This window comes from Felis catus, chromosome B1 (genome assembly GCF_018350175.1).
Source record: "Felis catus isolate Fca126 chromosome B1, F.catus_Fca126_mat1.0, whole genome shotgun sequence".
NCBI lineage: Eukaryota > Metazoa > Chordata > Mammalia > Carnivora > Felidae > Felis > Felis catus.
The window spans coordinates 44,563,020-44,632,066 of NC_058371.1; the positions used below are offsets into that span (position 1 = coordinate 44,563,020).

At 45.2% G+C, this 69,047-nt stretch overlaps 2 protein-coding genes across 5 annotated transcripts; both read left to right on the forward strand.

The window, feature by feature from the left end:
* Positions 1–32,560: 32,560 nt before the first annotated feature.
* ADRB3 (adrenoceptor beta 3) lies at positions 32,561–57,142 on the forward strand. Of its 4 annotated transcripts, none has more exons than XM_045055122.1 (3): positions 32,561–34,717; positions 54,219–54,342; positions 57,009–57,142. In XM_045055122.1, exons 1-2 carry the CDS (start codon positions 33,544–33,546, stop codon positions 54,239–54,241), a joined length of 1,197 nt encoding a protein of 398 aa, XP_044911057.1. In that variant the 5' UTR covers positions 32,561–33,543; the 3' UTR covers positions 54,242–54,342; positions 57,009–57,142. The 4 variants fall into 4 exon arrangements, with proteins under 4 accessions (XP_044911057.1, XP_044911056.1, XP_044911055.1 ...); XM_045055121.1 differs by lacking the exon at positions 57,009–57,142 and adding an exon at positions 35,416–35,555 and having other exon boundaries at positions 32,565–34,717; XM_045055120.1 differs by lacking the exons at positions 54,219–54,342; positions 57,009–57,142 and adding exons at positions 35,416–35,555; positions 35,654–36,133 and having other exon boundaries at positions 32,565–34,717.
* GOT1L1 (glutamic-oxaloacetic transaminase 1 like 1) lies at positions 55,995–60,708 on the forward strand. The gene is made up of 9 exons (XM_003984822.5): positions 55,995–56,245; positions 57,009–57,190; positions 57,930–58,041; positions 58,289–58,398; positions 58,604–58,696; positions 58,790–58,940; positions 59,447–59,612; positions 60,115–60,257; positions 60,505–60,708. The coding sequence occupies exons 1-9, from the start codon at positions 56,131–56,133 to the stop codon at positions 60,651–60,653; spliced, it is 1,221 nt and encodes a 406-aa protein (XP_003984871.2). The 5' UTR covers positions 55,995–56,130; the 3' UTR covers positions 60,654–60,708.
* The last annotated feature ends 8,339 nt before the right edge of the window (positions 60,709–69,047 follow it).

Here is a 69,047-nt window from a genome sequence, read left to right on the forward strand (position 1 = left end):
CAAAAAGGTGATTTTTATTAAAGCACAGGGACAGGACCTGTGGGCAGAAAGAGCTGCACTGGGGTTGTGCAGAGTAACTGGTTATATACTGTGGAGCTGGGGGAGGTGAAGACAAATGGAGGCCTCCAGAAGGACTTTGCTATGCCAAAGAGGACTTCTAAAATACCTGAGGCCTTGCTATTATCAAGCTAAGGTTGTTTTCCCTCTAGTAAGGCATTAACATGATGACAGTAGGGGTTTCCTGGAGAGATGTCATACTCTGTATTTGCCTCAAGTATTTGTTAGTGGGCTGCAGGTTATAAGGAAATTTAAGTTCACCTGCCATTTCCTTCTTGTCTTTGTTCCCCACATCATTATGGGGGGGAGGGTAATATTAGGGCTCCAGGAAACTGAGTCCACAGCTTTCTGGAGATTAGGCTGCTGATAAGATTGCCTTTTTCTTGTAATTTACTAAGACATTTGTAAACTGATGGAGACTCATGTCCTGCATAGCTGTGATCTCTATCAGTTAACTACTTGTTTTCTTTCCTTTGTTCTTGGGCGAGCAGGGGTTCCTGAGGAATATCATACATATCCCACCTGGGGAGAGGGGTAAAGCTACCTCCTTTGCCCTCAGCTTACCTTTTGCATCCTCATCATCAGCATTATATCAATTAGGGTCACTCAAAATTGGGTAATTTGGAGAGAATTTGACAAAAGGATGATCTACAAAGGCATGGGCAGGAGGTAGGGAAGCCAGAAGATGCACTGTGGTATCTGGCACTGGAATTGGGCCTGAAGGAGCAAGGGGAAGGTGTGGGGACTGAAATCCAAAAAGAGGGAGAGTGTGTTCTTGTTAGGGAAAGCACACACTCGCTGTGAGAAGGAAAGCTAGTAAAAACAAGAGAAAAGGGGCCAGCCAGATGTCCGAGGCTGGACGCTCCCCTTGCATACTACTTTGGCTTCTGTAATCTTGCTTGCCTCCTGTGCCTACCAACTGCCCAGACAGCACCACTGATAAGTGCCCCCTCCCCCTTTTCTTTTGTCTCTCAACCCCCTACCATGCCAGCCATAAAAGGAAGATGATGCCAGGTTTCCAGGCTCAGCCTTTGGAGGTGACTCTGCTGGGCTGGAACCAGTGTGCAAAAACAATCTTTTCCTGATTCCCCGAGTGCGTGTGGCTTGTCTCTTCCTGGGCGCCGAGTATTTGCAGTAACAACTGTGTGGAGAGGCCACCCTGGAGCTGTGGCCTTCAGTCCTGGCCAAGCATAGGGAGGGAGCTAGGAAACAAACTCTCACCTCTCTGGCCTCCAGCCCTCAACTCGCCTGCCTGACTCCCTGACAGCCCAATCTAGCTGGAAAACAAAGGACAAGCCTGATAGCCCAACCTCCTGGGGCACTGAGCGGGACAGAAGAGAGTGGAGGGAGGTTGGATCTACAGGGACAACAGAGGAGTCCAACACAGTGGAGTAGAGAAAAAATCAGGAGGGGAGTAACTTGTGGAGCAGTCCAGAGAAAATCTTGGTCCTGAGCAAATGTATGTGCTGGAAGCCTGTTGAGCCTCACAAGGCACTCTTCTTGTTTTGAGGTGAGGGCAGGGACCTGTGTGCACAATCCTCTTGTGTACAAGGTGAGAAGTCAAGGTCCTTGGTCCTCAAATGTTCCTCCCTACCCCCGGATATCTTCTCCACTCACAGGTTGATGCTTGAAATTCTTCCATTTTAGCTTTTTCCTTTGAGCTAAAGGTTCTGCTAAATGTAAACTGTCCTTGGCATTCGTGACACCACAAGTAAGGAAAAAAGGAAACGAACACTTCCTGAGTTCCTGCTCTGTGCCTACAGACCCAATGCAAGAGGTTTGGCACTGACAAAATCAATAAATCACACCACAACCTCATAAGGCAAGTATTATCCACGCTGCATATACATGAGGAAAATGAGTCGTGGGAGTGGGGGATTAGCCGGCCTTTGCGCAAAGCCTCATATTTAATTATTTTTATAACCTGCTTAATCCAAAGCCCATGCACTTAACCACCACCGCAGGGATTTCCAAATTTTGGAGTGCATGAGATTAGCTGCAGTGCTTGGGAAGTAGGTGGGATCTTCACCTGAGAGCAAGTTCATTTTTTTTTTTTTTTTTACCTGAGAGAAAGTTCTAATTCGAGGAGAAGAGACAACTATCCCAAAGAAAAGGAAAGGGTACAGCGGAGGCAAGGATGGTGTCTTAGTCTGCTTGGGCTGTTATAGCAAAATGTCATAGGCTGGGCTGCTTAAATGACAGACATTGATTTCTCACAGTTCTGAAGGCTGGGAAGTCCAAGGTCAAGGTGCTGGCAGATTTGGTTCTGGTGAGGGCACTAGTCCTGCCTTTGGGAGGGCCACCTTCTTGCTGTATCCTCAACGCAGCGGAGGGAGAGGGCCCTGGTCTCTCCTCTTTTAAAGGACACCAGCCTCATCAAGGGAGCCCCGCCCTCATAACCTCATCTAAACCTAATTACCTCCCAAAGGTCCCACCTCCAAATGCCATCTCTTTGGGGCTTACTTGTGGATTTGGGGGTCAACACAAACGGTCCTTTAATTTTTTAAAATTTTAATGATTATTTATTTATTTATTTTTGAGAGAGGGACAGAGGGGCAGAGAGAGAGGGAGACAGATTCAGCTCCAGGCTCTGAGCTGTCAGCACAGACCCCAACACCCGACACAGGGCTTAAGCTCACTAACTGTGAGATCATGACCTGAGCCAAAGTTGGACACTTAACTGAACCACCCAGGCACCCCAACACGAAGTCCCTAAACAGAAATCTTGAAGACTTTGGCCTGTGACAGGTCCACCCTGCTCTTCTGGGTGGTAACAGTGCCCTTGCCCAACCCCCCCCCCCTCCCCGAAGGACTCCAATGTAACTGCCTTTTCTTTCCCTTTCCTGACTCCAGTGCAACCCCCAATTTCAGTCTTCTAGCCTCACTGGATCTCCTAGAAAGCCATGCTCTCAGCATTGCCGAATTTGAACTCGAAACCAATGCTACAGAGTTAATTCCAAGGGTTTTGTAGGCAAATCATCCTGGGTTCAAAATCCACTTATAATCTATGTGACCTTTGCCAATCACTCTGAAATTCAATTTTCTCATCTGTAAAATGGAGATAATACTACCTATGGGAATCTTACAGCACAGTGTTTGGGACCATATTGGACTTACATTGAACAGAGTTGTCTAGAAACCCACCTCCTGATTCCCAGGCGTGGGCTGCTCCCTATGACTCTCCATTTCCTTTATTTGAAGCGCAAAATATGACATTTATTAAGCATCCTAGCGTGCTGGGGAGCTTTGCATTGCCCATACATAGATATACATAGATGTGATCCTAACATCTAAGAGGGTTGTCTGGTATACATGAGAAAACATAAAGACAAATAAAAAAGAAAGAAAGACATGGAAGTGTGATAAGAAGGGAGGGGTGGTGGCTGGGATTTACTCTTTTACAGCCACCCTGGAGCGTGGGAAGTGCTAGGGAAAACCTGGGAATTCTCCCAAGGGGGAGAACGATTTACCTGCGGCGGGTCACCAGTTAGCGGCTGGGCTGGAACGCCCTCTAGTGGCCATTCGGCTGAGCCTAGAGGTTTTGCTTTGTAAATTTCTTTTTCTTAAGACGAGTTCCTCTGGCAGTCTGCCTCTCCTTTCATTCACTCAACAAACTTTTACCCAGAATGTTTCTTGCCAGGGGATAGTCTAGGCACTGGGGATATAACGGTGAACAAAACAAGCCAAATCTCCATAATATTCTTTCTCTAACTCGATATAGGCTTAGTAACTTCCAAGTGGATCCCTGAAGCCTATGATATGCTCCTTCCCTTATATTGCCAAAAGTGATCTTTTCCCCCAAAACTAGCATGCATAGAGCTAAAATAAAGTGAAACCAGAGCATCGTGTAATATTGGTGCAAATTTGAGGTGTGAGGTTTTGTCTCAATTTTAAGTGAGTTGCCATCGCATCTTAGTACTTCCCTTATTATAGATTATGCTTCAGGTTTTCATATGCTTTTCAGGTTTGTTCGTGTGTGCATTTACAGGGGCTTCTCTGGTTCTGGGCTGTCCAATACAGTAGCCACTAGTCACATATGACTAGTTAAGTTTAAATTAATTACGATAAAAAATTTAGTATTTTTAGTTGCACTATTCACATTTCCAGTGTTTAATACCCACATAGGACTAGTGGCCATCTCATTGGACACTGCAGATATATAATATTTCTATTGCAGAAGGTTCTACTGGATGACATCCTAAGCAGTGATGGGGATCCAGCTGTGGGAATGTCATGTTATTGCGCAGGTATAATCTATCCACTCCTTTCTTCTGCCTTTTTTTTTTTTTTAAAAATTTAATGTTTATTTAATTTAAGAGAGGGAGCACATGCACAAGCAAGGGAGGGGGAGAGAGGGAGGAAATAGAGAATTCCAAGCATGCTCTGAGCTGTCAGCACAGAGCCCAATGTAGGGCTCCATCCGACAACCGTGAGATCATGACCTGAGCTGAAATCAAGAGTCAGGCACTGAAGTGACTAAGCCACCCAGGCACCCTATCTTCTGCCTTCTTATCTACAGTTTGGAGAGTGGTCTCTGGCTCATACCCTAAGGAAATGAGGGCTAAGAGGGCTCATACCCTCTTTCCTTACCCTAAGGAAAACAGGGCGTGTGATCAGGAAACCCTAACTTTCTACTGTTTGCTGACCCTGTTGGGAGAGGTGCCCATGGTCTCTGTTCCTCTTTGGCTCAGCCTCTCATCCAAGTGTCTATCAGACCAACAGAGGGGGCTGATTCCCAGGCTGATCAGCCCTATAGTTGCTTCTTCCTTGGGGGATTTGTTTGCCAAAGTTTTGCCTCTCTGCCCCGTTGGCTATGGGTTGCCAGCTCTGCTCTTGACTCCTGCCCTTCCTGGTTCTAACTTTGGGGTGGAAGGGGCTTGGGGAATCTTCTTATTGAGGGCTTATACACAGGGAAGCATTTGATCTCCTCCTATGAGACAGTGAGTGGGCAATGAATGGGAGAGTGTTTGAAAATTGAGTCTTCACTCTTGAGCCACTTTCATTTACTTAGCAGCAAAGAAAGCTGGACTGAGTATCCTGAGACACAGGTTCTTCTCATTTCTACTACTAACTAGCTCTGTGACTTTAGGCAAATCACTTTCTTCATATGTGGTGAGGGATGTGGGTGATGATTTCCAGGGTTTTCTGCAATTCGATATCCTAAAACTTGGCCAAAACCTTTGTGACTTCAGTGGACAAAGATGTCATGATCCAGATAAAACAGATTTCCTTCCCAAAGAGAGATCCCCAGGCTCAGATGGTTTCGCTGGAGAATTCTTTCAAACTCCTAAAGAAGAATACATACCAATTTTCCGCAACTTCTTCCAGAAAACAGAGAAGGAGAGAACACTTCTCAATTCATTTTATGAGACCAGACAAAGACAGTACTAAAAAAAAAGAAAACTATAAGCCAGTATCTGTCATGAACTTAGAAAAAAAAGCTATAAACCAATATCTTATGAACTTATACTAATTATCTCCTTCAAAATCCTCAAAAAAATATTAGCAAATTGAATCCATCATTATAAAATAATTATAAATACAAAAACTTGCATACCATGACCAAGTACAATTTATTCCAGATATATAGTCTGATTCAAAATTTAAAAGTCCATCATATCAAGTAATCAATAAAGCTGGATTAACAAAAATGTCTACCATATCAACAGGCTAAAGAAGAGAAATCATATAATCTTATCAATTGGTGCAGGAAAAGCATTTGACAAAATCCAATAATTGTTTATAATAAATATTCTCAACAAGTTAGGAATAAAAGGGAACTACCTCAAGTTGATAAAGAACATCTATAAAAAGCCTACAGCTAACATCATAGTTGATGATGAGTCACTGAATGCCTTTCCCCTAAGACTGAGAACAAGGCAAGGATTTCTATTCTCATCACTTTTATTCAACTTAGTACTGGAATTTCTAGCCACTGTAATAAGGCAAGAAAAAGAATAAAAGTCATACAGAGTGGAAAGGAAGAAACAAAATCGTCCCTATTTGCAAATGACATGATTGTCTATAGAGAATCCTAAAGAATCTACCAAAAAAAAAAAAAAAAAATTCCTCTAACTGCTGTATGAGTTCTGCAAAGTTGCAGGATACAAGATCAACACACAAAAATCAACAAACATGTAGAAACTGTAATTTAAGATGCTATACCATTTATAATTGTTCCAAAGAAAACGAAATACTTAGGTTTAAACTTAACAAAACATGCACAGGATCTGTATGCTGAAAACTACAAAATGCTGATGAAATAAATAAAAGACCTAAATAAATGGAGAGATACACTGTGGTCATAGATTGGAAGGCTTGACATAGTAAAGATGTCAATTCTCTCCAAATTCATCTATAGGTTTAATGTAATTTCTCTCAAAATCCTAGTAAGGAAGTGAAATAGGCCAGTCAGAGAAAGACAAATACCATATGATTTCATTCATATGTGGAATTTAAGATGTAAAACAAAAGATGAAAGAAAAAGAGACAAACAAAATGAAACGAAACAAAACAAAACAACAACAACCCCCCCCACACACCCCCACACAAAATCCCAAACCCAGACTCTTAACTATAGAGAACAAACTGATGGTTATCAGATGGGAGGTGGGTGGGGGGATGGGTGAAATAGGTGAAGGGGATTAAGAATACACTTATCATGATGAGCCATGAGTAATGTATAGAATTGAGTCACCATATTGTTCACCTGAAATTAATATGATATTGTATGTTAATTACGCTGGAATTAAAAAATTCTAACCAAGTATTTTGTAGACATAGATAAGCTTATCCTAACATTTAGACAGTAAAGCACAGACCTGAGAATAACTAAAATAATTTTGGAAACAAAACAAAACAAAAAAGGAAAAAACTAGGAAGAATTTCTCTACCCCAAATAAGATAAAACAGATACGGTAGAAGCTCAGGATGAAAGGAAAGGAGGATCAAAACCTGGCCAGCCCTTCCCTGAAAGAGCAGAGATGGAACCTCCAAGGCTCAGGAATCAGTGATCACAGGGGCCCTAGGAGGCCCCAGGGGACACAGAAAGCCCTATTTCCCAGAGAAAGTACCCTATCCTCTTTGAGCTCTTTCATGAATGGCAGGGACTGGGGGTCTTGAGTGTCTCAGCCCTTTGAGCGTTTGACTTTGGCTCAGGTCCTCATCTCATGGTTGGTGAGTTCAAGCCCCGCATAGGGCTCGCTGCGGTCAGCCCTGAGACGGCTTCGAATTCTCAGTCCCCCTCTCACTCCGCCCCTCCCCCACTTGCTCTCTCTCTTTCTCTCTCAAATATAAACATTAAAAAAAAAAAAAAAAAGAATAGCAGGGACTTAGGTACTCCATAGTGCTTGGGAGGGAGAATGTGCAATGCTGCTGTTTTCTTGAGGGTGTCTCATGGGGGAGTCATATGTTCTACTTCTTTTCCCCAGGGGCCCCCAAAATTTGAAGGCAGACTGGTATCTTCTCATTCCTGGTTAATAGGTTGTGTGCTAGACACGATTCTGAATATATCATTTGCTTTTTGTCTTCTGTGAACTTTCATTTTAACAGGAGAAAAGATGGGCACCTGGGTGGCTCAGTCAGTGGAACCTCTGACTCTTGATTTCATCTCAGGTTATGATCCCAGGGTGGAAGGATTGAGCCCCATGTGGGGCTCTGTGCTCAGCGTGGAGCCTGCTTGAGATTCTCAGTCTCTCTCCCTCTGCCCCTCTCTCCCACTCTCTAAAAAAATTTTTAAAAAATATGTGAAAGGAGAGGTGTAGAGTCTATTTCAAATTTAGGTCAAGAGGCAGGATTGAAATTGGGGCTATCTAGAACAAGTCACACACAAAGGTAAAATCAGGAATTTCAGTGATTGTTAATTTCTAGATATTCTATTTGATTCTTTTCCAAATCTGTCTGTTCTTTCTAAAAATGGTCTATTTTCTTCATTATAGGCTGTATTCTGTTATCTCTTTAGTAACTTTAAACTTGCTTGCTTTGTTGCAGATCATTCTATTATTTCTAGTTCTTGGGACACTGATTCTCTTATTACCTGTATCTATTTAATCTTCTTCAGGTGGTTCACTTCTTGTGGTTTCTAAGTGTTCATTATGTATTCATCTTCAGCCAGGGCTGTTTCAGTAAGAACGTTCTAGAAGTAGAACTGTTTCGTATTTCCCTTTGCTGGGGCCCTGGAGTGAAACAGAGCCTCACTGAACTTTACATTTCTTCCCCTAGAATTCTCATATCATGGGGCAGGTAGTACAAATTTAGATCCACACAACGTAGACTTGGGTTGGTAATTTCTTATACAAGTGTTTTTCTCCCACTCTATCTTGAGCTCTGAGACACAACTATCTTGCTCTCTGCTTCTTTGGACTGGCGGGAAGAATTTTTCAAGTCCCTTTTGGGAAGCTTTAAATATTTTTTTTTTTTACATTTATTTATTTTTGATAGAGAGAGACAGAGCACTATTGGGGGAGGGGCAGAGAGAGAAGGAGACACAGAATCCGAAGCAGGTTCCAGGCTCCGAGCTGTCAGCACAGAGCCCGACGCGGGGATCAGACTCACAAACTGCGAGATCGTGACCTGAGCTGAAGCCGGATGCTTAACTGACTGAGCCACCCAGGTGCCCCCCACCCCCCCACCCCCATTTGGGAAGCTTTATACAGGGTCTCAGTTCCAGCCTGCAGCCACTCCCAGGCCCCACTCCCTCAACTGCTACGTCAGGCTCATGTGACAGTTCTCTCTAGCTGTGAGTTCTGTAACATGGGAATTTCCTTTTTATAAATATATATATATTTGAAGTGGGCTTTGTGCTGACAGCAGAGAGCCTGATTCAGGGCTTGAACCCATGAACTGTGAGATTATGACCTGAGCCAAAATCCAAGTCTTAACCAACTGAGCCACCCAGGCGCCCCCAGCACATTTATATAGTTTATGTATTCGTAGGGTCCATTAACCCAGTTCTACATGTTTTAGGAAACTCCCCTCTTCTGAGAAATTTATTTAACAAAATAATTTCCAGGCTATCCACAATATGTCTTGGTATAAATATAAAATCATCCCAGGATTTTTGTTTTGTTTTGTTTTGTTTTGTTTTGTTTTGTTTTGTTTTGAGAGAGCATACTTGGGGGAGAGAGGCAGAGGGAGAGAGAGAGAATCTTGAGCAGATTCCATGCTCAGAGTGGAGCCTGATGGTGGGGTTCGATTCCATGAACCTGGGATCATGGCCTGAGCCAAAATCAAGAGTCAGATGTTCAACTGATTGAACCACCCAGGCACCCCTCATCCCAGGATTCTTTTTTTTTTATTTTTTCAATGTTTGTTTATTTTTGAGAGAGAGAGAGAGAAAGTGCACAAGTTGGGGAGGGGCAGAGAGAGAGAAAGAGAGGGAGAAACAGAATCCGAAGCAGGCTCCAGGGTCCGAGCAGTCAGCACAGAGCGGGGCTGATGCGGGGCTTGAACCCACGGACTGGGAGATCATGACCTGAACCGAAGTTGGATGCTTAACCAACTGAGCCACCCAGGCGCCCCTCAAGATTTATTTTTAATGTTTATTTATTTTTTGAGAGAGAGAGATACAGAGTGCAAGCTGGGGAGGCTCAGAGAGTGAGAGACACACACACAGACTTTGAGCTGTCAGCACAGAGTCCAACACGAGGCTCCAACCCACGAACCATGAGACCCTGACCTGAGCCGAAGTCGGATGCTGAACTAACTGAGCCACCCAGGAGCCCCAGGATTCTTTTTTTTTTTAATTTTTTAAAAAAGTTTATTCATTTATGTATTTATTTTTAAATTTTCATCCAAGTTAGTTAGCGTATAGTGCAATAATGATTTTAGGAGTAGATTTCAGTGATTCATCCCTTATGTATAACACCTAGTGCTCATCCCAAGTGTCCTCCTTAATGCCCTTAGCCCTTTTAGCCCCTCCCCCTCTCCCTCCCCCCTCCCCCCAGGCTCCCCCTCCCCCCAGCCCCCACCCAACCAGGATTCATAGTAAGCGCCATCTTATACTTACTGGAGTAAGAAGGAATTTTTTTCCAATAAAAATTAGAAGGATTTTTAATTTCCAAGTCTTTTGAGAAAGCAAAATTAATGCAATGTAAATCAGAACATCTAATTAATAAATTTAGCAAGCCAAAGGAATTTTGTTATATAAATTAACCCATTTATCGTAGGCTAGCCATGTTTCAAATGGTGGAGCTTCTACTGGTGTTTCAACTCCTTCAGTCTCCTGATGGCCAACTTTACTGTCACCTTGGAGCGGTGTTGTAGGTCCAGGCACCACCCACGGCGTTTGTCATGCAGGAACCGCAGTGCAGGATCCCCGCAGCTCGTCTTTCATAGTGGTTTGGCCACAGAAGGAGCAAGTGCACTTGGCGTGCTGGCTTATTTCAATCTTCTTCACCATTTTTCCGAGGGAGGCACCATATAACAGGGCCCGTATTTCCCGACAATTCTGACTTCTTGGTGTGTTTAGCCATGTCGACACAAACTAGGTCTGAGCCCACTGGAGTAAGAAAGAATTTTTAAACATGCATTGTTACAAAAAAAGAATTTTGAATCACTAGAACATTCTTTCACACCAACATGCTTATTCCTTATGGTCAGTCTTCCATCACCTCAAACTTGACTTTTTTTTTTTTTTTTTGAGAGAGACAGAGACAGAGAGAGAGAGAGAGAGAGAGAGAGAGAGAGTGGGGGAGGGGCAGACAGAATCTTGAAGCAGGCTCTGGGCTCTGTCAGCACAGAGCCCAATGTGGGGCTCGAACTCACAAGCTGGGAGATCACGACCTGAGCTGAAGTCAGAGCCACCCAGGTGCCTGTAAACCTTGACATTTCTTGCTGCAAAAGGATATCTTTGGTCTTAAGATTTTTCACTTGTGTTCTTCCTTCTCTAGGTAAGATCCTTTCTCTCTGCAGGAATGTAACTTATTACTTCTTTTTTAAAAGAAATTTCTAGTGTTTATTTTTTATTTTGAGAGCGACAGAGGCAGCATGAGTGGGGAGGGGCAGAGAGAGGGAGAGAGAGAGAGAATTTTTAAGCAGGCTCCCCACTGCCAGCACAGAGCCTGACACGGGGCTCCAACTCACAAAACCGCAATATCATGACCTGAGCTAAATGCTTAACTACGTAGGCACCCCAGATGTTTACTTATTTTTAAGAAAGAGAGAGAGCCAGCAGGGGAGGGCCAGAGAGAGAGAGAGAGAGAGAGAGAGAGAGACAGAGAACCCCAAGCAGGCTCTGCACTGTCACTGCAGGGCTTGAACCCACGAACCTGCGAGACCATGGCCCGAGCAGAAATCAAGAGTCACCCTATAAAGGTGCCCCTATTATTTCTCAATCATAAACTTCATCTATATACCCTTGCCCCCTCATCCATCAGGACTTAATTTAAAATTCAAAACTCACCTATGTTCCTAAAATCTTCCTGGATTAGCTCCTATACTTAACTTGCCCCTGTTGTACCCTACTTGAATTGCATCAAATGGTTTTGCCTTTGTTACCATAAGGATTAGTGAGTATTCCCATTTTTCAGTATGTATTCAATAATCTACAATAACATGGGACTTGGTGAGGGCATTGTTGCATCTTCTACTTATTTGCATCTCACCAGGCCCAGGAAGGTGTTCTGTACCCAGTGGGCATTATTTTGCAGACAGAACAGCCTGAGATGAACATTCTCAACCTACTCTTCTCACAGCCTCTTGGTCCCTACCAGGCAGCTTGTCTCCAGAGGGCATCAGCAACCCAAGGCCCCAGCTTGAGACTTCAGAAGCTTCATCTCATCCCTGTGCCAGCTGCTGAGCCCATAACCTAGAGCTGGGCAGGAAGAGCCTCTTGAATAACACTGATATGTTCCTTCCTTCCCCCACCAAGCTCTGCTTTGGGGCCAGTGAGGTGACCAGCCCCCCTGCCCCCATCCTGCTGGAATTTCCTCTTCTGGTACTCATTAAGGGGTGGGGTGGGGGGCTTGAGTGGAAGCCAGGAGAAATGGGAACAGTGGCTGGAATGAAAGGCAGTTGCCAGTGACCCTTGGGTCTCCATGCTGGAGGTGTTTGTGGAGAGGCAGCATTTCATTTTCATATCGGGAAGGTGGAAGAGGTCGTGGCAGGATTGCACCGGAGGGATTTCCTCTCTGCAGCCTACAGAGAGGATCCCAGATACTAGAAGTGTCTAAAAAGACAATTCCCTAGCCCATGGGACCCACTGTGTTTCCCCGGTGATTACAGATGGTGTCTGAGTGCTCTTCCTGCTCCCTGCAAGCCTAAGAACTCCTTATTCCCACCACACTGTCCTGGAATGTCTTTTTCCCTCCCAGGGCTGCTGCCTTTGGTCTCAAAAGGCATCGCAACACTGGGATCATTTTCTAATCTGGGGCAGATGTGAGCTCAGGGATGTGAGTCGAAAGTAAGGTGAACCAAACGAAGCAAAGAAGTAAGAAATGAGCACTAAATGACGCTTAATTGGTCAAGCAAGATCTGAGCAGTCATGGTTGTTGCCATGGCCCAGTGCAACACGGGACTGAGTGTGCCACCTCATCATGTGATTTCCCTTGACCTGTGTTTTTCATGACACCCACTCCCTGTTTCCCCCAGAGAAGGCCCCCCAATGTCCCAAAGAGTAGCTGGCATTGGAAGTTGTGTCCCTCCCCTTTAACCAGCCAGCTTTCTCCCAGCCCTCACAGAAGGCTCCAGAAGAGGCCGGGGCTGGCTTACATCCCAAGTTGCCATTCCCTTTCCACTCTGAGGACTCCTCCTTCACCCTTCAGGGAAGCTGAGGGGACTGAGGAAGGATGGTCCCTGGAGAAGACCTCCCCAGTAGGGCAGAGGTTGGACACAGTTGTCTGCCAGCGTGAAATTTGGAGGGCAGTGGGGACAGGCAGTAGGGCTCTCAGGAGGGAAGTTTCTGGTTCTTGCCTTCTTCTAACTCTCCTTCTCCTCCACCTCCTCCTTCTCCTTCTCCTTCTTTTCCTTCTTCTCCTTCTCTTCCTCCTTCTCCACCCCTTCCCCCTCCACTCCCCCTCCCCCTCGCCCTCCCCCTCCCTCTCCTCCTCCTCCTCCTCCTCCTCTTCTTTCTCCTTCTCCTCCTTCTTTTTAAATGTACTTAGGTCACTGGGGAAAATGTGGGAGGAGGGAGCAGAGAGGAAGGAGGGGGTTTGGAAGGAAGCTGAAAAACAGCAACTATCCATTGACTTGCTGCATTCCTGAGGCTGGACTCATTCTAGTCTACTCCCAGCAGCAAATGACAGATGTGATAGATGTGGAGCATTGCTGGCTGCCTCAAAGATTGCAGATGGACTGTTCAGACCTGGGCCTCCCAGACATCCTGGTTGCAGTGGCCCTAAGGAACTGGGCAAACTTGTCTCATTACACAAGCCCAGAAACTCCTCAAGATGCCCCACTTGACTTAAATTTCCCCCGAGCACTGGTCAACTCTGAACAACTCCTCCACTAGTCTACAATGAGTTTGACTTGTAAACACCAACGTAGCTGTGAAAGGTTTAATATTCTGTAAACAACCCTGAATTAGAAGGTTAGTTTGGTAGATTCAGATCAATCTTGGGAACCTCCCCAAGACTTTCAAGACTGTTGGCAGCAAGCTTTCCCTTGGCCTCCATTGGTGTGGCATGAACCCCACAAGCATGAGTGTGGCTGTATTTCAATCAGACTTTATGTAGGGACACTTAAATTTGGATTTCGTATAATTTTCATGTGTCGTAAAATACACTTCTGACTTTTTTTATTGTGGTAAGAACACTCACCTCAATGTATCCTCTTAACAACTTTTAAGTGCACAGTACATTGTTATTTTTTTTTTAATTTTTTTTTTTTAACGTTTATTTATTTTTGAGACAGAGAGAGACAGAGCATGAACGGGGGAGGGTCAGAGAGAGGGAGACACAGAATCTGAAACAGGCTCCAGGCTCTGAGCTGTCAGCACAGAGCCCGATGCGGGGCTTGAACTCACGGACTGTGAGATCATGACCTGAGCCGAAGTCGGCCGCCCAACCGACTGAGCCACCCAGGCGCCCCCACAGTACATTGTTATTGACTCCAGGTCTTTTGACTGTTTTCAACTCTTAAACAGTTTAACAACTACCTTAGCTCTCAGGTCATACAAAAATGGATAGTGGGCCAGACAGAATTGGCTCATGGGCTGTAGTTTGCCAGCCTCTTGTCTAGAAAATGTGGACAAGAGCAGCCAACTTTGAAGATTCTGTTTCAGCATTAGTTACCAAAAAGCCAGGACAGCAAAATCTATGAACCTGAGGGCCCCTCAAGAAGAATCCCTAATCATTTCTGTTACTTCTCTCGCTATCAGTAAACCTCATTTTTTTTTTTTTTTGGTTTCACATAAAAAGAGTTAATGAGGTTTCACTTTTGTTTGGTATAAGAAAACAGTGTAAGTGTAGCAGCAAAACAACGGACATGGAACCAACAGCCTTGAAGCCGTTCACGGATAAAGTTGGGGTCCTCCTACTTTGCACAATGCGGTGTCTCAGTCTGTCACGGTGCTCACTGAGGCAGGCAGATGGGTCCCCATCCAGAAAGAGAACCTGCATCTTGGTCTACATACCTTTGCCAGAATGGGAGGAATGGTCTTGTATACTCAGTCCCATCACATTTGGCCCACGCAGGCACCGGTGGTTCCCAAAATGGCACCATGAGCCTTGAGCTCCTTTTCGGTACACGCGTTTCCTGATTTCAGCTCCTTGATTCCTTTCTTTTCATTTCACGCAGATCAGTCCATGTGTGGCTATCAGAGCAGATTTGAAATGGAAATCTCCCTACCGTGATCTGATGGCTCCTCATTTCGCACTGGTTTTAGAGGGCCAGAATCCTCAAAACAGACCAGTGCCTTGAGAGGATTTGTGTTCTTGGGTTCAGCTCCACATCAGGGATATTAGTAGAGATCTCCTTAGAAATGGTTGGCTGGTCAGTGGCCACTCAGTTACTTGAATGTCCAGCTTTTCCTTGGACACTGAGAATTATTGATGGACGCATGCAGAGAATCCTAGCAGGTAGTAGAGTGGGATTAAGTCCATAAGTGTCAGGGGCTAAAGCTCCCTGCAACCCTCTCGGATGTTCTTCCATGTTGAGGAGCTGGTGTTCTTATGGGGAAGAACTTCGCATCTCCGTTCAATTTGTTTGTTTCCCTGAGGGTTTTCCAGACAAGCCCAGAACAACTCTAACAGAGCCACCCACACGCCAAACCAAAACCAACCAACCAACCAAAAACAAAACAAAACAAAACAAAACCAAAAAACCACACAACGAAAAACTAAAAAAACCCCAAACTCGTAAGACTATCCGCACCATCTCTAAACTCGGCAACACTGAACAAATAGTTCTCTGAATCCACTGCTCCGTGCCTCGGGATCTCAGCTCATGCTGTTGCAGATTTCTCCCTCTGCCTAGAATGCCCTACTTCTTTTCATCTGGCTAAAAGCATCATTCCACAAAGAAGGCCTCCCCTTACCCCTGCCTCAGAGCTAAATGCCCTCCCTCTCTGTTTCCTCAACATATCTGAATTTGCACGTCTCCAATGCCCTAACACAGCCCTTCATCAGCCACATTACAAGGTTAAAAACCCCACCACAGTCTCACTTGAAGCTGGACAAAAAAAGCAACCATAATTAAGAGGAGCACTTGAAATAGGTTTCACAACCTCTAAACTTCATGATGAACTTCTCCGTAGATGTAGAGCTGAACTTAAAAGAGTAACTACAAATAGTTTGAGGCCACTGTGGTTAGTCTGACATTTGAAACACTCACTTCCAGAACAGTTTAGTTATAACATCTTGTTGGCAGGTACAAAAATAGCTTTTGAATTATTGATAGATAAATAAAATCTTTAATTTTTTTAATGTTTATTTTTGAGAGAGAGAGAAACAGAGTGTGAGTGGGGAGGGGCAGAGAGAGAGAGGGAGACACAGAATCTGAAGCAGGCTCCAGGCTCTGAGCTGTCAGCACAGAGTCCAATGCAGGGGTGGAACTCACGAACTGCAAGATCATGACCTGAGCCCAAGTTGGACGCTCTCCTGACTGAGACACCTAGGCGCCCCTGATAAACACATCTTTAAATATTGTTTATTTTTATTTCATTCTTTTTAAAAAGTTTATTTATTTATTTTGAGAGAGAGATAGAGTGCAAGCTGGGGAGGGGCAGAGAGAGAGCAAGACAGAGAATCCCATGCAGGCTTTGCATGGTCAGTGTAGAGCTTGATGCAGGGCTTGATCCCACAAACTCTTGAGATCATGACCTGCGCTGAAATCAAGAGTCGGACACTTCACAGACTGAGCCACCCAAGTGCCCCTATATTTGTATTATTCTTATAGGATCTCAATTTTTGTGCCTTTCTTATAATGCAGTAATATATGTAGAGCACTTAGAACAGTGCACAGCATATCATAAGCAGTCAATAAATGTTAACTGTCCAAAAAATTAGCTGTCTTAAAAGGTATACACGTGAAATTTATTTATTTTTAATGTTTGTGTGTCTTTGAAAGAGAGAGAGAGAGCACTAGCGGAGGAGGGGCAAAGAGAGAGGGAGACAGAGGATCCAAAGCAATCCAAAGTCATCCAAAGTGATTCAAAGTCATCTAAAGGGAATCTGCGCTGACAGCAGAGAGCCCCATGTGGGGCTCCAACTCACGAGCTGTGAGATCATGACCTGAGCCGGAGTCAGATATTTAACCAACTGAGCCACCCAGGCGCCCCATAAAATTTATTTTTTATGCACACACGCCAATATAGAGGGTCCATATACAATTATTATTTTGTTTGTTTGTTTCCACTGAGGGACAAATGTTTTTGAGGGTGCCTGGCTGGCTCAGTCAGTAGAGCCTGTGACTCTTGATCTCAGGGTTGTGAGTTTGAGTCCCACATCGGGTGTAGAGATCACTTAAAAGTAAAATCTTTTAAAAAAAAAAAAACAACCACGTTTTTGATGTTCCGTACCGTGAGGTCTTGGAGAGGCAGAAAGCACATCTGAACTATCTTTTACTTCTTGAGCATACAGCACATGTCTGCCATGTTGAAAACACACTAAGCTGAAAGTTACCTGAGCTTTCCATGGTGGGTAAGGCGATCTGGAAAGTTTTTATGGAAGAAGAATGTAGGTCACAATAAACAGAGGACAGCTTTAGAAGTGAACAAGAGTCAAAGGGGTCCTTGCCGTGTGGGGAGAGGGAGGGGAGCTAGGTGGGTGTTCAGGAGCCTTGGCATGAAGTTGGCATTTCCATCCGGGCTCAGGGTCCCATTTTTCTGTTTCTCCAGGGATTCTGTTTTCTCTCTGCCCAGCCTGAATGAGCCAGGCTATGCTCCTGCACCACTCACATCTTGATGTTCTTCTATAAAGATTTGGGGGCTGTAAATAAAAATCTTTTCCTTTTAGCTCAGTTGTAACCACAGTATGATCAGGGGGTTTGTTAGCATTTTTTATTGTGGAATATTTTGAATACACGCAAAAGTAGAGAGGCTAGTATTTCCCCTCCCGTATGCACATCACCCAGCTTCCAGAACAGTCAAAACACGGCAAGACTTGTTTCATCTCTATACTGCCTGGATCATTTTGAAGTGAACCCCAGTGATCCTATCACTTCATCTATAATTATACAATCTATTGCTAAAAGAGAAGGGCTTTTTATTAAAGGAACATAACCACAGTAACATCATCACATCTAAAAAAAAATCAACAACTCTTAATACCACCAAATACCCTTTCAGCATTCAAATTTCTTGGAGTCTCATATTTTTATTCAATTTTTCTTATCTTTAAAATTGGGGTAAAGTATATTTAATATAAAATTTTCCATTTTAGGTGCACCTGGAGGGCTCAGTCAGTTGTGTCTGACTTCGGCTCAGGTCATGGTCTCACAGTTCATGGGTTCGAGCCCCGTGTCGGGCTCTGAGCTGACAGCTCAGAGCCTGGAGCCTGCTTCAGATTCTGTGTCTCCCTCTCTCTCTCTGCCCCTCCCCCACTCACGATCTGTCTCTGTCTCTCTCTCTCAAAAACAAATAAACATTAAAAAATTTTGCCATTTTAACCACTTTAGATGTACAACTCAGTGGCATTGATTACAATGTTGTGTGATCGTTACCACTATCTTTAAATGTTTTCATCACCCAAAACAGAAATTCTGTACCCATTACACAGTAACTCTTCCTTCCCTGTCCCCTCAGCCCCTGGTAATTTCTAATCCACTTTCAGACTCTATCCTAGATATTTCACGTAAGTACAACCATAGCATATTTGCCCTTTTGTGTCTGGCTTATTTTGCTTAGCACAATGTTTTCAGGTTTCATCCCTGTTTTAGCATGTGTCAGAACCTTGTCCCTTCTCAAGGCTGAATTATATTCCACTGCATTTTGTTATCCATTCGTCTGTTGATGGACATTTGGGTTGCTTACACCTTTTGGCTATCGTGACTAACGCTGCTATGAACATGGGTCTATGAGTATCTGTTTGAGTCCCTGTTTTCAGTCCTTTTGGGTGCACAGCTAGGAGAAGAATTGCTGTGTCATGTGATAATTCTGTGTTTAACTTTTTGAGGAATGGTGTCACTGGTTTTCACAGTGGCTGCACTATTTTACATTCCCACCAGCAATGCAGAAGGGTTCCAGTTCTTCCACATCCTCGCCAACACTTGTCTTCCATTTTCAAAAATTATAGCCATCTGAGTGAATATGAAGTCGCGTCTCATTATGGTTTTGGTATGCATTTCTGTAATGACTTGTGATGTTAGCATCTTTTCACATGCTTATTGACTGTCGGTCTTCTTTGAAGAAATATCTATTCAAGTCCTTTCCCGTCTTTAAATTGGACTGCTTGCCTTCTTGTTGTTGAGTTGCAGTAGTTCTTTATATATTCTGTATATGAAACCTTTACTAGATATTTACAAATATTTTCTCCTATACTGAAGATTGTCATTTCACTCTCTTGATAGCGTTCTTTGATGCACAAGTTTTTAATTCTAACAAAGTCTAATTTATCTATTTTTCCTTTTTTTTTTTGAGAGAGAAGGTGCAAGTGATTGAGGGATAGAGAGAAGGGGCAGAGAGAGAAAGAGAGAGACAATCCCACAAAAGGCAGAGAGAGAGAGAGAGAGAGAGAGAGAGAGGGAGAGGGAGACAGAGAGTGAAGCGGGGCTCACCCAAAGCAGGGCTCAAGCTCACTCAATGCGGTGCTGGAGCCCATGTGCCGTGAGATCATGACCTGAGCCGACGTCAGATGCTTAACCGACTGAGCCACCCAGGTTCCCCTCTATTTTTCCTTTTGATGCCTGTGTTCTTGGTGTTATATTTAAGAAACTGTTGCCAAATCTAAGGTCATGAAGATTTGCCCCTAAGTGTTCTTGTAAGAGTTTTATAGTTTTGGGGTGCCTGGGTGGCTCAGTTGGTTAAGTGTCCGATTTTGGCTCAGGTCATGATCTCAAGGTTCATGAGTTTGAGTCCCACGTCAGGCTTTGTGTGACATCTCAGAGCCTGGAGCCTGCTTTGGATTCTGTGTCTCCCTCTCTCTCTCTGCCCTTCCCCTGCTAATGCTCTGTCTCTTTCTCTCAGAAATAAATAAACATAAAAAAGTTTTAAATAAAGAGTTTTATAGTTTTACTTCTTAAATTCAGGTCTTTGATCCATTTTTGGTTAATTTTTGTATGTGGTGCGTCAAAAGTCCAGCAACAGCAGAAGTAAAACCAGTGAATCACCAGAGTAGTAATTAGTAGAAGCTTATTGTGCACACACAAAAAGGAGAGTTCATGAACTGGGAATACTCAAACCAAATATGCAGTGAGGCTCAGAGGTATATTGTTATAAAGCAGCTTGTATAGTGAGGAGGCAGTGACTGTTTATTCTTTGCAGTGACTGGTTATAGTGTTAGAAAGTTTTTAAATTAGGGAACAGGTTAGTGGTTCCCTCATATAAACCTTGGGGAAGTGTTGCTTATGATTTTCAGAGGCATAAGCAAGAAATGACCCAGGTCAAGTTAGTCTTACTTGTCTTGAAAAATAAGCTAAAGGAAGGTTTGCTTGTATGATTAAATTGGTTTTGTCTGTTCAGGGAATTTTCAAGTCTGGTCTCTATTTGTGCTTGAGTTTAAAAGTTGTAACATAGGTGGCTCAGTTGGTTTAGCATCTGACTTCAGTTCAGGTCATGATCTCACGGTTCATGGGTTCAAGCCCTGCATCGGGCTCTGTTGCTGACAGCTCAGAGCCTGGAGCCTGCTTTGGATTCTGTGTCTCCCTCTCTTTCTGCCCCTCCCCTGCTTGCTCACTCACTCTCTCAAAAATAAATAAAAACATCAAAAAAAATTTTTTTAAGTTGTAATATAAAAGTCCCACTTCATGCTTTTGTACGTGGATATCTAGTTTTCCCAGCATCATTTATTGATACTGTTCTTTCTTTCTTTCTTTTTTTTTTTTTTTACTTTTAAAAAAATGTTTATTTATTTTTGAGAGAGAGCGAGAGAGAGGGGGATAGAGAGCAAAAGCCGGGGAGGGGAAGAGAGAGGGAGACACAGAATCCAAAACGGGCTCCAGGCTCTGAGCTGTCAGCACAGAGCCCAATGCGGGGCTTGAACTCAAGAACTGTGAGATCATGACCTAAGCCTAAGTAGGACACTTACCTGACTGAGTCACCCAGGTGCCCCCAGCCTGTTCTTTCTTTACTGAATGGTTGGGTCAATCAATGACAATCAATTGACCATTGAATGTTCATTTCTGGGCTCTCAATTCTATTCCATTGGTCTGCATATTTATCCTTATGCCAGTACCACACTGTTTTGATTACTGTTGCTTCATAGTAAGTTTTAAAATCAAGAAGTATGAATCCTCCACTTTACTCTTTTTTTTTTCAACTTTTTTTTGGCTATTGGTGGTTTCTTGAGATTTCATATGAATTTTAAGATGGATTTTTCTATCTCTGAAAAAAAAGCATCATTGGGATTTTTTCCATTGAGATTTTTTTTTATTTTTTTTATTAAAAAAAATTTTTTTTCAACGTTTATTTATTTTTGGGACAGAGAGAGACACAGCATGAATGGGGAACGGGCAGAGAGAGAGGGAGACACAGAATCTGAAACAGGCTCCAGGCTCTGAGCCATCAGCCCAGAGCCCGACGCGGGGCTCGAACTCACGGACCGCGAGATCGTGACCTGGCCGAAGTCGGACGCTTAACCGACTGCGCCACCCAGGCGCCCCTCCATTGAGATTTTTAAAGTTTATTATTTTTTTAGTTTTTTAAGTTTTATTATTTTTTTTTTACACCCAATGTGAGGCTCAAACTCATGACCCTGAGATGAAGAATCACGTGCTCTTCCAACTGAGCCAGCCAGGTGCCCCTCCATTGTTGTTCTGATATGAATTGCATCGAATCCGTAGATGGCTTTGGATAGTATTGCTGTCTTAACGATACTGGGACTTTCAATCCAGGAACTTGGGATCTTTTCCGTTTATGTCAGGTTTTCTTAATTTCTTTCAGCAATGTTTTGTAGTTTTCAGTGTACATGTCTTTTACCTTCTTGATTACATTTATTTCTAAAACTTTAATTTTTTTTGATGCTATTGTAACTGGAATTATTTTCTCAATTTTGGGATTGTTTGGTGGTAGTGTATAGAAATACAACTAATTTTTGGGTGTTGATTTTTGTATTCTACAACTTTGCTGAATTCATTTATTAGATAACACTGACAATTTTTTTTTTTTTGGTGTGGATTCGTTAGTGTTTTCTACATATAGGATCATGCCATTTGTAAAGAGAGATAGTTTACCTTTTCACGTTGGATGCCTTTTATTTCTTATTCTTGCCTACTTGCTCTGGCTAGGGCTTCAAGTAATATACTGAATAGAAATGGGAAAGTGGGCATCCTTATCTTGTTCGTGATCTTAGGAGAAAAGCTTTCAATCTTTTATTATTGTGTGTAATGTTTTTCATATAACAGTTTTATCATGTTGAGGAACATTCCCTTATATTTTTAGTTTATTGTTTTTATTACTAACAGGTGTTGGATTTTGTTAACATCAAACTTTTTCTGCATCAATTGAGAAGACCATGTGTTTTTCTCATTCATTCTATCAATGTCACATATAACATTGATTTCATATGTTACATTTCTGGGACAAATCTTACGTGGTTATGGTATATATTCTTTTTAATATGCTGCTAAATTTGGTTTGCTAGTATTTTGTTGAGGATTTTTCTGTCTATATTCACAAGGGACATAATTCTATAGTTTTCTTTTTTTGTAGAATCTTTGTCTGGCTTTGGTATCAGGGTGATGCTGACCTCATAGGATGAGTTAGGAAGTGTTCTTTTGAAGAGTTTGAGAAGTATTAGGATAAATTCTGCTTTAAATGTTTGGTAGAATTCACTAGTGAAGCCATATGTTTTTGTTTTGTTTTGTTTTGTTTTCTTTGTTGGGGAGTTTTTTTTTCTTTTATTAGGTTTTTATTTAAATTCAAGTTAGTTAAAAAAATTTTTTTAATTTTTATCTTTGAGAGAGAGAGTAACAATGAGTGAGTGACAGGCAGAGAGAGGGTGACACAGAATCTGAAGGCGACTATAGGCTCTGAGCTGTCAGCACAGACCCCGATGTGGGGCTCAAACCCCCAAACTGCAAGACCATGACCTCAGCTGAAGTTGGCGCTTAACCGACTGAACCACCCAGGTGCCCCTATATTCAAGTTAGTTAATATACAGTGTAATATTAGCTTCAGGTGTAGAATTTAGTGATTCATCACTGCCATACAACATTGGTGATCATCATAAGTGCCCTCTCTTTAATCCCCATCACCTTTTTAGCCCATCCCTCCACTCTATTGGGAGGTTTTGATTACTGATTCAATATCCTTGTTATAGATCTACTTAAATTTTCTATTTCTTCTTGAGTCAGTTCTGGTAGAGATTTTTGTTTCTAAGAATTTTCCCATTTCATCTAGATTATTCATTCTGTTGGCATACAGTCGTTCATGTTATTCCTTTATAGCCCTTTTTATTTTTGTAAAGTTGGTAGTAATGTCCTTTCTTTTATTTCTGATTTTAGTAACTTGAGTCTTCTCTTCTTTTTTTCTTAGTCAAGGTGCCATGCACGTTTATTGTGTTATATTCAGAGACACATAAAATCTGACCATCTCTCATTTGGTGATTAAAATTAATTAATTGGGTTTGGGTATTGTGAGACTGGCTCATAATATTTATTTATTTGTTTTTTAAATGTTTATTTATTTTTGAGAGAGACAGGGTGCAAGCAGGGGAGGGGCAGAGAGCAAGGGAGACACAGAATCTGAAGCAGGCTCCAGGCTCTGAACTGTCAGCACATAGTCGAATGTGGGGCTTGAACTTGTGAACTGTGAGATCATGACCTGAGCCAAAGTCACATACTTAACCAACTGAGCCACTCAGGCACCCCCTGATTGGCTCATTATAAAACTCTCCTTCAGCTTTCATCAGATTGTTTTGTCAGCTTTTGACAATAATTGCCTATCCATTATTTCACAAGAGAATGCTGAAATTTTAAAGAGAATACATTTTAATGAACTCAAATATGCCAAGACAGGATAAAAGGTGCATTTTCAATGTCCAGCTTTGCACTTCTGAAGCTGAGTGTGGTGGAAAGGAAACACATCCAAGAGTGAAGAACCTGGGGATCAGCCACATGCTGTAAGATCTTAGATAAGCCATTTGGCCTCTTTAAGCTTCAATCTGCAAAAGTGGGACACTGAACATGATGACCTGTGAAAGCACTTCACAACTTTGACTCTCCAGAAGTCTATTCTTTTTCTTTAACATGTAATGGCAGTTATGACTGATTAGCCTAGCTTTTGGGACACCAAACCCTTAGTTCCTCTCTGTAGCCTTCAGGCCCAATGTGGGGCTTGAACTCACCACCCTAAGAACAAGAATCACAGGCTCTACCAGCTGAGCCAGCCAGGCATCCCTCCAAGAATGTTTCTAGTTTCAAAGATTCACTTAAGATTGTGGTTCAGTCTATTGCACTTCAGTGGTTATGCTTATCACATGAGACATCACTCCAGACAAGCTGCTCAGAGAGACCATCCTTTCCTTTTATCAAAGTGCTCAGCCCCCCAAACTTGGCCCATACTTGGGCTGTGTGGAGAGAAATTTCTCCCAGCCTCCCCAAGAACGTCAAGTGTCTTCACATATTTTATCCCTTGGGCAAACTTGTCAGGAAAGGATCTTACAGGTCAGTCACCCTAAGGTATAACTGACCAAGAGACTTTCCCTTTCAGAGGCCTTTTCATTTTAATAAGAGATACAAACTTCAGTTAAAAAAATATATATATGTATATATATATGCATTTATAATGATGAAATTTTAAGAAGAATTTTTTTTTCCGTGGAAGAAGGCAACTTTCTATCTCCCTGAAATCACATGCTTTATCGTCCTTAAAGCAGCAGGCCTGACAATGGTTCTAACAACATTTCTTTTTTTTTTTTTTAATGAAACAAACAATTTTTAAGTTTATTTATTTAAGTAATCTCTATACCCAGCATGGGGCTTGAACTCATCTAATGCCCATCTAACAACATTTCCTTTTTTCTTTAAAAAATTTTTAATGTTTATTTATTTATTTTGAGAGAGAGAGAGCGAGGGAGAGAGAGAGAGCAAGCAGGCTCTGTGCTGTCAGTGCAGAGCCCAACTCAGGGATCCATGTCACAGATCATGAGATCTTGACCTGAGCTGAAATCAAGAATCAGATGCTTGGGGCGCCTGGGTGGCTCAGTCGGTTGAGCGACAGACTCCAGCTCAGGTCATGATCTCATGGTTCGTGAGTTCGAGCCCCGCGTCGGGCTCTGTACTGACAGCTCGGAGCCTGGAGCCTGCTTCGGATTCTGTGTCTCCCTCTCTTTCTGTCCCTCCCCCGCTCATGCTCTGTCTCAGAAATAAACATTAAAAAAATAATAAAAAAAATTAAAAAAAAAGAATCAGATGCTTAACTGAGCCCCTCAAGTTCCCCAAACAACATTTCTTGATCCATTGTTCTTCCTGGTGTGCTACAACATCTGGAAGCTGTACCCAGGAAAGACCCCCTCCTTGGGAATATCTCCAGTTGGGGTTCCTCACCATCCTCTTAGGCTGGTGAATCAGGCGAGAAGCTACCCTTGGAGGAGGTGATAGTGGGTGAGCGTCCTACGGTCAGGTCAATCAGGGAAAGAGTGTCCTAGGAAAACTGGGGTGGGATATCCAGCCCTGGGAATGAGGAACCTTTTCAGTAGGAAGGCATTACCTGTTGTCAAATTCAAAATCAGAAGGGAGAACCACAATCGAATGAGTATCATGTCTGTAAGTTTGAATGTAACTAGGAATGAATGGATGAAGGTAAGACATCCAGGATTGAGGCTGCGAATGGTGAGTCAATGTCAGTGGGCCCTTTCCCAAGGTGCCTGGAGTATTAACCAAGGCAGGCAAGGCAGCTTAAAGAAGCCACTCCAATCCGGAACCTCCACGCTTTTGCTTATGCCAGCCGTACCATCTGGGCTGCCCATTTTCCTTTTTCTATGCCTTTCTCCATCCTAATTATTTGCTAACTCTCAGCTCCAATTCCAATCTTCGTGAAGTTTTTTCCTGCTCAGAATCTGGCTCTCACTGATTCTCACTGCCCTCCTTCTGCCCTTGTCACGTGGCTGTTATTCTCTAGTTGTGTTGGAAGGGTACTCTCATGTCCGATCCCTCTTGGCATCTCCCACACCTGTCCTGGTGCCCAGCACACGGTTGTGCGCAGTAGTGCTGACTGATCAATGGATCATTGACACAATGGGGTAGGCATTCTTTCTCAGCCATCTTCTTGCAAAAAAAGGACTCTCCTGAGGAAATTCCCTGGGACAAATGACAATGAAACGTGGACAGCTGGCTAGCCAGTGACTTGTTCCCTCTGAGCAAGCAGGGCCGGTGCTGGGTTTAATTTAGGCTGCTCCGCCTTTCATGCTTTAAAAGGACTTTCCCACGACAGACTCGGGACCTGCGGTTCTGTGCCATTAGCACCACCACTGAGAGATGGGTGGTGAGAGACGCAGCCAAGTGTGGCGGCCTCTGACCTGGTTCTGCTTTTGCGCTGGGCTTGGAGCTTTTTGTAGCAATGCGGTTTGCGGTTTCCTTCCCAGCTCAACAGATGGAGCGTGCCCGTGTGGTGTACAAAGTCTGGGCTTCGGGGTAGGGGTGTGGTTTGCATCTACAAGTGGGTGGACTTCGGCTGGTCGCACATGAGTATGCATATGGATGTGATGACTCTCTTTGGGGGACATCTCAGTCTCTCAGTCTCTGTAGGTTGTGTGCACGTACCTCCGAGTGTGTGTGACTCTGAAGATGGGGTGTACTTATCTGCACGTGTGTGCGTTGTGTGCATGTTACACTTGTGTCCATCTGTGCGTGTGCCTATCTGGGAGAGCTCTCCCATTTCAGTTTCTGCCTTTCTGGGTAGGCACATCAGCGTGTCTCAGCTTCCAGGATGTGTGTCCACCCAAAGCTCTCCAACTGGTTTTCAAGAACAATGGCTCCTTTTTGTCCCCGGATCCTAATCATGGCGCCACATGAAATGGATTCCAATTGGCCCATTGGCTCCTCCTTCTCCTTCCTGAGAGGGGAATGAAGGAATGGAGGAGCTCCCCGCCCCGTGCTCCTAACAAGGACTCTTTTCCTTCATAATGTCATTTCTTCTCAGTACTCTGTGGTTCTGATAGGGCCCCGGGACCCACAGAAGCATCATTGGGAATCATTTGGCATCATTCAGAATATTTTAATGGGGTCCAGATGCCACAAAGGGAAGACCTTTTTAGAAATCCAGGGCTGTCTTCCACTGCCCCCACCTCCCAGGAGAGAGCTGACATTCTTAGCACTGTTTACATTCTTTTCCTCCTTGCCTGTCTGTTCCCCACCCCTTCCAGGACCTCCTCACTTGGGGTTCACCGATAAACTGTGCCCCTATAAACAAAGCCCTCCTTCCTGCTCTGGAGGAGCCCAGCTCCACCCTGACTTGCCACAGCTCAGAATCCTGCCTTTCCTTTATCCACTCTCCTTGGCCACCCTCCTTCACCACTGCATTAACCCCTTCGTCTCCTTCAGGGCATCAGGGTGGAATTCAAAATCCAGGAAGCAGAGAAGGTCGATGTTAATGACTTGCTTCCAGTCTCCAGCCCTCCCTGCACCTCCACTCCCCTACCCTACACCCCAAACCCCTTTCCAGCAGAGAAGGCAGGACAAGCTGCCAGCCAAAGCCAGAGGCTGGAGATCCAGGACACCTGGCTTCTCTTCCTGGCCTCACCGTGCCGTTTCCTTTGTGACCCTCAACAATCTCCTTGCTTCATCTGAATAGCACAATTTAGAAAATATACGTGATCATCCCAGCCTCCTCCCGCTGCTAATATCTTGTGGAACATCCACGAAGCAATATTTTCACAGAAGCCCAGGACTGCTGGGGTCAAGCTTAGGCATGTGAGAGGTGTGACCCAGGATTGAAGGCAGAGGATTAAAGTGTAACTACCTTACTAGCAGTGGGAAAATACCTGTCTGCTCATGGGGGGCTGGGTAGAAGGTACAGCGGTCCCTCTTCTAAGATGTCACCTTGATGTCCCCAAGAGATGCCCTCCTTGCTTTCTTTCTTTTCTCTGTCATGGGATAAAGCCACCCTATTCAATGTCTATGCCCAAAGCTGCCTACCACTGGCAGGACGGCTTTGGGGGAACAAAGTGAAACCCAGCTCCCTCTTTGGGGCTGGGAGCTCTCTACCTCGCAGGCAGGGGATGGGTCCTTGTCACCGGTCTATCACTGGGGACTGGCACAAGAGAAAGTGTGCCGAACAGTGACTGAGAGGCTGGAAGACCAGGCTGCCACACCTCCACCACCGAGGTCCTCCTGCAAAGACTCAAGCTGCATGGCAAGCCTGAGAATGTCTCCTCTCCTCCTGTTGCCCATTTATCATGAGAGGGGAAGACAGTCTCCTCCCGACTAGAAACAAAATGTCTTGCCTCCTCTTGGGATTAAAAAAAAAAAAAAGTGCCGTTTTCTCCATCCATGCCTTCTTCAAAAACAAGAAACACTTTCCTTTCTCCCCTGCCACAGCCTCTCCACTGGCATCTGGATCTTGGCTACCCCCAGACTTGATTCTTCCGTGATGGGCTTTTGGCAATCTAAAAGGATTTGTGGGATTTGGCTTCCTTCCTCTTTCCAGACAGGATAACTCCCCGTTCCCGGCTCAGTTGGAGGGGTTGAATCATGTGAGGCATTAGTTTCTTTGTTGAAGGAGAAACTATCCTGCTTGTGTTGCTTCTTTTCCTTCCAGGCACCAGCCACCCTTTCCTCGGCACCTGCTTCCTTGGGGAAAGTGGGGGTCAATGTGAGAGAAGGGTCTAGAGCATGTTCAGCTTGAGAACTAGCCTCTTAAGCCAGACATGCTCCAGCCTTGTTTGAGTTTTCCCTCCCAGGGAGGAGTAAGGAGAGAGACCACAGATCCAAGAAGCATGGCAGATATGACCTCTTCCAAGCTGAGTCCTTCTCCTGATCAGAGAAAGGAAGTGCAAAGAAATCAGGCAAAGCGGTATCCAGGGGTGCCTTGGAAGGCCAGGAGAGAAATGTATCTGTGGGCTGGTGGGCAGCCTCTCCTGCTCTCTCTTTCCCACAATGGATTGATCTCACCCCATCTCCCTGGGTGGTGGTGCCTCACTGATCCTCGAAGAAAGTCTTGTCTGCGCTGCAGGTGGGGTGTGTGACCTTTCCCAGCCCCTGGAGGACAGCTTTACCAAGAGTCAAGGACCTTCATGATTATTTAAAGAGACTAAAACAAATATTTCTTTTTCTACTTCAGGAGGGAAAGAAATATGTCCTGGTCCCTTCTGTTGATGGCCAGGAAGAAAGAGAAAAGGCACTGTTAGAAAACCCTGAATGTCTATCCTTTCTCTTCCTCTATAAGGTCTGTCCCAGGCTAGCGCTTAGGCAGCAGAGGACCTTTTGTTTCCAAAGAATGGAGGCCCCTTCTCTGCCTCCCTTCAAGCTCCTTGCCTTGGTAAACATCAGGGTGTAGAGTTGGCCACGCCATGTTGTAGAACATAAGGAAAGTCTTAGGTTGGGGACTTCTTTTCAGTTCCAGAGGCAGGGCAGTGGTCCGTTCTGGGGCCTGGTGGGAGTGAGGGGAGGTGCTCTGGAAAACGATCCGGCTCCTTGGATGCCTGTGCCTCTGACAGGAATGAACCTTTACTGTATGATCGTGGCCAAGACTCAGTTTCCCCTCTGGGCCTTGGCCTTTTAATTCTGTAAAATGTTGGTGTCAGATTTGACCTTTAAGACCCCTTAGCTCCGATTCTATGTCACCACCATCTTATCCCCCTGGACTAATTGGAGAAGATAGGCAGGGTAACGAGAGGGAAGAAACTTTTGCCTAGTTTGTGGTCCCTTCCAAGAACTTTAAAGCAAGATGGAGAGATTCTAAATCATAGCCTATAACACCTCTAACACATTGGATGAGGTATGAGGCTCTCAGTCACCTAAACTCCCCTAGGCTTCTTTCTTCTCTCTCTCTCTCTCTCTCTCTCTCTCTCTCACACACACACACACACACACACACACACACAGAGTTGTGATGCACATAAGACCGACCACAAGCTACTAAAGCAAGGGAGGGACAGACTCCCTCTCCCACTATTAGAACCTCTACCCACCAGGCAGTCTCTGCCTCTTCCGGTTCTACTGACCGCATATTCTAAATCACAGACCGTCACACAACTGCCCTCTTACACAACAGGATAACTTGCACCCTTGGAGCCCCCAACACATAAACAGCAGCCCGGGGTGGGGGTGGGGCCTGAATTCAGCAGATTAAGAAGCCCACATTCACTGTCTGCTTCCAAGGGCACAGAACAAAGGTCATTTGGGGGCCCAGGGCTCTCCCTGGGCAATGTACGCTTCTGCCCAGAATTGGATGGCCTTTACAGACCAGGCAGCACTAATTCTCCTGGGGCCAGTCATTAGGACGACTTCCCGGAGGAGCAGGTCACTTGCCTCCAACCTCCAGCTGGCTGGCAAAAATGATGGCAAGAAAAAAAAATGATGGCAAGAGTATATACATGGGTACATTGCCTGGGGAGGGTAATTTGGCAGTAAATTCTAAATTGCAAATGTAAATTTATAAATTATGAGACAGGAATTCTATCTGCAGGAATTTATTCTTTTCTTAATTAATTAATTAATTAATTAATTTTTAAGAGAGAGACAGTGCGAGCAGGGGAGGGGCAGAGAGAGAGAGAGAGAGAGAGAGAGAATCCGAAACAGGCTCCAGGCTCTGAGCTGTCAGCACAGAGCCTGTCGCAGGGCTCGAACTCGTGAACCGCGAGATCACGACCTGAGCCAAAGTTGGATGCTTAACCAACTGAGCCACCCAGGCACCCCTGCAGGAATTTATTCTATAAATATACTTACACATATGTGAAATGACATGTTTCAAGTTATTCACTGCACTATCATCTTTCAGTAAAGATTGGAAGTAAATTAGATGTCCATCAGTAGCCAATTGTTTTCATGGATTACGGTATAGCTATATTATGGAATATTAAAAATGGGAAGCTATTATGTATTGGTATGGAAGGATTACAGATATACATTGTTAAGTTAAAATAAGCAAGGTGCAGGGCACCTGGGTGGCTCAGTCGGTTAAGCATCAGACTCATGGTTTCATGGGTTCGAGCCCCACATCGGGCTCTGCGCTGATGGTGCAGAGCCAGTCTGGGATTCTCTCTCTGTCTGCCCCTCCCCTGCTCATGCTGTCTCTGTCTCTCTCTAAATAAATAAATAAAACTTAAAAAAAAAAGCAGGGTGCTGAATAGTGGGGATATTCTACTACCATTCGTGTAGAAAAGAAAGGACAAAAGAACATGTACTTGTATTGATTTATTTACATATAACATATCACTGGATGGATAAAAAGAGACTAATGGTGGGTACTTGTGAGGGTGCTGAAAACCAGGATAAAGGGAACTTTCTATTACATGAATTTTGAATATTTTGATGGTTGAATAAAGTTGAATGCATACCCAGGGCACCTGAGTGGCTCAGTCGGTTAAGCTCTGACCTTGGCTCAGGTCATGAACTCGTGGATCCAGAGTCTGAGCCCCGCGAGGGGCTCTCCTGCTGTCATCGTGGAGCCTGCTTTGGATCCTCTGTCTCCCTCTCTCTCTGTCCCTTGCCCTCCCTCCCTCTCTCTTCTCAAAAATAAATAAACACAAAAAAGATTAAGTTGAAAAGCACAAAAGCAAGAAACACAGAATAATCCCACGGACCAAAGTGGCGAAAGAAGGAGCCCTTCTGGCTGTCGGCCTCTTGGGCAGGGGGAGGCCAGACTAGGAATGAGAGCAGGAAGGGCCAGAGTAGAGGGAAGCATGCCAGGTGCTTCGGCAGTGCCCTGCTTACTCATAAAAGCCTTCACTAACAGGGCCTGGAATCTCTCTGCTCACACTCTCCTTTGGTTATTGCCCTAATCAGTCCCCAAACTCAAGCACACTCATGTGGCTTCGGAAAGCTTGTCTTTTTGGAAAATGTAAACATTATTATGCACTTGTTCGGAATAATGAAGTCACCCCCTAAAGCAATGACAGCCTTTGAAGTTGCTTGACTTCCTAGCCCCCTTCCCCCACCCTGGCCCCCAACTGATGTCCTGGAAAAAAACTGCTGAATGATATGTATTTGTTTTAGAGATTACTCTTTGAGAATCTTATGACACCCCTTTGAGATAACTGGCAACACTCTGGGGTGTTGCAAAACCCAACTGGGAAGTGGACATCCTGATGATCAGCAAGAGGGCACAGCCAAGACTCAAGGCCAAGTGGGGCCTGCCCCACTTGGGCAGGACTGGGGGTGGAGGGCAGAGGATAGGCTTTCCACCTCCACCTAGTGGGCATTTCCTTGGATCCAAAGGTCGGCTTGGGGTACTGCATGGGCGTGGAAGGCATTTGCTTGGGAGCCACTGACAAACCCTGCTTGTGGGTGAGCTGCTGGGTCCCTGGGAGACAAAACTGGTTCTTTCTCCTCAAGGATAATTTTAGGCCCTCACGTCCCCTCCAGTCTTTCTTACTCCCAACCCCGGGCTCAGCCTCCCAGAGGGATTGCTTAGACCATACAGCGTTCTTTTGAAATATAGAGCTGTTCAAAAGAGACATGTGAGGGTATGGCCCCGGAGGCATTTTCCATGATCATTTTTTCCCCTTTTGTCCCGTTGTTACCCCGGGTGGAAGCAAGACATCTCCAGGATCAGGTTGTGATAGGATTTAATAAAGGTGTTATGACGGGGCGCCTGACAGTACAGAGCGGGCTTGGGATTCACTCGCTCTCCCAAAATAAATAAATAAACATAAAAAAATAAAGGTAATTTTTAATTTATTTTTTTAATGTTTATTTTTGAGAGAGAGAGAGAGAGAGAGAGAGAGAGCAGGGGAGGGCCAGAGAGAGAGGGAGACATAGAATCCAAAGCAGGGCTCCAGGCTCTGAGCTGTCTGCACAGAGCCCAAGGCAGGCTCAAACTCACCAACCTTGAGATCGTGACCTGAGCCGAAGTCCCATGCTTACCCGACTGAGCCACCTGGGTGCCCCCAATTTTAAAGAAATTTTGAAAGCAGGGACCCATCTAGAAATTCTCTAGGTGGAAAGGTGTGTGGAAGGGGCAAGGGGCAATGGGGAAGATGGAGAAATGGAAACTTTCAGCATCTTAGGCTATGTGAAGCCTAATCAAAATTCAAATGAGCAGGCAAGTATAAAGACTCCAGGAAAACATCAAATTTCCCTGCTAACTGAAAAGAACAGCAACAAGACAACGGAGAACTGGAGGGGCAGGGCAGGTAAATGAAATAGAAGGGAAAGGGGCCAAGTCTCATTGGCGCGAAGTCTTGGGAAAAGAGAGAAGATACTTTGACTTACAATATTTTAGAGAAGGACCCTCAAGTAGGTGCGGTGCTAGTGGGGATCATTTTGCTGGCCCTGGGAGGGTTCCCTTTTCCTCTGACAAGGTAAGGCGGTGGTGGTGATGTCTTCATGACCTTTCTGCTAGCGTCGCTGCAGGACCTTCCGGGGAAATTGGTGCGGCGTTCCAGGCAATCAGTGCCCACGGAGTGTTGCGCTGAGTGCCTGCGGTGGTCACGGCAGGAGTGGGCACATGGTGGCAGAGAAGTCCGGTGTCGGCACTCCAGATAAGGTTACAGGAAAACTCAGACATCCATCTCATTTCCCTCCCCTCCCTCCAATTCCCTTCCTGGCGCCCAGCATAGAGACTGTTGGCCGCTGCCCCTTTAAGGGCCTCCACTCCTCCCCACCCCAAGCAGTGGCACCGGGGCGGGTAGTGGGGAGGGGGGGGGGGGAGGTTGAGCGTTCTCGCCCCGGTCAACTAGGGAAAATGGCCCAGGCCCGGGAAATCGCTCCCACGCCCCGCTGTCCCCGCCCCCGAGCCGGGTGAGCTGGGAGACCCCTTCTCTCTTTCCCTCCCGCCCCACGCACGCCGCGGGAATGGCTCCGTGGCCTCACGGGAACGGCTCTCTGGCTTCGTGGCCGGATGCCCCCACCCTGACGCCCAATACTGCCAACACGAGTGGGCTGCCGGGGGTGCCGTGGGCGGTGGCATTGGCGGGGGCGCTGTTGGCGCTGGCCGTGCTGGCCACCGTGGGAGGCAACCTGCTGGTCATCGTGGCCATCGCTCGGACGCCGAGACTCCAGACCATGACCAACGTGTTCGTGACCTCGCTGGCCACAGCAGACCTGGTGGTGGGACTCCTGGTAGTGCCGCCGGGGGCCACCCTGGCGCTGACCGGCCACTGGCCCCTGGGCGCCACTGGTTGCGAGCTGTGGACCTCAGTGGACGTGCTGTGTGTGACGGCCAGCATTGAAACCCTGTGCGCCCTGGCCGTGGACCGCTACCTGGCAGTGACGAACCCGCTGCGCTACGGCGCCCTGGTCACCAAACGGCGCGCCCGGGCAGCCGTGGTACTGGTGTGGGTCGTGTCAGCGGCGGTGTCGTTTGCGCCCATCATGAGCAAATGGTGGCGCGTGGGAGCCGACGCCGAGGCGCAGCGCTGCCACTCCAATCCGCACTGCTGCGCCTTCGCCTCCAACATACCCTACGCGCTGCTCTCCTCCTCCGTCTCCTTCTACCTTCCGCTCCTTGTGATGCTCTTCGTCTACGCGCGCGTTTTCGTCGTGGCTACGCGCCAGCTGCGCCTGCTGCGCGGAGAGCTGGGCCGCTTCCCGCCAGGGGAGTCTCCGCCGGCCGCGTCTCGCTCTATGTCCCCCGCCCCGGCGGGGCCGTGCGCTTCTCCCGCAGGGGTGCCCTCCTACGGGCGGCGGCCCGCGCGCCTTCTGCCTCTCCGGGAACACCGGGCCCTGCGCACCTTGGGTCTCATCATGGGGACCTTCTCTCTCTGCTGGTTGCCCTTCTTTGTGGCCAACGTGGTGCGCGCCCTCGGGGGCCCCTCTCTGGTTCCCAGCCCGGCTTTCCTGGCCCTTAACTGGCTAGGCTATGCCAACTCCGCCTTTAACCCGCTCATCTACTGCCGCAGCCCCGACTTTCGCAGCGCCTTTCGCCGCCTGCTGTGCCGCTGTCGGCTGGAGGAGCGCCACGCAGCAGCCTCCGGGGCTGGAGAAACCTCGGATGCCCCTGCGGCGCTGACCAGGCCCGCCGAGTCGGGTAGGTAACCGAAGCGAAGGGGTTGGCGGCTCAGGATCTGGAAGCATTCGGTGTCTCATGTGGTCATTTCTCAGAGTTTGGGGCTCGGGAGAAGGTGGGGTTGGGGAGGTCTCTGCAGCTAAAGAAGGGGGACAAGGAGGACGGAACCAAAAGGGAACCCAGGACACTTTTTTCTCCGGCATCCCACCCACCTGCCCCAGGGTTGAAGCAAAGAAGGGCGGAGGATTGTTCTTCACCCCAGGACCCAGTGCGAGAAGTGTGGCCAGGAAGTGCGGCTTTACCGTGGGCCTGCCTGGTCAGCTCTAGATTTTCTAGCCCAGTTCTTTGGCCTCCCATATTTCTTGCCGCCACTTGGGCTGGCTTTGACTTGCGGAGAAGAATAGAGCCCCCGCCCCCACCCCCGGCCCTTAGTCTCAGCTGTGGTTTCTTTGAAAGGTTTGATAGCTGTGGAGGTGAGACTCTGCTTCGGCTATGAAGGGTAAACAGGAGTAGGGGAACCTGTGAGCCCCAGTTCTTCTCCCTGGCAGGAACAGGGCTGGAGATGGGGGTGGGTATTTTGTGGCTGGGTGGAGCCCGGATGCTTTTGTGTGATTACATACATATTCTTTCCAGGGTCCCTGACTTTCACCCCTGCTCTTTAGGGCTTCTGTTCCCACCCTGTGCCCCTCACCCCAAGATATATTATCTCCATTTTTCAGGGCTTCCTGGGGGAATTTCTTAGGTCCTGAACGACAAGAAACAACTCTGTTCATCCAGAACTTTTGGAAAGCCTCTGGCCTCTGTTTAGAATGAGCCCTGTGGAGTTTCCCAGCTGGAAATCTCTGACCTCCAGAAACTGGTGACTTGGCCTTGGGGTGGGGAGGGGGGCTGACTGGGGAGGGAAAATCTTTAGCAGGTGGGTTTTCACTATCCTCTCTACCTCTCTCTTTCTGAGAGAACTTTTCTAAGCCCTGAGCTTCACCACTACCTCAGCAGCTGAAGTATCCAGCAGCCTGGAGCAGCCGGACTAGCTTTGGTGGGACACCTGTCACCTTGCTCACTTCGGTGCTGTGTGCTTAGGGCAGAGACAGCACTCCTCCTTCCATCCCTCCTGCTGCCTAGACCTGACGGACCACTCAGTGCTCCCCACGCTCGCTGCTTGCTCTGTGGCCTAGGCTGGGAGCAGGAAGCTAGCAAAGGTGCAGCTTTGGGGTTTTGTCCCTGACACATCGCTACGGATCTCTAAGCACCGGCCTCCCCCACTTTGGACACAGGACAGCTCTGATCTACCTCACAGCAGTGCCAGAAAGACTTCTTCAGGGTTTTTTTTTGGAGGGGGGTGGGGGGGTGGCTCCGGGATTCATAGGAGGCCGAACCATTAGAACAGATCCCTTCTTTTCCTTTCAGCATCAAATGAATAAATATTACTGAATGCGATTCCTCCATTGCCTTCTTTTCTCCATCCCGCACCACCCCCATAATCCACTTACGCCCTTCTTAGAGCTGGCTTTTGACAGATGCGGTAAATTAGGACTAGTCCTTGCCCCTTTCTTCCTAATCCTCATGAAACAAAAAATGAGAAGGCTGTTTGGGTAAAGGGGAGTGAGTTTAAGCCTTTGACACTCCTGTTTGTCCACCTTTCCAAAATTCATGGAACCCAGTTGCAAGTGGGTAGCAAAGCCATGCTACCCAAAGACTTGAGTGTAGTGCTCATAGGAGGACAGAGTTTGCTGTGCTCAGGATCAGGGCCTATGGGCATATGTCAGCTGCCATGCTATAAGCCAGCAGTGAATTCCTAAGATCCCATTGCCCCCGGGAACCAGTTTTGTCTGGTGTTGTACGTGTATGTGTGTCTGGAGGCCCAGAGTGTTGTCTGTGTTGGGCAAATGTCTTTGGTTACAAATGTATTCTGATGCTTCCTTTCCATAACCTCTACCTTTCCTGGGCTGCAGAGATCAATGTTATCCTCTTGAAGTAAAACTGGAGTCCCAAGTTTGAGCCAGTTGATAAAGTTGTTTCCTTATTCCAATTCTTATGAACCTTATCAGCAGTTTCCTATGGAAAGGAAATTTCTGTGGCAACCACTGAATCATTTCGCGAGTTCTTACTTAAACTCCGTAAGCAGAGACCATTGCCCGGGCTGAGGTACAGGATGACCAGGAAATCATTAAATATTTAATGTGCTGTGCGACAGCGGTGTGCGGTCCACAAGGTGGGTTTGGGGGCTCCGGAGTTATGAAATTTTGATCTGTCCTGAGGATAAGCCAGTGGATTTCCACATATGGGTGTTCCCTGTGAATTTGACCTGGGCTATGCGGCTCCCTTTCCTCCAGGAGCCCATGTTTTATTTCTCAGGATGTTTGCATACCAAAGATGACTTTCTCCTTTTGAATCCAGAGCAGTGTGAGATCTCTGGGGTCCGAGGTGTGTGGGAGGTTTCTTGGCAAGAACTCAACTTTTGAATGCTTAGTGGAGAAAGAAGTCTTGCTTTGGCCTGGGATAAGTAAGAGGGCCTCCTCTCTCCATCTCTGGATATTTTTGCAACATCACTGAGGAAAGCTGTCCAGTCATTCCTGGGCAGGGAAGAAGGATGATTTTTGGGAGGGGGGCAGAGAGTGGGGCTCTGGCTTGGAGAAATGTCCTTGAACGTTATCCAAGAGCTCATACTGCGTGAGTCTTGCTCGACACACACCCATGTGCCAGCTGTCAGGCTCCTTTAGAGTGTTTAGACTTGCACTGGGCTGTGGACTCCATCTGCAAACTGTCACCAGTGCCTCTGACAGATGGAGAGTCAGCCATTCTGGTCGTCTCTCCGGCAACTTGTGGCCAGGTGTCAGGCTGGGGGAGATTTACATCTTGGATGCTGAGCAGGCTGCTTTTGCTAACGGGGCCTGAGCAAACAACCATCCTCTGAAGCTAGAGAGGTGAAGACTTACAGACCGATGAGACCGAGCGAGCCTGTGGACCCCTGGCCTTCCTAGAACCTGTTAGCAGGAGCTGGGCATGCACAGAGATGACAGCGCGAAGGGGGCGGAACTTGGCAGAGAGCGGATGAGGAGTGACTGGCTAGTCCAGAGGTGCCTTGACCTTCTGCTTCAGGTGGAGCCGTGAAGGAGCAGGCAGAATCAGGGTAAGGAGGAGGCAGAGAGCAGGCTTTCCTGGGACGCTCCCCGTGGTAGATTCTTCCGGGGAACAGTGGTCAGCGCCGGCTGTGGTTGTCACAGGCAGTCACGGGGCCATCAATCCCCACCAGCTCCATTCCTCAAGCTCTTACAAACTGGGAGCAGCCTTGCTCCTTTCATTCTGGGGCATAGGTGAAGGCCATGGAAATCACGCTCCTTTGTGTTTTGATCCTAAAACCCAATCATCTGGGCTCCCTCTCATGCTTCCTGGCTGCGTGCATATATTCGTGTTTGCATGTCTCTCCAGAGGAGCGGGAACCTGCAATGGGGAGCACAGCTAATGCCCTCCCCGACGCTGTGCAAAAAAGCCCTGTCTGTGGTCCACTATGGGACAATGGGTTGAGGCAACTCAGTTAAATTAGCAGGAACTCCAGGAGGCCGTCTAATCTTTCCTAGCTCGTCCTATTATGATACGAAGGAAAAGCAAAACGCTTTCCTCCGTTTCTTCATCTATAAAGTAAATGGAGAAAGGTTTACTTTCTCTCCTCTCTAGGGCTAGCTCTCCTAAAGCTCTGTGCTGGCTGAGGTCGAGCATCGCAGCTTCAGACTTTCCTCCAGCCAAGGCGTAAGGGTGCCGGGCGCCACCTGATGGCGATGGCAGGTCCAACAGGTGTGGACTTCGCAGGGTGGGTCCGTTGGGACTTGCGGCAGGAAGGCAGTGTTCAGAAGGCCACAGACTATCAGGGCTGGAAGAGACCTTGCGAATGATTTAGTCCAATCCTTTGATAAAGCGGGTGAAGAAACTGACTTCTAGAGAGGTGAACTGTGAGTAGCCAAGATCACTTTAGTCAGAGAAAGGCAACACTGGTAGTGTAATGAGCACCACACTTGGAGCTGGAGAAGCAAGAAAGGGAAGAGGAAGGAAATGGTCATTTACTGAGTGAGCATCAGTCAATAAGCCAACGCTGTAAGAGGCGATCTACAAATGGCAGGTGAAGTGATACCAAACAAACAGTAGAGCCTCATAGAAACCAAATATCTTCTTTTCTTCTTCTTCTTCTTCTTCTTCTTCTTCTTCTTCTTCTTTTAAAGTTATTTATTTATTTTGAAGTGTGTGTGTGGAGGGGGTGTGGGGACTGAGAGAGAGGGAGAGAATCCCAAGCAGACTCCGCACTGTCAGCACAGAGCCTGGCATGGGGCTCGAACTCACGGACCATGAGATCATGACCTGCACTGAAATCAAGAGTTGGATGCCTAACCGACTGAGTCACCCAGGCGCCCCGAAATCAGATAGCTTCTAACCCAGCCTATGAGACTCTAAATTTCATTTTCCTCCCCTCCACACACACTGATAATCAGTTATGTGACACCGAGCAGGTTACTTGCATCTCTGACATTTTGTTTGCCTGTGAGTCGAATGGAATTCTATTATTGTTCTACTCAGCCCACACAGACTGGTTTTGAAGACCAACTAAGAGATGACATATAAAGCAGGAAACCGAAGGAAAACCTTTGGAAACCGAAGGACTCCTCCAGTGTAAGCGGAGTCATTGGAGTAGGCAGTGAGGACTAGTCCCAGGCCTCTGGGGTTTTGATTTGCGGATGGTCCTGCCTCCGTAGACAGCTTAGATCTTGGACTTGTCTTTGGCCAGGGTGGGCATGTCCCACCTCATCTTTCTTCTGCAGGTTCATCCGTGCCTCGGATTGATGCCCCTGGTTTCATATCCATGTCACATTCACATCTCCCCCTCTGGCTCCTTTCTCACACTTAGACTCTCATCTGGCCTGTGTCTGATGTTTCGGTCCTAGTTTGGCTCACCCTTCCATTTCCCACACAGCATTTGTAATGAGCTAATGTTTTTTCTTTAATTTTAGAAAGAGAGGAGGGAGGAGAGGGGCAGATGGAGAGAGAGAGAGAGAGAGGGTCTTGAGCAGGCTCACACTCAGCACGGAGCCCAATTAGGGGCTTGATGCCACGACCCTGAGATCATGACCTGAGCCAAAATCAAGGGCTGGATGTTCAACTGATGGAGTCACCCAGGCACCCCAACGATGAGCTAAATTTTAAGGAGGGGCAGAAGTTTAGGACACAGAGCACTTCTGGATGTCAGGGCTTTATGGTACATTATAGCAAAGGTTCATTAGAACAAGGCCACGAGAAACCAGAAAAGGAAACGGTCAATTCGTTTGCTAGGGCTGGCATAACAAATTACTTTCCTCATAGTTCTGGAGGCTAGAAGGAAAAAATCAAGGTATTGGCAGGATCATGCTCTCTCTGAAAGCTCTAGGAGAGGAATCCCTGGCTGCCTTTTACACGTTCTCCTGGTTGCTGGCAATCTTTGGCATCACATGGCTTGTAGCTGTGTGATTACAACTCTGGGGGTGCCTGGGTGGCTCAGTTGGTTAAGCGTCCGACTTCAGCTCAGGTCACAATCTCATGGTTCATGACTTCGAGCTCCATGTCAGGCTCTGCGCTGACAGCTCGGAGCCTGGAGCTTGCTTCCGATTCTGTGTCTCCCTCTCTCTGCCCTTCCCCCGCTCGTGCTCTGTCTCTCTCTCTCTTTCAAAAATAAATATTAAAAAAAACCCCAAAAGCTCTGCTTGTCTTCACATGGCCTCTGCCTGTGTGTCTGTGTCCACATTTATAACAATACCAGTCATTGCATTAGGGCCCAACTTAATTCAGTTTGAGCTCATTTTAACTTGATTACATCTGCAAAGACCCTATTTCTAAATAGGGTCACGCTCACAGGTTCCGGGGGATAGGACTTCAGTGATTCTTTAAGGGGGACACAGTTCAACCCACAACAGAGGGTATGGGAAGGAGGAATACTATACTCCTAGCTTTTTTGTACTCATCTTATTCCTCCTGGCTTTTTTTTTCATTTTTTAAAGTATATTTATTTATTTTTTAGACAGAAAGAACAAACAGGGGAGGGGCAGAGAGAAAAGAAGAGAAAGAATCCCAAGGAGGCTCCACACTGTCAGCACAGAGCCTGATGTGGGACCTTAGCCGAAGTCAGACACTTAACTTACTGAGCCACCCAGGCACCCCATTCTTACTGTTTTTTTAGTTTGTTTGAGAGACAGAGAGAGAAAAAGAGAGAGTGAGGGAGGGGCAGAGAGAGAGAGAGAGAGAAGCCCAAACAGGTTCCACACTGTCAGCACAGATGAGCCCTGAGATCATGACCTGAGCTGAAATCAAGAGTCAGACGCTTAACTGACTGAGCCACCCAGGAGCCCCATTATCCCTGCTGTTTTAAACCCACATTTTCAAGGTTCTTCTTCATCCTGTTATCAGTTTGAAGGGTGGTAGGCGTTTGATCTACTTATGGATTTCCATTCTGGGGACTTTCCTCCCTTCTCCACTGGCCCCAGATTTGGGAGGCCACTGAACAAGTCAGACCTTGTGTTGTCTCCTGTGGACAGAAGTTGCTCTCCCCTCTCCGGTTTCCTTTATTCCTTAGGTTTTAGGAAAAAACTGGAGTCTTAGCTTAAGTGGTAGAACCCTTAGCTGGGCACCGGGTCTTGCTGAAGATACCCTGGAGCTTCGCTTGCAGCTAGTAGCTAGGTCTATGTGACTAAGGTCTAGCCGGTTTAGGTGTGCAGCTTCCAGGTCTGCCATTAAAGGAAAAGGACACATCCTTCACATCCAACTTCTACCTTTTCCACTGGCTGGAATGCAGGTGTGACGGTAGGAACTGAAGCAGCCACCATAGGTCATGAGATGGCAACTATGTGTTGCAAATGGCAGAAGAACGTGGGTGTTCAATAATGTGGAGTCACCATTTCCACCATGGACTGCCTATGTTTAAGACCCTTAAATGAAGGAGAAATAAACTCCGATCTTGTTTAAACCACAGTTATTTTAGCCTCCCCACATTTTTTTAACGTTTATTTTTGAGACAGAGAGAGACAGAGCGTGAACAGGGGAGGGGCAGAGAGAGAGGGAGACACAGAATCTGAAACAGGCTCCAGGCTCTGAGCAGTCAGCACAGAGCCCGACGCGGGGCTCGAACTCATGGACCATGAGATCATGACCTGAGCCGAAGTCGGACGCTTAACCGACCGAGCCACCCAGGCGCCCCTAGCCTCCCCACATTTTAAACAGTAGCTGAATCAACAAATTCATCAATGAAGGGATAACAAAAGAGGGTAGAAATGAATGGGCATCTGCTGACATTCCATGATGAATGTAGCTGGGGTTGTAGAGCTGCCCTGCTTTGCTAACTCTTAGGGCACCTCTGATCTCTGGGAACTGGCATCTCTATCGAGTCTGAGTTCGTGTTGCACCTGAGACCATCAAGTCCATTTTTTGATGTTGATTCGCATGGGGACAATAATCAGTGAGTGTATTCGTTTTCCAAGTCTGCTGCAACAAGTTGACCTTGATGACCTCGATGGCTTAAAACAACAGAAATTTATTCTCTCATAATTCTGGAGGTCAGAAGTCTGAAAGTAAGGTGTCAGTAGGACTGGCTCCTTCTGGTGGTTCTGAGGAGGAATTCATTCCATGCCTCTTTCCCAGCTTCTGGTGGCCCTGGCAATTTTTAGCATTCCTTGGTTTGTAGACAAAAATCACTCCGATCTCTACCTCTGTTCTCACTTTCTCCCTGTGTCTGTAAGGGTCTCTTTTCTGTCTCCTATAGGAACACATGTCATTGGATTTGGAGCCTATCCTAATCCAGGATAATCTCATGTCAAGATCCTTACCTTAATTATATCTGTAAAGACGCTTAATCCAAATAAGGTCATATTCAGAGATTCCAAGTTGACATATATTTGGGGACTACTATTCAGCCCACTACAGTGAGAGACACATAAATCTTTTAACTCAGAGTTCCAGTCTCAAAGATTATAATCCACTCCATTTACCCTTCAGGAAAGGGCTGTTCTCTCCAGAAGCTCTTGGACTCTGGTAGGCAGAATTCTGAGAAACCCCAAGGACCCATGTCCTTGTATAATTCCCTCCCCTTGAATGTGGGTGGGACCTGTAATTTGCTTCTTTTTTTAAAAAAAAATTTAAAAATGTTTATTTCTGAGACAGAGAGAGACAGTATGAGCAGGGAAGGGCAGAGAGAGGGGAAGACACAGAATTGGAAGCAGGTTCCAAGCTCTGAGCTGTCATCACAGAGCCCGACGTGGGGCTCAAACTCACGAACCACAAGATCATGACGTGAGCCGAAGTTGGATGCTTAACCAATGGAGTCACTCAGGCACCCCTGTAATTTGCTTCTAATGAATAGAATATGGCAAAGGTGATGGGATATCACTCCTGTGATTATGTTATATTATGTAGCAGAGGTGAAAGAATTTCAAAGATGAGATTAAGGTCTCTACTCAATTGATTTTTTTTTCAATATATGAAATTTATTGTCAAATTGGTTTCCATACAACACTACTCAATTGATTTAAGTTAATAAAAAGGTAGATTATCCTGGGTGGGCCTGACCTAACCAGGTGAGAGACCTTTAAAAGAAAGTCAGGGGTCAGAGCTGGAAGAAGTCAGAAAGATACTCTTGCTGGCCTCAAGGATGCTAGCCACTATGAGTTCCACAACTGTGAGGAAGTGAAGTGGATCCTGCCAACAATCATGTGAGTTGGAAGAGGACCCTGAACCCCAGATGAGACTGTAGCCCTGGCTGACGTTGTCACTGCAGCCCGGTGAGACCCTGAGCAGAAGACCCGGCTCCCTCATGGCCAGACTCCTGACACATGGAAATTGTGAGTTAATAAATGTGTGTTGTTCTAAGCTGTGATGTTTGTAGTCATTTGCTACACAACAACAGAAAACAAATGTAGATTCACTGCACAATTCTGCCCAAGGCTGCTCTTTTTAACTGTACTTCTCTGGTGGTGGTTTTCTGTTTTTGTTATTTTTGTTTATTTTGTTTTGTTTTTAAGTTTATGTTTCTTTTTTTTTTTTTAATTTTTTTTTTCAACGTTTATTTTATTTTTGGGACAGAGAGAGACAGAGGATGAACGGGGGAGGGGCAGAGAGAGGGAGAGAGAGGGACAGAATCGGAAACAGGCTCCAGGCTCTGAGCCATCAGCCCAGAGCCTGACGCAGGGCTCGAACTCCCGGACTGTGAGATCGTGACCTGGCTGAAGTCGGACGCTTAACCGACTGCGCCACCCAGGCGCCCCATTAAGTTTATGTTTCTTAAGCTGTCTCTACACCCAACATGGGGCTCAAACTCACAGCCCTGAGATCAAGAGTCATATATTCCACTGACTGAGCCACCCAGGTGCCCCTCTCTGGTGGTGTTTTTAAAGGTTTCCCATCAGAAACCAAAGACAATGGACCACGAGCTCAGGAAGATCCCATGATCTGCCATGGTTTACTATTCTTCCAAAGGACCATCGGAGTCTCTTGCTTGGGTGTCCGAGGAATGGGGTCTTTCAGTCTTTGTTTTTCATGAAGACCTGAGAGAATGACCAGTCAGTCTCTGATTCCTTGACCCCCACACACTTTTTAAGAAAATTAGGAGCTAAAGGTCCAAAAGCCATTTAAGTACAGGTTTTATTTCTGAGATGCTAATGAGGAGACCCCTTTCTACCATGAACACACAGCAAACACAGTTCCCAAAATCTCTTTAACAAAACACAAGATGAACTATTGTTGCTTCCGCTGTTAGTATTCCCAGAAGGGACAAGGGATGGGTCACTTCTTCCCAGGGAAGAGAGAAATGGGGACAGGAGAGCTTTGCATCAGCTCAGAGCCACCCACAGTGTCTCTGGTTTCTCTCTAGTCACTGGATCATGTGAGTGAGCCCTTCCTCCCAGGCTTCCCCCTGGGCCCAAGTCTAAGCCTAATTGATGTTGGAACATTCTCCCAGGACCACAGGGAGAGAGACTGGGGAACTAAGGGAAGCATAGGCAGCTGCTGTTCCAATGGAGAAATTCCTACCATTTTTGGGGAAGGAGAAACATATGGGGCTGATGGTGAACTTTACTGCTCCAGCAACCTCAAGTTCCAGAGCCTAGCTGAGTGATGGCTTCCTCCCATTTTCTGAGGGTAGAACTGGTCTTAAGAGCAAACTGTTTTTATCCCTACCCACATCCCCTTGGTCTGGTTGGTAGGTACCTTGGTAGGGTTGCTGGCGAGCTGTGATTGACCTGGGTGGTCTGGTATTGGACTTCTGACTTCACGGAATGAAAAAAAATTTAAACTTTGCCTTTGCTGTCCTTTAACATTTCTTGCAAGTTGTAGTGAAAAATATGTTTCTTTAAAAAACAATAAGGAGGCAGAGGGGTGCCTGGGTGGCTCAGTCGGTTAAGAGTCTGACCTTGACTCAGGTCATGATCTCACCATTCATAAGTTCAAGCCCCATGTAGGGCTCTGAGCTGACAGCTCAGAGCCTGGAGCCTGCATCAGATTCTGTGTCTCCCTTTCTCTCTGCCCCCACCCCACTCATGCTCTGTTTCTGTCTCAAAAATAAATAAACATTAAAAAAAATTAAAAAGCAGTAAGGAGGTAGAGAAGTTGTACCAAGACAAATGGAAATTATTAGTGACACATAAGATATTGTTTATGTTAAGCAAGTATTTTTCAGAACTGCCCCTGCTCACCAACATCTCCCTCTTGCTTGGTTTGGTGCCTGGTATTTTTGTGTAGGACATCTGACAAGTCTACCCATTAGCAAATGCCATAGCTGAGGCCCTCATCACTTCTTAACCAAATTAACTAAAATAGTCTCCACTTGGCCTGCTGAGTTCTGGATACCCTCCAATTCATCCTCCACAAGCCCCCAGAGAGACTTTTATAAAATATAAATCTGACAATGTCATTCCGTTTCTTAAAATCATTCAATGGCTTTTATTTTTTATTTTTTAATATGAAATTTATTGTCAAATTGGTTTCCATACAACACCCAGTGCTCATCCCAATAGGTGCCCTCTTCAATGCCCATCACCCACTTTCTCCTCTCTCCCACCCCCCATCAACCCTCAGTTTATTCTCAGTTTTTAAGAGTCTCTTATGGTTTGCCCCCCTCCCTCTCTAACTTTTTTCCCCTTCCCCTCCCCCATGGTCTTCTGTTAAGTTTCTCAAGATCTACATAAGAGTGAAAACATATAGTATCTGTCTTTCTCTGTATGACTTATTTCTCTTAGCACAACACTCTCCAGTTCCATCCCATTCAATGGCTTTTAAAAAAATATTTCTTTATTTATTTTGAGAGAGAGAGAGCTCACACACGCAAGTGGGAAAGGGGAAGGGAGAGAGGCGGGGAGAGAGAGAATCCCAAGCAGTCTCCACACTGTCGGTGCAGAGCCTGACATGGGGCTCGATCTCAAACTGTGAGATCATGACCTGAGCCCAAATCAAGAGTTGGACGCTCAACTGACTGAGCTACCTGGGTGCCCCCATTCAATGACTTTCTGAAGCATTTGGGGGTAAGTTTCAGAACCCTCAACAGAGAGATGTGGCATTAGATGGATAGTGCCTATCTTCCTAATCTGATTTCCCACCACTCTCCTCCCCCATACACTTTTATTCCAACCACACTTACATTTACTAAAGAACTCATGTTCTTCTTTGTCTTTGTATCTTCACACAGACTGTACACTCTGTCATCCATTTAAACACAGATTGTTCACTGTGTTCATCAACTCGTGCATCTCAGCCGTGAATTTTTATTGAGTGAACAGGCTTTAGGTATGTTACAAAATAAAACTCACACAATTTGCCAAGGGCTTGAATGTAGGCTATAAGAGAAAAAGAGAAGTCAGGGACGAGACCAAGATTTTTGGCTTGACCACCTGGCACAATGACTTGCCACGTACCACAGTGGGGGGCGAGGGAGGTGCGATATGAAGCTATGTGTAAGTTTTTGGACACAGTAAATTTGAAAAGTCTATTAATTATTGGAATATCAATAGGCATTTGGATTTCCAAGTCTGTAGGTTAGGAGAAAAGTAACTAGATATATAAATTTGACAGCTGGGTATTTAAGCTCACAGGAGTGGATAAGCTTACCTGCATGGTGACTGTAGACAGAGAAGAGAAGAATTCAGAGTGCATCAAATCAACACAGGGGACACTTTAAACTTACCTGATGTCATATGTCAGTTACATCTCGGTAAAGCTGGAAAAAAAATAAAAACAACTCCAGGCATTTAAAAAAAAAAAAAAAAGGAACTCAGAGGACCAAGCCCTGGAGCATTCTAACGTATAGAGGTCAGAAATAGAAGGAACCAGGGGTGCCTGTGTGGTTCAGTCGGTTAAGCGGCCAACTTCGGCTCAGGTCATGATCTCTTGGCCCATGAGTTCGAGCCCCGCGTCAGGCTCTGTGCTGACAGCTCAGAATCCTGGAGGCTGTTTCAGATTCTGTGTCTCCCTCTCTCTGACCCTCCCCATTCATGCTCTGTCTCTCTCCGTCTCAAAAATAAACGTTAAAAAAATTAAAAAAAAAAGACACAGACCTAAAAAAAAAAAAGAAATAGAAGGAACCAGCAATGCCAACTAGAAGCTGCAGCAGGAGGGTTAAAGGAGAGGCAAAAGCAAGTGGCATTCTGTTTCCCAGAATTCATATTAGATTCTGGGGGTAGAGTTGTCCAAAGAGGAAAAATTTGCCAAGATATGAGAGGCAGAAGTGAAGTAGTACCCATTAATACCTGAAGGACTTCAGAGTGAGCTGCAGAAAGCAGAGGTGCTGGTGGGTCCTGGTTTGCCTTCAGACTCTCCTCCATGCCATGTCCAGCTCTGCTTCCAGCCTGTTGACTCTGACAACTGTTGGCTGCAGACTCAGAGATGTAGGGAGCTGCACAGAAGCCGTATGTTCCCATAGACCTCTCCACGCATTTTCCCTTCTTAGTCCCAATTCTATAGCTGCAGGTGCCTGGCTTCTGGATTTCCCTCTACACTCTGATTTGCCCACCTGCAGGTGCGTCAGACAGCCTGATTACTGATTTTTCTTTAATTCTCCAACTCCCTTCCATGGCCCTTTCTTTCCCTGGGTCCTCTTCCAATTGCGTGAGCTCTAATTCCTACAATACCCACACCACTCACCATAGTTCTGCTTTAGATGAGCTCTGACACATGGGGTAACAGCTGGAGAAGGAAGGGGAGTTCAGTGGAGTGCTCCTGATTTTTAAGGTGGGAGTTTTGATGCCTGTTTGTATGTTCGAGAGAGTGTTCTAGTGGAGGGGGCTGGTTATAGAGGAGAGGAAGGACAGCTGCCGGACAGTGTAGCCAGGACCTGGGGCACAGAGGCGAAGGGTCGACCAGGATGGGGCACAGAAGAGGTGGGCCCTAGCACTGCACTAAAAGACGGAGCAGGTGGGTACTTACGCAAATAGATTGGCAGCTGTAATGGGAGTATGTGAAACTCTCTTTCCAGAGCTTTTCTGTCTCTGTGAAATAAGTTGAGACTCTGTGAAATAGTTGAGACTACTGGGAGGAAGTGTGGGGTATTGGAGTTGAGAGGGAAAGGGGTGATATAATTGTGAAAATTTGTCGTTTTTTGCTGCCCAGACTGTGTACCTCTTGGCAAACTCTCCATTTTCTAAGTCTCCTAAAGGCAGAACTGGCCTCCCACATTTGAAGCCATAACGACCAGGCTAACTGCTCCACCCCCTTAGCTAGAGGTGGGGGGGGGGGAAGAGGAGGGGGGAGGAGAGGCTGAGAAACACGTGAATGGGGTCAGCCAATCAGGTACGGACTTCCTGGTCCATGGGCCTTCAGGGCCTCCAGGTTAAGAAGGAAGTATGGCAAGGGTCCTGACCCACGCAGAATCTGTGGCAACAAAGTCCCATATCTGGGGCCTGTAGTGGCAGCCAGCCTTCCCGAGGCCAAGCAGAGGACTATGAGGGTGGGGCAAATCACAGCATCATCTGCTGTTCAGCAGTAGAATCCCCCACCTGCTTCCTTTTGTGGTTTGACGGTGGCCATGCTCCTGCTTCCAAATCGCCAACTTCCCTATCAATTCTGTCAGCCGCCGTATGTTTCCAGTAAATCCCTCTGAGACTTAAATCAGCTAGAGTCCATTTCTGTTGCTTGCAACCACAAATCTAAACTGATACAAGAATCAGAGACTTGAGTCATCTAACAAATGTTCTTTCTTCCAACTTCTCTTCACAAGCAGTTGACATCATTTTGGGGGGTTTCCTATATGACAGGGCAGTAGTTTCTGAAAGCTTCAGGATCATTTCCTTATAGCTCTATGACTAGAGAGTAATGAAAATCTCTTCTCTTCCAGCTCCAACAAGACTCCAGCAGAGCAGGCTTGAGCCACATGCCTCTTGTCTGAGCAAGCACTGTGACTCAGGATTCGGGAACCAAAGCTGGGGAGTGGGGTGGGGCCTGCTACCAGAAAGAGCAGGAAAAGGGCTTCTCGGTGGACTCAGCAAAAAATCACCACCTTTTGAAATCACCATCTTCTACCTTCCACCTCATCAGCCCATACTTGTTTTCCCCAAACATGTAATTTTAATAATGGTTAAAACTAACAATAAATTTTTCCACATGCAAAAAAAAGTCACTGTCTCCTCCCCAAAGAGAACAACCCATACTCACATTCAACAACCAGCTCAGAGTTAGATCTCTGAGTGAGATGCATTTTCTTCATCTGAAAGTGGTTACCCATAATACTGCAGCTTATGGACTAAAGATGAACTTAACCATTCCCAGTACATTCAATGTTCAATGCTGGGCAGGAAAGTGCTATAAAGTCCATCTAGAAAAGTGAAAGGAGAGCAACACACAGTGACCACTGGTCCAGACCTCATACCATGTTTATGTGGACATAGACATTAGGTGCAAACATTGTTTTGATCCACATTTCTAGCAATGGAATTGGCTCTTTGGATCAGCTAATAAGGGTGCCCTTCTCTTCGAACCTCCCTTTAAGAATTGTTTTTTTAAATCAATCTTTCTCTTTCTTTCTTTCTTTCTTTCTTTCTTTCTTTCTTTCTTTCTTTCCTTCTTTCTCTTATATGTATATATATATATTTTTTTTTTTGAGAGAGAATTACATGGGGGGCAGAGAGAGGGAGAGAGAGAGAGAGAGAGAGAGAAGCGGGGCTCACCCAGGGCTGGTGTTTTACCTGAAGCAGGGTGTGTGTTTACCTGAAGCAAAACTGTAAAGTTTCGGGGCACCTGGGTGGCTCATTTGGTTGGGCGTCCGACTTCGGCTCAGGTCATGATCTCACAGTCTGTGGGTTCGAGCCCCGCGTCGGGCTCTGTGCTGACAGCTTAGAGCCTGGAGCCTGCTTTGGATTCTGTGTCTCCCTCTCTCTGACCCTCCCCTGTTCATACTCTGTCTCTCTCTCTCTCTCAAAAATAAATAAACATTTAAAAAATATTTTAAAAAACTGTAAAGTTTCAGGTTACCAAAGATTTTGAAAGCTATCTTAACAATTACCCATAAAAACTTTGAGACAGAATTAACCATCATTTTAAATCATGTTTTTGCTAACAAATTGCAATAGAGATAACAGAAGCTTATTTGACTTTTAATAAACCTTAGTAGAATAAAAGTTTCATATTTAATGCTGATAGACAGGTCTATCTCAAACCAGCAAACTTAAAGTAGCTTAAACATCAAATATGTTCCACCTGTGTCCATGTAAGACAATTTGTTCCCCATTGTCAATTTTTACCTGGAGCACTAGTGGGGAAAGCTAAAATGGGCAGTCCAAGTGGGTGCTCTTTGTTCCTTGACACTGAGGGTGGGAGGAGGAGCCAATGGTGCTGCAGGCCCCGAGGATGGTATAGAATCAGTTAGGCAGGCCGCACTCTAGGTGGTGCAGAAACAGGAGGAGGCAGAAGAGGCAAGATGCTGCCAGCAGGTAGGGAAAGGGTTCCTGGTTCTACATGTGGTCAGTGTGAAAAGAGGAACAGGCACCATGTTTGTTTTCCTCCAAAGTGGAAATATGCAGTCCATGTCAGGCCAGAGAAGACAGGGAATTTCCCTGAAACAAAGGGAGTTTCAGCAGCTGCTCTGCTTGAGAATATTCCTTAAAGTCCAGGGATACTAACCACAGTTGGCTCCAATAGAGCCATTACCTGGGATATGAATAGGGAGAAGCCCCCCTCTATTAGGAAGAGGAACAGATAGAGAGTCAGCATCCCCTTCATCAGGGATGGCCTCTGCTTCCTCCAGGGATTGAGTTCTATCAGGTGGAGGCCTGTTTAGACATCCAATATGTCAGGAGGGAGTTTACTAGTTAAACATATTCAGGCAAACACATTCTGCAAGAGGTCCTTAAGTCTAGGTCCTGATTTAGAGCCATGAAGGGCTGGACCTAGATAGGGTATCTGTTCATTTGCCTTGTTTCCTGCAGGAGATATCTAACTGCTGGATCCAATGAAGACCATGCAGTGTTAAAGAAGATCACTACTTTCCCAAGTTTTGCAATTCCAATGCTTTCCAGTGGGTTAAAGAGGCATCCCAAGGGAGAGCCCCTGGGGACCAAAGAGAATCTCCCATGCTCCTCCTAGAGAGAGAAGGTCCATTACCAGAAAAATTCCCTCTGACTTGCCGGTGGTGTCCCGCATGCAGGATATGTCAGAGGTTCCTGAGGTGTCAAATCAACCCAAGGTGTCCCTGGAACAAAATCACTGTGATCACCAACTGACCACTAAGGGCCCCTGTAGAAGAGAGGCTGGCTCTCCCCCCCACTTCCCCATTGCATTCTAGAGTTGGGGGGAGGCAGAGTCAAGGAGAAGTTTCCAAAGGGATTTTCATATGCTAAAGAAGACTCACAGGATACTGCAGGCCTAGCTATTGTCAAGCTAAGGTTGTTTTTCCCTCTAGCAAAGGATTAGCATTAACATTAGACTACAAATGGATGCTGGCATATGAATGGCATATTGCTGTGCTGAGAAGGCCATGAAGAACCCGCTGGTATTTTTAATAAAATTTTTTAATGCTTATTTTTGAGACAGAGACAGAGACAGAGACAGGGTGCGAGCAGGGGAGGTGAAGAAAGAGGGGGAGACAGAGAATCCAAAGCAAGCTCCAGGCTCTGAGCTGTCAGCACAGAGCCTGATTCAGGGCTTGAACCCACAGACCTCGAGATCATGACCTGAGCCAAAGTTGGATGCTTAATCAACTGAGCCACCCAGGTACCCCAGAACCCACCATTTTTAACCCACAGAAAACACTGAAAAAGTTTTACAAAATTACCCAATTCTGTAGTTGAGGACAAGGATGGAAAACAGTAGTTAGAAATCCATCATGATCTAAGTGACATTTCAACACATGTAGTCCTTACAGCTGGCTTGCTTCTTAGGAAATAGTCCCCAGCTGGGTTTTAATTCAATTGGGGACTGGTTTCAGCTGGCTCCCAGTGGAGTTCCCATGGTCAGAAGCAGCTAGACCAGAGATGTGGAGAGGATCACGTTAGACCAAACAGGAGGAAACCTCACACGGGAGTCTTAAGATTGGCAGCCATGCTAGTCACTTAGGTGGCTGTCCCATGCCCAAGACAGACAACTTGTATAAGGACAGGAATAAAGACAGGCCATCAAGTTTCTGAATCTTATTACCAGTGTGGCCAGGGTACTAATTTCCAGCCAAAAGGCAGACTTTCTCCTGTCCATAGAGTAGCCACAGGCAAGAGGATTGCAGCCTGAGCAATTGACCTGAAAGTATTCCAATAAGACCATACTTCTCAAAAACAACAACAACAACAACAACAACCCTGAAATGAGAGTAAAAGAGGAAAAGAGAAAGCTATACTCACCAAATTTGCACGAAGGCTTAGAGTCCAGATGAAAAGACTCATAGTTCCACATTGGGCACCAAATGATGAAGTTTTGAAGTGATGGGGGGGGGGGTTCATAGGGTCCATAGCCAATGGCCAAGAAAGAATTCTTGAAGATGTCTTTGGTGCAAAAGGCTGATTTTATTAAAGCATGGGGACAGGACTCATGGGCAGGAAGAGCTGCACTGGGGTCCTGACAGGTAACCCATTATATATCCTCAGGTTGGGAGGGGGTCAGGGATAGAGTAAGTCTCTAAGGAATTTTGGAAGCAAGGTCTCCAGGACATTGAGGGGCTAGTTGTTGCTAGAGAAACACATTTATCACTGCTTAATAAAATCTCAGTCATGAGACCCTTCAGATGTATATTGGCGGGCCATAAGCTTGGAGCATGATTGCCAGCATATATCTTGGGGGAGTTGAGATAAAGGAAGTAGGCTTACAGGATCCTCGAGGTTGGGTTAATGTTAAGCTAAGGTTCTCTTTTGCCCTTAGCAAAATGTCATCATCGAGGCAGCTGAGCTCCTAGAGGGAGGTCACTCTGCCAGTTCAAGGACTTGGCAATCAGCAGTAGGAAGTAAGGGAATTTAATTTTTCATTTACCTTAGTTGCCCACATTACCATGGCAAACACTTAAACCCCTTTCCTTTGTTCTTGGGTAGCCAGGAGTGTCTGAGGAATATCATACATATTCCACCTGGTGGGGGTGGGGGGGGTGGGAGGGGCAGATGGTGGGTGCTACCTTGTGCTCAGCCTGCCTCATTCTCCTTCATCAGTATTACCATTTCAACTAGGGTATTAACTTCCAGCCAAAAGGCAGGCTTTCTCCTCCCCATAGAGTAGCCACGGGCTAAAGGATTGCAGCCTGAGCAATTGACATGAAAGTGTACCAATAAGACTATATTTCTCAAAAAGCCCCTGAGATGGAGTAAAGGAAAAGAAAAAGTATTCACCAAGTATGCACCAAAGCTCAGAGTCCAGATGAAAAGACTCATAACCACACGTTGGGAATCATATGATGAGGTTGTGGGGTGATGGTGGGGTTCATGGGGTTCAGAGCCAATAGCCAAAAAAGAATTCTTAAAGACGTCTTTGGTGCAAAAAGGTGACTTTACTGAAGCACAGGGACAGGACCTGGGGACAGAAAGAGCTGCCCCAGGACCTTGAAGAGAGACTGGTTATCTACCTGGGAGTTGGGGGAGGTCAAGTCAAGGGGAAGTTTCCAAAGACATTTTCATATGCTAAAGAAGACTCAGGATACTGGAGGCCTAACTATTGTCAAGCTAAGATTGTTTTTCCCTGTAGCAAAGCATTTACATTAAGTGAGTAGGGAGTTCCTGGAGAAATGTTTTTTCTGCCTTCTTCAAATATTTGCCAATGGGTTGCAGGTTATACGGAAATTTAGTTTTATCTGCCATTTCCTTCTGCCTTTGTTCTCTACACCACTATGAAGAAGAGGGTGATGTTGAGGCTCCAATAAACTGAGTCTATAGGTGTCTGGAGATTAGGCTATTGACAAGATCGTCCTTTTCTTCTCTTAGGCAGCCAGGAGTGCCTGAGGACTATCACATATATCCCACCTGGGGAGGGGGGGGATGTGTGTGTTAGCTTGTGCTTTGCCTTCAGCTCGACTTATGCTCCCTCATCAGTTCTGTACCTGTACTACATTTGCTTTTGCTCCCATGCTCAGAGTCAGCTGGCGAACAAAGCTGAAGATGCATCTAGAAGAGCAGAGCCAAGGAAATCACAGAGAATGAAGCCGGAACCCTGATGGCACGTTGACACTCTGAACTGAACAGCAACTGAAAACAGAGGTATCCTGGGCTGGTCAGTTTTAGAGCCAATAAATGATCTCTCTGCTCAAGCTATTTTGGGCTGGGCTTTTTTTTTTTTTTTTTTTAATTACTTGCAACATAAACAGTTCTGATTGGCACACATGTTAAAATTCTCACAACTGAAATGTGAAGTGGGAATTCATGTAAATTACATGTAAATTTTGATATCAATTACCTTAAGACATAAACATCATAGAAAAGAAACCAGAAGGGAATACACCAAAATGTTAATAGTGGTTATAAATTGACTGTAGGAAATCTGTGCTCTTCATTAAAGTTTTTTTGGGTTTTAAGGTTTTCTATCATAATAGGGATAATTTTCATAATCAATTGTCACAAGGCAGAATTTGAAGCAGGCTCCAGGCTCTGAGCTGTCAGCACAGAGCCGGATGTGGGGCTCGAACCCACAAACTGTGAGATCATGATCTGACCCGAAGTCGGATACTTAACTGACTGAGCCACACATGCATCCCTTTAAAAAAAATTTTTTTTAATGTTTATTTTTGAGAGAGAGAGAGAGAGAGAGAGAGAGAGAGAATGCAAGCAGGGGAAGGGCAGAGAGAGAGGGAGACACAGAATCTGAAGCAGGCTCCAGGCTTGCAAAGTTATTTTTGAAAAATAAAAGAAGAGGGACGCGTGGGTGGCTCAGTTGGTTAAGTGTCTGACTCTTAGTTTCGGCTTGGGTCATAATCTCACCGTTCGAGCCCTCCCTCTCTCTCTGCCCCTCTCTTGCTTGCTCTCTCTCTCTCTCAAAATAAACCAAAAAATAAAATAAGATAAAATAAATAAAAGAAGAAAGCAAAATGCAAGACTGATCCTACAGAGACTGGCTCTTTCTGCCCTTGATATCTGCCGTCTACACTTGCTGCTTGGTCTACCGCTGAACCAGTTAACACATGTAGAAGTCTTGGCTCTAGAACTGAGAGAAAATAGGATTGGCTTACTGAGCTGCCTATGATACTGCTTCTTTTTTTTAAATTAAATTAAAATTTTAAAATGAAGTTTATGTATTGATTTTGAGAGAGAGTGAGAGCGCAAGTAAGCATGTGCTCGAGGGAGTTGTAGAGAGAGAATCCCGAGCAGGCTCTGCACTGTCAGCACCAAGCCTGATGGGGGGCTTGAAATCACAAACTGTGATCATGGCCTGAGCCAAGATCGAGAGTTGGATGCTTAACCAACTGAGCCACACAGGTACCCCGTATTATACTGTTTCTAAACATAGTAGTCTTATTTAAAATAACTGTGGAAAAAAACAGTGCTCTCTTTCCATTCCTTTTAAAATCTGGGGCCCTTAGCAAAATGAAAGCAGAAACTTTTGAAATGTATCCCTCAACTTGCGTCATGGCTGGGTCTGAGGTTCTCACTTCTGCAGGAGAAGCTCTCCCCTGGCCCAGGAGCCTTGTTGCCTTGCCCTTTCTTCCAAGGGGCTGCCTTGTTATTTTGGATTGGGCAACTGGGGGAAGAGAAGGCAGTGAGGTAGAGAGAGGTGCCTAGTAATTCCAGGTCCTCCCACCCCCTGCTCTCTGCCCACTCTCTCAGGGGATCGTTCTCAACTGCCATGGAATATTCCCATAGCCTTCGGGAATCACCCCCTCAGAGACCAGGATTTGTAGGGTTCTGTTGCTCTGGTAACCAGCGATCTGGAGCCTCTGCATTGGACCTGCTGCAGTTCTGGAAAGAGGCAGCCCTGGTTGGGCCAGGCTTGGGGGAAGGCTTTGGGGCAGGAGCACGGGACAGCAGAGGCTTGGCCATACTTGTATCTCAGTGATGCCCACCCTTTCAGTGTTCTTGGATGTGCCCCTAGCCCAGAAGCTAGAGGGCAGCTTATTAAAGACCTACAAGCAAGACAATTGTCCTAACAAGATGTTCCTGGCCTATAAAGGTAGATGTCTTATGGTTTTGGAAAAAAAGCAGAAAATGTCCTGGATCATTCTGTGCCCTTTGCCTTTCACTAGGACTTCCAGGGATGGGGTAAGACCTATGTCCTCTACCCTGGCTCTATGCTTCAGGGTCTGCTTGGGCACTATACTTTTTCCCTGATCCTCTCCCCTTTTCTGTTCCTGAACTAAGAATGGCTCCCAAAATGGACTCTTGTGAAATGCAGCCAGCCCTTGCCACTGTGAAAGTCAGGGTTACCTTTGTTCAGCCTTGTATATATACGGTACGTGTGGTGTATCATTTTTGCCCTTTAAAATGGCATAGATTTAGGGGCACCTGGGTGGCTCGGTCAGTTAAGCCTCCAGCTCTTGATTTCAGCTCAGGTCATGATCTCACAGTTTGTGAGTTCGACCCCTGACAGTGTGGAGCATGCTTGGGATTCTCTCTCTGCCCCTTCCTCTCTCTGTGTCTCTCAAAAAAAACGAAAACAAAAACAAAAACAAAAAACTTTAAAGAAAGTGACATAGGTTTAAAAAAAATGGCATAGGGTTCAGTTGTCTTTAAAAAGACAAAAATTATACACATTCACTGACAGCATGTTGTTTTTATAAAGGGGAGGGAAGAAAAAAGTTGTCTTTTCCTAGGCAACTTTCCAAAGCCCCAAGAAAGCCAAGACAGATGAATTGTTTGTGGGCTATCTGCAGAGCCCAGACCTGGAGGCCCCGAGGCAGGGCATCCAGAGCTCCCTCTGTGGTTTTCCCTCACAGTCTGTATGAGTAACAAAGGCCAGCCCTGGGTTTCTTCCGTGGTGCGCAAGACCCGACTGCAGATTGCACAGGATCCCTCTCTGAACTACGAGTACATGCCGGTGATGGGCATGAAATCATTCATCCAGGCCTCCTTGAAACTCCTCTTTGGAAGGCACAACCAAGTCATTGTGGAGAACAGGGTGAGATGAAGGGCCCTTTGTTTATTCACCCAGATACAGGGAGTGGGGCTCTGGGGTTGCACAGTCTTAAACCCGGAAGGGGCCTTGGAGGGCTCCCTGGCATTGACAGAGGACACCCCTGAGACTCAGAGTCCAGAGACTTAGTCCGTGAAGGGCAGAGCCAGGATCAGAACCTGAAGAACCACACTGCTGATGTACAAGCTCTTTCGAGAAAGGAATAGTCAGGGGGCGCTTGGGTGGCTCAGTCGGCTAAACGTCTGACTCTTGATTTTGGCTCTGGTCATGATCTCACGGTTCATGGGATAGAGCCCCATGTGGAGCTCTGAGCTGACAGTGTGGAGCCTGCTTGGGATTCTCTCTCTCCCTGTCTGCCCCTCCCCTGCACACTCACATGCTCTCTCTCTCTCTCTCTCAAAATAAATAAATAAACACTAAAAAAAAGAAATAGTCTGGATTTGAGGCAGCACTAATATCACTATTACTCTTTTTTAAAGAGTTCATTCTTTTTTTAAAGTGTATTTATTTTGAGAGAGAGAGAGAGAATGAGGGGAGGAGTAGAGAGAGAGGGAGAGAGAGAATCCCAAGCAGGCTCCATGCTTTCTGCATGGAGTCCAACTCGGGGCTCAAACCCACAAACTGTGAGATCATGACCTGAATCAACATCAAGAGTCAGACGCTAAACCGACTAAGCCACTCAAGCTCCCCTCAAGAGTTATTTCATTTTATTTTCTGCTGGCAGGTAGGGGGTGTGCACACTGTTGGTGACAATGGTGCCTTCCAACTTGGGGCCCAATTCCTCAAAATTTGGCGTCAAGATTCTCAAGCAGTTTACATTATTTCTTCTAGAAAAGGTGAGTATTATGCAAAGTGAGGGTGACAGAAGATTCTTCTCCCCTGTTCCTGATTCCTGCCCCATTTGCAATCTTCACTGTCGTCCTTCTCACTCTCTGTCATGAACAAAATGGTGTGGATGAGCCAAGTATGTTTGTCCTTTTCCTGTTATTGTCCCACCTTCAGCCATTGACCTTGAGGCCCATTCTCTGGCATGTCTGCCGCCATTTTTTCTGTACCAACTGGAGGGGGGCTGTGTTCCCACAGAGCCACATGGACTCGTCTTCCAGGACATGGGCTTTAAAGTTTCCGAATACTCCTTCTGGGACCCCAAGAAGCTGCGCGTGGACCCCAACGTGCTTCTCAATGTGGTGGAGGTAGAGGGGAATCTTCTCCCCACACCTGATTACAGTTTTATTTTCCTTTCCTCCCCTCCACCCCTGTCATCATGAAAGACCTTTCCTAGGCTTGGATTTGCCTGTTTAGTAGGAACCAACATGGAGGATCCCTTCTCCTCCATGGGCCCTGGTACCACTCCCACTTGGTAGGGGAAATGCCTGATGAGACAATGTCTACCTGCAGCAGGCCCCACATGGCTGTATCTTTGTGATTGGAAACACTGGTGACTGCAAGTTGACACAAAGTCAGTGGGCAAGGTTGATGGCCAGCATGAAGGTGAGGCCAGTATCCACCTGACTTTCCTCCCTCTCACCATCCACCATCTCCTCCACCAATCTCATCCTTTTCCTGTTCTCCTTTCTCCTACAGAGAAAGCAGATATTCCCATTTTTTGACATTCCCTATCAAGGCTTATCCACCGGGGACCTGGAAGAAGATACTAATTTCTTACAATACTTTGTGTCTCAAGGTTTTGAGTTCTTCTGCAGCCAGTCTCTGTCCAAGACTTTTGGCATCTATGGTACAGTATGGGGAGAAGGGCAAGGGAAGACCTAGTGCTCAAATGGTGCCATGGCCATGGCACTAATGATGTATTTGACATCTCTACCGTCTGGAGAGAGCCAAGGCCTCCAGGGAGAGCACCATGGAGGCAGATGGGAAGAACACCGAGCTACAAGTCAGGTTCTGTGATATTGTCTCCATTCAGCTACTAAAACTAGCCACTAAAACTGACTCCAGTGAAATCATTTTGCCCCTTTGGGCCTCTGTTTCCTCAGCTATAAGATGAAGGGGTAGGACTTAGTGATCCTTCAAGTGCCTCCCATCTTGAGACACTTACTTATGGCTACTTTTCCTGGAAGAAGAGCCTCTGGCAACTTCCTGGGGCCTGGATAGCTGCTTGGCTAGGCTACAAGTAGGAGGGCCCTGTAGTCCAACCCTCTCTTCTACAAGGTTGGAGGTAGGGTCATAAAGGAAGGCTCTGGTAATGGAGGAGGAGACTGAGGGGTATCTGTTTCAATGCTGCAGATGAAGGAGTGGGGATCCTGGTCGTGGTGGCACTCAACAACCAGCTCCTGCTATGTGTCCTCTCCCAGCTGATGACACTCACCCGGGCCCTGTGGCTAAACTCTCCCAGTAGGGGTGCTCGCATTATCACCTCCATCCTCTGTAACCCTGCTCTTCAGGGAGAATGGTAAGGGCAGAGGGTGGGAGCAGGAAGGGGGATGGCAGAGCCTCTAGACATACCTGTAGACCTGCCTATTTACAGGATTCTTCCTTGCCTCTTTGACTCCATTCATTCATCAATATTGCTGAGTACCCACTGTGTACTAATTGTAGGGGCCATGCCAAAAGTTGCCTTACCTTGGGGGAGGGGGTAAGAGGACATTCTTTTTGGACACAGTCCAGTGAATTACTTGAACTCTTTCAGATTGCAGGAGGAGGTTAGGCAGCATCAAGGGTTTGCTACTCTGGCAAAATCTGCCTACAAGCCTGCTTGACTTGCTTTAATTTATATGGGCTGAAACTCTCCTCCTATTTATAATCATTCCAGATCCCTGGCTCTCCTAGTGTGCCCTCAGGCACCCTGGTTGGGGCTTATGAAGGGAAGAAGAATGGAATGGCAATGAGGAGGTTGAGAGCAGGGGGAGGGTGGAACCTCATACTTTAATTCCTTGCTGCCTTTCCTTTCGCAGGAAGCACAGCCTGAAAGGACTTGTAGAGGACATCATGCTGACCAAGGAAAAGGTGAAGGAGAAGCTCCGGCTCCTGGGAACCCCTGGTTCCTGGGATCACATCACGGACCAGAGTGGGCCCCATAGCTACCTTGGACTCAACTGTAAGTATCTAAGAGGGGGTAGCTCACCCTTTCTGGCCTTGGGCTTATGATTGAGCATTAAACTTCACTGACCTGTCCCTAGCTTCACCTCAGAGTCTGATTCTTTCCTGAGGGAAGTAGAGCTGCTTTAAAGACCCTTCTGGATCCCCAGAAATGCTGACACTCCCTATTCTCTGTAATCCACCCTGGGCTAGAGGAGAGTTAGAGGTGGCCACCTTTGTATCTCAGACCCTGTGATTATCACCAGCTGAACAGGTGGAGTACCTGGTCAAGGAAAAGCATATCTACATCCCCAAGGATGGTCAGATCAACTTCACCTGCATCAATGCCTGCAATATAGATTACATCACTCAGAGCATCAATGAGGCTGTCCTTTCCATCAAGGGCTCACAGTAATGTCTTCAGACAGTCAATGTCTTCTGGCCAGAATAAAAAGCTTTAGTCTTTGCAAAAATTCTGTGCTGATTATTCATTGCTGCAATTCATTTCTCTGCAAAGCACTCTCTCTTTCTGTCTATTTATGAAGCATTGGTCTGGAATCAGCAAGGAAAAAAGGCCCAGAGAGAAAGGGAATGTCTATCTTCATTGACCATCTCATGTTTATTGAACACATACTATATTAAGGCCCTGATTTGGTGGTGTCTTTGTTTGGGTTGTTATACCAAAATACCAACAAATTTGGTGTCTGGTGAAGGCCCACCTCCTGGTTCATAAACAGCATCTTCTAGCTGTAATATCACATTGTGGAAAAAGCAGGGGATCTCCCTAGGGCTTCTTTTATAAGGACACTAATCCCATTTGTGAGGGCTCTGCCTCTATGATCCAACGACATCCAAACACCACCACATTGAAGATTAGGTTTCAACGTGTGAATTTTAAGTTGTCATGAACATTCAGATAATAGTATCTGGGCAACAAAGGGAAAATAAAGAGAAGGCAAAAAAAAAAAAACCCAGGTACAATCCAGTCCTTTTTCTCCAGAACCACACAGGTGCCTTTTTTTTTTTTTTTTTTGAGAGAGAGAGAGCACAAGCAAAGGGAGAGTGAGAATCTTAAGCAGTTTCCAAGCTCAGTGTGGAGACCATTGTTGGGTTAAATCCCATGACCCTGGGATCATGACCTGAGCTGAAATCAAGAATTGGTCGCTTTGGTAATGCAAGCTGGTGCAGCCACTCTGGAAAACAGTATGGAGGTTCCTCAAAAAAATAAAAATAGAACTACCCTACGACCCAGCAACTGCACTACTAAGCATTTGTCCACAGGATACAGGTGTGCTGTTTAGAAGGGACACATGCACCCCAATGTTTATAGCAGCACTATCAACAACAGCCAAAGTATGGAAGGAGCCCAAATGTCCATCGATGGATGAATGGATAAAGAAGATGTGGTATACACACACACACACACACACACACACACACACACACACAATGGAGTGTTACTTGGCAATCAAAAAGAATGAAATCTTGCCATTTGCAACTACGTGGATGGAACTGGAGGGTATTATGCTAAGCGAAATTAGTCAGTCAGAGAAAGACAAATATCATATGACTTCACTCATATGAGGACTTTAAGAGACAAAACAGATGAACATAAGGGAAGGGAAACAAAAATAATATAAAAACAGGGAGGGGACAAAACATAAGAGACTTAAATATGGAGAACAGACAGAGGGTTACATGAGGGTTTGTGGGAGGGGGGATGGGCTAAATGGGTAAGGGGCACTAAGGAATCTACTCGTAAAATCATTTTTGCACTATATGCTAACTAATTTGGATGTAAATTAAAAAAAATAATAAAACAAGTTAATAAAAAAAAATTGGTCGCTTAATCAACTGACCCACCCAGGCATCCCTGCAGGTTCTTCTCAAGATTCCTTTGGTCCTTAGCTTCTAAGGGCTTCTAGCCTCAATGTCAGAAGAACTCTAGAGGAACGAACCCTCGGTGCATATGGGTGGCATGTTTCAACCATTCTCAAAGGTGTTTTAGCATGAGGATAGAATCTATTCAACCAGGTTCTCCCCAACATTCTGAGCCTAAGAAAATAATACTAGTGACTTTTAGATTATATAGGTTAGAAAGCATTGAACTAGCAGAGCAAAACCACTGCCTGTGACCTTTTCTACTAGTGGCTTACATGAGATACAAGGGGTTCTAATGCCTCCAGCCCAGGATTCTGGCAGCATTTGAGGGAGGAATAGTTGTCCTCCCACACTTTGTTTCTAGTTGACTTCAGGATCCCATTTAAACATTTCTTACTGAATGTTTATTTAAGCCTTCCTTGAAACTAGTTTCTGTCTTGATCACCTCTTATTTAGTATCAGATGCCTGATCATTACTCTTTTTTTTTTATTTTTAATTTTTATTTTTTCCTCAAAAATTTATTTTATTTATTTTATTTTTATTTTTATTTATTAAAAAATTTTTTTTTAATGTTTATTCATTTTTTTGAGAGGCAGAGAGACAGAGTGTGAGCAGGGGAGGGACAGAGAGAGAGGGAGACACAAGATCTGAAGCAGGCTCCAGAGGCTCTGAGCTGTCAGCACAGTGCCTGATGAGGGGCTTGAACTCGTGAACTGCGAGATCATGACCTGAGCCAAAGTCAGCCACTTAACCGACTAAGCCACCCAGGCACCCCTTTTTATTTTTTTTTAATTTTTTTTAAAATTTTTTTTTTCAACGTTTTTTATTTTTGGGACAGAGAGAGACAGAGCATGAACGGGGGAGGGGCAGAGAGAGAGGGAGACACAGAATCGGAAACAGGCTCCAGGCTCTGAGCCATCAGCCCAGAGCCTGACGCGGGCTCGAACTCACGGACCGCGAGATCATGACCTGGCTGAAGTCGGACGCTTAACCGACTGCGCCACCCAGGCGCCCCAGGCACCCCTTTTTAAAATTTTTATTTATTTTTTAATTTTATATCTCTCCAGGCATACCTCCAAATTATTTTGAAACAAACTGTTACATACTTTAATCTGTAAGTATTTAGTATGTACTCCTAAAAGACAAGGGCTCCTCTTTTTAAAGTAGCCATAATACCAACATCACACACCTCCAAACCAACAATTACTTCCTATCAACATACATCCAATATATCACACGTCCCAATATGTAATATCATTTATCTTCATTCCTGATTGTCCTACACTTGGACTTCTTAAAATAATTTTTTTAAGATTAGTGCTTGTTTTGTTTTTTATGTTTTTAAATTTATTTTATTAAATTTTTTAATGTTTATTTATTTTTGAGAGAGAGAGAAACAGAGCGTGAATGGGGAGGGGCAGAGAGAGAGACGGAGACATAGAATCTGAAGCAGGATCCAGGCTCTGAGCTGTTGGCTCCTAGCTGTCAGCACAGAGTCTGACGTGGGGCTGGGAGCCACAAACTGCAAGATCATGACCTGAGCTGAAGTCGGGCGCTTAACTGACTGAGCCACTCAGGCGCCCCTGTTTTGTTTTTTAAAGATTTTTAAAATATTTATTTATTTATTTTAAATTTACATTCAAGTTTGTTAACATATAGTGCAATAATGATTTTGGGAGTAGAGCGTGATTCATCCCTTAGATATAACACCCAGTGCTCATCCCAACAGGTGTCCTCCTTAATGCCCCTTGCCCATTTGGCCCATCCCCCTACCCTAAACCCATCCAGCAACCCTCAGTTTGTTTTCTGTGTTTAAGAGTTAAAGATTTTTTTTAGTATTTATCTTTGGGAGAGAAAGAGAATGCGCACGCGCGAAAGGGGGTGGGGAGGGGAAAAGATAGAGGAAGACACAGAATCCGAAGCAGGCTCCAGGCTCCCAGCTGTCAGCACAGAGCCTGATGAGGGGCTTGAACTCACAAACTGCAAGATTGTGACCTGAGTCAAAGTCAGATGCTTAACCGACTGAGCCACCCAGGTGCCCAAGTTGTTTTTTTTTTTTTTTTTAATTTTTAATTTTATTTTTTTACTGTACCTTCCATGCTACTTCCTTGTCTTTCATAGATAACTTTTGTAAATGTTTTATGGTTTATTCTTCTATTTTGTTTAAAATGTAATCAAATGTCTAAGTGCATGTGGGTAAGTATTCCTAACTTTTCTTAAACAGTGGACTACTAAACATAAATAATATCTCACTGGTTAATCTCAAGTTTGAATGGTTCAGCTTCAAGAAGTATGAACATTTACCCTCTCCACATTCTGTATGCATCTGGCTTTTATCTCTCCAGACTAGAGTCTAACTTTGTAGTTTGAAGTCCATTCATGACATGAATAACCAGTGAGATTCTAATGAGATGTGTATCTTTGACGAGTCATTTCCTTCTTTGGGAGCTCATTTGATAAATGATAGGTTGGAAAAAAAATAAATGATAGGTTGGAATAAGATTTTCTCAAGATCTTTTCTTATCTGAAAACTTTATTATTCCCCAGACTTCCTTAAATATATATATATGACATTGATATATATATATTAAACAAACATTGATATATATAATATATATTATTTTATTTATTTATTATTTATTTATTTTTATATATTATTTATTTATTTTATATATTATTTATATTTATACATTATTTATTTATTTATTATTATTATTTATATATTATTTTATTATATTTATTGATAATATATATATATTATTTTGGGAGAGAGAGCACAAGCAGGGGAGGAACAGAGAGAGAGGGAGAGAGAATCCCAAGCAGGTTTCACACTGTCAGGGAAGGGCCCGATGTGGGGCTAGAACTCAGGAACTGCAAGATCACAACCTGAGCTGAAATGAAGAGTTGGCCACTTAACCCCCTGAGCCACCCAGGCACCCCTTCCCAGACTTCTTAAATTTTTAAATTTAATTTCTTAAATTACCTTAAGTTTTCTTACATTGTCCAGAATGAAATAGAGGATCACCTAAACTTTCTTCTGGCTCTTAAATTCTATCAGACTATGTCAAGCACTTGCCAAGGTGGCTTCTCTAGAAAGCAGCCTTTGGGAATTAGGAAACTTTTGCTCTAAGATATTCCTGTATCATTTCAGTCATCATCCACAGTAAATTTTGAGCCTCCTTTATGTTTTGTATGAGGGACATTTTTAGCTCAGGGGGATACAAAAAGATATAGGACATCATGAGTTGAGCTGTTTAAATGTCATTAAGAAACACCAGTTCTGACCAATAGCATTTGCTATTAGCTCCAAAGTAAAACACACACACACACACACACACACACACTTATTGATATGCAACATATATGACATCAAGAAAAAGAATACCTTGGGGTGCTCGGCTGGCTCAGTTGGTAGAGCATGCGACTTTTGATCTTGGGGTTGTAAGTTCAAGCCCCATATTGAGTGTAGAGATTACTTAAAAACAAAATCTTGAAAAAAATACTTTGATGGAAAAATGGACATAAACAAGCAATTTATTAAAGGACTTAGGATATAAGCAAGAAATGTACTAAAAAGGAAATTTTCAACCTGAAAAAATTGTTGTTCATCATGAATTAAAGAATGCAAACTAAAATAACTGGCAAGAGTGTGGAGAAAGATTCAGCACAGGAAGGATGAACAGTTAATCTCATCAGCATTCAAAGGCAGGAAATGAGATAGTCTGTGATAATGCATAGGAATTGAAAAATCAGGAATCAATACGCATTTCTCTGCTTCTCTTTAAGACTGGGAAAGAGTATTAATTAATTGTAATAAGACTGTCTGCCTGTGCTGAATGCCCATTTGAGGTCAGTTATATGGTTTTCTCCAGCAAAATTCAGCTACTTTTTTTTAATTAAAAAAATTTTTTAAATGTTTTTATTTATTTTTTGAGACAGAGAGAGACAGAGCATGAACAGGGGAGGCACAGAGAGAGAGGGAGACACAGAATCTGAAGCAGGCTCCAGGCTCTGAGCTGTCAGCACAGAGCCCAATGAGGGGCTTGAACCCACAGACTGTTCAAGAACTGAGCCGAAGTTGGATGCCCAACCAAGCCACCCAGGTGCCCCTAATTTAAAAATTTTTTATTTTTTATTTTACACACACACACACACACACACACACACACACACACACGAGTACATGAGCAGGGGAGAGGGGCAGAAGGAGAGAGAAATTCCCAAGCAGGTTCCATGCTGTCAGTGTAGAGCCTGATGTGGGGCTTGATCTCATAACCCTAGGATCATGGCCTGAGCTGAAATCAAGAGTCAGAGGCTCAAACGTCTGAGCTACGCAGGTGTCCCAAAATTCAGCTACTTATGTGCAGACTCAGAGAAGGAGGGTAACCCAGTGTGATCAGGCCAGGAATCCTGCAGTAAAGAGTAGGGCAGAGGAGAAAAAGGCAAGAGGGTCATGAGATTTTATAGGCAGCCACTGTTGTCTGGACCCTGGCACCAGGGCTGGCTGTGAAGGAAAGTTAAGACAAGAGGGGAGGAAGTGACGTTGGTGAAAATTGTGCAGTAAAGACCTCTGAAAATTCTCTCCTTTGTAAAAACAATGAGAAACTGGCAACATTGAACAGAAACAACTTTTTCATAATTCTGGAAATTAGTCAAAGGTTTGCAGCCATCCAGGGACTGTTTATTCAAAAAAACCCAGCTGATTCTTTTTTTTAGTTCATTTATTTATTTTGATAGAGAGGGAGCAGGTGGGGGAGAAGCAGAGAGAGAGGGAGTGACAGAAACCCAAACAGGTTCCGCACTGCCAGCCTGGAGCCCAATGTGGGGCTCGAAGTCACAAACTGAGAGATCATGACCTGAGCTGAAATCAGGAGTCCGAAGCTTAATTGACTGAGCCACCCTGGAACCCCCTCACTCTTGATTAGAGCAGTGAGCTTTGTGGGGTTTTAAGCTGATGTGTTTGCATCCCCTCTCTCTAGCTCTGCATAGTCTTAAAAACCAACAGTGAGTCAGACCAAGAAAGACAAAAATCATCTGATTTCATTCATGTGTGGAATCTAAAAAAACGAAACAGACTCTTTTTTTTTTAATGTTTTATTTCTTTTTGAGAGAAAGAGAGACAGAGTGTGAGCAGGGGCGGGGCAAAGACAGAGGGAGACACAGAATCTGGAGAAGGCTCCGGGTTCCCAAGGCGGGGCTCAAACCCACGAACCGTGAGATCATGACCTGAGCCAAAGTTGGACGCTTAACCAACTGAGCCACCCAGGCGCCCCACAAAGCGGACTTTTAAGAGAACAAACTGATGGTTGCCAGAGGGGAGGTGGGTCGGAGGGAAGGGGAATATAAAACCAATAAACAAACAAAATTCGTGTGGAAATGCAAAGGACCTAGAATAGCCAATTTTGAAAAACAACCAAGTTTGAGGACTAACACTACTTGATTTGAAGTTTTATAAAGCTATACTAATCAAGATGGTTGGTATTGGTGTAAAGGTGGACCAGGAGAGAGCTTCAGAAATGATCATACACATACACATGGACAACTGATTTTTAATGAAGAGGCAAAAGTAATGCAACGGAAGGGGGCTGTCATGTCGGATATCCTATGGAAAAAAAAAAAAAAGAAAAGAAAAAGAAAGAAGAAAAAAAAAGAAAATAACTTCAATCCGTACCTTGCACCATATATAAAATTGAACTCAACATGGATCATAGGCCTCAATGGAAAATGTAAAACCTAAAAATAGAAACTTGTAGAACGCACAGGAGAAAATTTGCGACCTTGGGTTACACAAAGATTTCTGAGATACAATATCAAAGAATGATCCATAAAAGAAAGAATAAACACATTTGAATTTACCAAAATGAAGCATTTCTGCTATTTGAAGTCATTGTTGAGAGAACGAAAAGACAATCACAGACTGAGACAAAATATTTGCAAATCGCCTATCTGATAAAGGACTTGTATCTAGAATATATAAATAACTCTAAAAACTTCATAATAAGAAAACAACACAATTTTTTAAGTGGGCAAAAGATTTGAACAGATACATTGCCAAGGAAAAAATAGATATACACGTGGCAAATAAAGCATATGAAAAGATGCCCAGCGTCAGTAGTCAATAAGGAGTCACTAAGGAAATACAAATTAAATGACTGACCATACTAAGTGTCGGTGAGGATGTGGAAAAACTGAAATTCTCATAGAGTGCTCCTGGGAATGTAAGACGATACTATCACTTTGGAAAACGCTTTGGCAGTTTCGTAAGGAGTTAAACACTACTTACCATATGATACAACTATTGCTCTATTAGGTATTTACCCAAGCGAAAAAGAAAAACATGTCCATACAGAATCTCGTACGTGAATGTTCATGGTGGTTTTATTTGGAATAGCCAATAACCAGAAACAACTGGAATAAATGCTCATGAACAGGTGAATGGATTTAGACAGATTTACAAATTGCAGTATGCCTATAAGATGGAACACTACTTAGCAATGAAAATAAATCAACTATCGATATACACAACGTGACTGAATCACCAAATAGTTATGCTGGGTAAAAGAAGCTAGACAAAAAAGTGCATACTGTATGATTCCATTTGTATAATATTCTAGAAAATGCAATCTAAGCCATAGTAACAAAAAGATCAGTGGTGGCCTGAGGGGGAGGGGTTACCAATGGACACAAGAAAACTCTTGGAGGTGGTAGATATGTTCACTACCCTGGTCATAGTGATGATTTCACAGGTGTGTGCATATGTCAAAGCGTATCAAATGTATACTTTAAAAAAATGTTTATTTATTTATTTTGAGAGAGGGAGAGAGGGTCAGAGATAGAGAAAGAGAGAATCCTAAAGCAGGGCTCGATCTCACCAACCTGAGATCATGACGTGAGCCAAAATCAAGAGTTGGTGGCTTAACTGAGCCA

Bases quoted from the DNA above. Each gene is read 5' to 3' on its own strand.
- ADRB3 (XM_045055122.1), top strand. From the start codon at position 33,544: ATGGCTCCGTGGCCTCACGGGAACGGCTCTCTGGCTTCGTGGCCGGAT. The intron at 34,718-54,218 runs GTAGGTAACCGA...TCCCATGCTCAG, and splicing joins GACCAGGCCCGCCGAGTCGG to AGTCAGCTGGCGAACAAAGC.
- GOT1L1 (XM_003984822.5), top strand. From the start codon at position 56,131: ATGCCCACCCTTTCAGTGTTCTTGGATGTGCCCCTAGCCCAGAAGCTA. The intron at 57,191-57,929 runs GTGAGATGAAGG...TTCTGCTGGCAG, and splicing joins AAGTCATTGTGGAGAACAGG to GTAGGGGGTGTGCACACTGT. The intron at 58,042-58,288 runs GTGAGTATTATG...GTGTTCCCACAG, and splicing joins CATTATTTCTTCTAGAAAAG to AGCCACATGGACTCGTCTTC.